General features: G+C 44.2%; 1 protein-coding gene and 1 pseudogene across 1 annotated transcript; one reads left to right on the plus strand and one right to left on the minus strand.

Annotated features, from left to right (window-relative positions):
- The first annotated feature begins 7795 nt into the window (after window positions 1–7795).
- On the plus strand, window positions 7796–31128 carry Prkx (protein kinase cAMP-dependent X-linked catalytic subunit). Its single transcript, XM_050128305.1, has 9 exons — window positions 7796–8175; window positions 16698–16866; window positions 19074–19337; window positions 23894–24013; window positions 25769–25864; window positions 28210–28267; window positions 28960–29037; window positions 29381–29530; window positions 29754–31128. Exons 1-8 carry the CDS (start codon window positions 8010–8012, stop codon window positions 29504–29506), a joined length of 1077 nt encoding a protein of 358 aa, XP_049984262.1. The 5' UTR covers window positions 7796–8009; the 3' UTR covers window positions 29507–29530; window positions 29754–31128.
- A 13440-nt stretch (window positions 31129–44568) lies between these two features.
- On the minus strand, window positions 44569–45254 carry LOC126492146 (ubiquitin-conjugating enzyme E2 L3-like; annotated as a pseudogene).
- Window positions 45255–63123: the final 17869 nt, after the last annotated feature.

A 63123-nucleotide genomic window follows, 5' to 3' on the forward strand; every position in this document is an offset into this window, starting at 1 on the left:
CACACACACACACACACACACACACACACACACATAGTGCTTTATTGGGAGGAAATAAACCAAAACAAAACAGTGACTCCTCAGCATGCTTCGGTCCAGGTTCCGAGGCTAGCTTTCTTTTCCACACACACCAGTGACAGGGATTTCATTCAAACACATATATACAAACACACACCTGTGAAACACACCTGTGAAAGAATAGTTAATAGCTAGCTGACTGGCTGGCTGGCTAACTGGGTGGATGGATGGATGGATGGATGGATGGATGGATGGATGGATGATGGGGGGGTATATCTTCATTGATGGAAAGAAATATGGATGGCTGCATGGATATATGCATGAACAGCCAGAGATGGACATATGGATGTACATATGAATGCATGAATAAGTGAACAGATGGGGGATTGATGAATGGATGTGTAGATGACTGGATGGGTGGCTGGGTGGATGGATGGATGGGTGGGTGGGTGAATGGTTGATGGGTAGATGCATGGGTGGTTGGGTGGATGGATGGATGGATGGGTGGGTGGGTGATGGGTAGATGAATGGATGTGTGGATACATGAGTGTGGAATGGTAGGTAGATAGATGGGTGTATGGATGGATGGATAAGTGTGTGGATGGGTGAGTGGGTGATGAGTGGACGCATGGGTGGATGGGTGGATGATAGGTGGGTATATGTATATATAAGTGGGTGTATGTATGGATGAGTTGGTGTATGGATGGATCGGTGGGTGATGGGTATATGGATGGGTGGCTAGGTGGATGGATGGGTGAATGGATGGATGGGTAGATGGTGGATATGTGGATGTGTGAGTAGATAGATGGTAGATGTGTGGATGGATATGTAGATGGATAGATGGGTGGATGAATGGGTTTACCAATGGAGAATACATTCTTCAATGTTTCTGGGTAATAACTCTGATACCATAAGGTCCCATTCAACAATGTACTATCATCATTGTTTCCAAGATCCAAAAGTATGTGTGATGTCCACAACAAGGCCACAGCCAGGTCTTGACCTTCCATGGCTCACTGCAAGAAAGGATGTTACACCACGAACCAGTCCAGCAACAGCAAATTCAAGGGAACCATGCCTCTTCCCAGAACTCACACTGGTTCAAATGTGAGGATCAGGAGGGAGGCCAAAGGATCTTTTAGCACCAAGCATCTTAAGTCACCAGACACCACGTTCCTTGTGCCTTGGACCTTAAACATCCTAGTGTAGATCATCAGCTCAGCCAAAATCAGGACTATATGAGAGGGACAGAGGATGGCGCATTTTTGGAGCAGAAAGATGATCTCTCTTTTCTTTCTTTCTTTCTTTTTTGTTTTTTTGGTTTGGTTTTGTTTTTTTGGCTTTGTTTTTGTTTTTTTTGTCTTGTTTTTCAAAACAGGGTTTCACTGTATATGCCTGACTGTCCTGGAACTCAATTTGTAGCCCAACCTGGCCTCAAACTCACAGAGATCCACCTGCCTCTGTCTCCCAGGTGTGTGCCACCACCTCCTGGTGAAAGACAATCTCTATACAGTCCATAAAAAGAAGAAAGGGGTCCCAGCACTCGGGAGGCAGAGGCAGGCGAATCTCTGTGAGTTCGAGACCAGCCTGGTCTACAGAGCTAGTTCCAGGACAGGCTCCAAAGCCACAGAGAAACCCTGTCTCGAAAAACCAAAAAAAAAAAAAAAAAAAAAAAAAAAAAAAAAAAAAAAAAGAAAAAAGGAGGAGAAGGAGGAGGAGGAGGAGGAGGAGGAGGAGGAGGAGGAGGAGGAGGAGGAGGAGGAGGAGAAGAAGAAGAAAAGGGAGGGAAATGTGGGAGGGGAGAGAAATGGACAGGAGGAGAGAAGGAGAGGGTGTGGGAGAGGGGAGGAGGAGGGAAACAACCTGCAGAGGTGGTTCAACTGCAAAAGCACAGTACAGGCACATCAGTTTCAAAAACAGAATTGCTTACAAACTTGTTCCTCTTTCTCATTTCCACAAAGGAAGCAAGGAGTTGGAATCACACCAATCCTAACCAGGAACAACGGTGTAGATACCACTGAAAGTGAAGGACCTGCTACCTTTGGGAAACTACAAGGTCCCAACCAGGTGCCCTAAGCTTGGCCTGGGTCACTGGGTGCTTCTAGAAGCAAGCTAAAAGATCCTATTTCACACAAGGTTGTCTTTAGTTTTCAAACCTGGGACAAAAGGCCGAGGTTCCTATTTAACATATCAAATTAGACGCTGGCCACCAGGTGGTGCCAATACCCAGTCATGTCCTCTTTTTTTCCCTTTTCTCTCTCTCTCTCTCTCTCTCTCTCTCTCTCTCTCTCTCTCTCTCTCTCTCTCTCTCTCTCTCTTTCTTTCATCTGGTGCTGACACAGGCAAATGCCGTAAAAGAGTTCCTTCCCGAAGGAACTCGGCTTTCCACATGGACATCTCTCTGTCTCCTCCAGTCTGGTATGCTTTGGCATTGCCCTTTCTCCTGCTCTCTCCCATCTCCTTCTCTATGGGGTAAGTGTCACCCCAAGCTGCCTGATTTGTTTACTATTAGTACAAAAGCCACACCGCGTGCCAGGAAGCTTCTCTCGCCCCCACTAGGCTCCAATCACAAGGACAATGGACACCTTTCCTTTGTAATTTGAAAAATTATTCTCCCTGATAAGTTTACCATTCCACTTGGAGATGCCCTGGATGGAAATTCTTGTCGCTACACTTTAATCACTTAAGCTACTCACAGCTCTCGCCTAGATTTCTCTCACCTTCTCCGGGGATGTACAGCTCACCTACAATCCCCCTGCACTGTACCTTGCTCCCACTCTCAGGTCCCTCAGGATCCCCTCCACCCCCACCCCACGCTGGAGTGGTGTTCTGTTTTGCCACTCACTCTCTCTTCCTCCTCAGACTCAGATTTTATTACTACAGCTTGGTCTCAGTACAGATCAATAACCAAAAGTTGGCGCAATTGGTTTCCAGGTCTTGCAGATTACAACAACTTCTGCCCCCACACAAATGATCCCAAAATCTTTTATCTCTAAGGTTCTACAACTTCCCACTCTGCTCTAAAAAAAAATCTTTTAAGATTATGCTGTAGACTCTGTCTCAGGATTGGTAAATTCATTGAGTGTGGTTTAAATTCTATAAAATCTGTAATATAATTCAGCTTAAAATATAACTAGTCATACTATATATGAGATTTAGCTCTTGGTTAGAGTATACTGTATATGTAACAGATTCAACCCTTGTTTAGGAAAATAGCAACCATGTAGCTCTCCTCCATTTTGTCCTCATCAAGATGTAAGCAACCACACCTGTAGCAGTCATTTTTAGAAAAGAATGACTTTTTTAAAAAAAAATCCTGTAAATTTCAGGGAATCGACTTGAATCTGCCTCTCCCGAGTCAAACAGACTGCAGATAGTATTCCTGTGAGCTAACAGCCTAAGTTTTCTTACCTACTGCCTATTCCTGGAGGTGGCAATCTCTCCACCTTTCCTGGTCTTTGAACTCCCCTCTCCCAATTGGCAGGACCGTAGGCCTAGAAGTTTCAAATGTACACCCAAGATAAAAAAAAAAAAAAAAGTCCTCTAAACTCCTTAACTTTACCTTCTCTTCCTAGTCTATCATTGCCAACAGATTTCAAGTCAACTGCAGACTTCAACAGATTTCAAATCAACTGCAGCAACAAGCTAGGGGTTCCTTGAAAATCTGCATCCCAGACAGCTTCAGAATTGCTAGCCTGGACAACAAGTGAAATAGCCTGCTCTCCCCAGACTTGGCCAGCATTCCGGCTTCCAAGGGTTGGTTTTATTTATTTATTTATTTATTTATTTATTTATATCAATTCTTTGTTCATTTACTTAAAAAATTTTCTGAGACAGGGTCTCTCTGTGTAACAGTCCTGGCTGTTCTGGAACTCTCTGTAGACCAGGCTGGGCTTGAACTCACAGAGATCCACCTGCCGCTGCTTCCTGAGTGCTGGGATTAAAGGCACGTACCACCATGGCCCAGCTAGATTGACACTTTAAGTGACCAAGGACATTTTCACAAGAAGGACAGAAGGTGGGTGGCCTGCCTGGCCTGTTATGCATTTTCCCCATTTTCCTCACCCCTCCACGTGTATACCCTGAATAAAATTTCATGCAATGTTCTGATTTGGGATTTTTTTGTTTTGTTTTGTTTTTCTGTTTCTTTTGAGATGAAGTCTCACTACACAGCCCTGGCTGTCCTGAAACTCACAGATATCCCCCAGCCTCAGCTTCCTGAGAGCCAGGCTCACAGGCATGCACCACACACCAGCCTTTTAGTAAGCTTTTAGGTGAGAGTCTGGAGTCTGCGATATTTCCTGGCTTTTCTTAGTTTATATTCCTTGACCCCAGGCTGCAGTCACCAAGGGGTTGCCAGAAAGAAGAGAAAAAGGAATTTGCAGATATTTTCACAAGAAACAAAGGTGGTATCTGCAGAGATGGGTGCTGAGTCAGAACAGGGAGGGGAGATAAAGTCACCACAGGGGAGGCGGGTGCCCAAGGGAACCTGATTCTGTGGAAGTCCAAGATGTGACCCTGAAACATGCAGGGCTTTAAGGAGGATCTGAGATTGGGGGATGTATACAAGTGTCCTCAAGGGTTGTCCAGGGGGATCCACAGTAAAGCTCAGATAATCCACAAATCTAACAGGAAAAAAAAAAAGCACAAATCCAGCCATGAAATAGTATCCAACCCTGTAAAAGCAGAAAGCTCTTAGAAACTAAATGCATGCATGAATGAATGAGTGAAATATAGTGAACGTATTTTTGGAACTGGTGAGACAGCTCAACAGTTAAGAGTATATAGGCTCCGCCCTTGCAGAGGACCCAGATTCAGTACCCTATGCCCACAGGGAGACTAACAATCTCCATAACTCCAGAGTCTCAATGACTTCTGATTGTTCTAGAAAGCAAAGCCAACTTCTGATGTAAAACAGATGCAGCCTCCCCGTAGGAACTCTGAAGCTTTGACCTCCTGGCTGTTTCAGTTCCCACTGGCACCTGTGATTGCAGCCCCACCACAAAGCACCGCCCCCCCCCACACACACCCAGGCAATTTGACACCTCACATAAAGCAAGTACTTTCTCCCAAGCGCTTGATGTCAGGCTCCACCCACCTGCTTGTCTACCACGTGTAACTGATAGCAAGGAAACCCTAAGGCTTTGTTGACAAGATGCTTTAACTAACACTATGCCAAACCCGCAAACCCATCTTAAACAGTTTTAGACTACGAAAGACGCATTTCTCGTTCTTTCTGGGGCTATTATAGCTGAGTCACGTGCTCATAGCTCAATGGGTAGGGCGCTGGCAGATTAATGAGCAGAGTGCTTGTAGCTCAGCCAGTAGGGTGCTTACCTAACATTCAGGAGGTTAGCAGTTCAGGTCTCTTAGCGTTGTGGTTCAGAGGACTGAACGCAGGCTGTCAGGCACGATGCAAGAGCCTTTACTCGTTTTATTGTTTGTTTTTTAATATTTTTCAGACAGCACCCAGGTGGCTATGCTAGCACACTTAGAAACTGAGGCAGAAGGGCATTTGACATCAGCCTGAGCGATGTAGCTTGTGTTTTGATTTCTTGTTGCCGTGACAAACTCCTGGACGAGCAGGAAAGAAAGTGACTTTTATTTAAAAACAAGAACCGTCAGGAGCTTACTTGCCACTTCATTACCAAATACAGGAACTGAACAAAGGGCGGAAAGCCGCAGTATTTTCCCGAAAATCAGGGATAGGGAAGAGAAACCAGGGCCACCCATGAGGAGGAAAACAGCCGCCCATGAGGCACTGAGAAGCTGAAATGAGCTGAAAGGGTCATCCCTGAGGCCTGACAAGGAAGCCACGACGTGAGCCCCATCCACCCTGCACCTTCTGGGGGCTCCTGCAACGTCTTGGAACCATCCCATCCTGCGCCATCTTGAATTTCACTCCCTCTTGATCCAGCACTCTATCAAACAAGCTACAAGTACTCCACCCACTGAGCTAAAAGCACTGAACCACTGAACCACACCCCCTGCCCCATAGCCAATCCTTGACTGCCCATTTTTCCTTTGATTTATTTTTCCCTGTTTCTACCATATTCCTGGTTGGGGTGAATTCTTTGCTACCAGGAATTCGTTGCTGTGGGGGCTGAACAGCACATGCTCTGCATCTGAGGCAGTTTCGCATCAGTTATCAGTGGCTGGCGTCTGGTTTTTTACCAATCCTGCTTTGCCTGGCAGAGATTGAGATGCCAATAAAAAAAAATGCATTGGGTCACGACCTTCGTTCAAGCCAAAGCAGGAGTTGCTTTCAGGTGCATGTGGAAGTGCTCTATGACTCCAGGTGACCCCGGCATCACCAGTGCTGAAACCCTGATACTCTGAAGCCATATTCCCATGGGGCATATGATGTCAGCAGAGCATGAAGAAGTGTCACAAAAGCAGCCAATACGGAAAGGGGTGGGTCCACGGGACTAAGTGATGTGTGGAGACAAACAAAAAAAGGCTGCAGAAAGCAAAGCAGGAGGAGACCCACTATGTGACAAGGGGGAGGGGAGGACACAGCCAAACAGAACAGCCCTGGGTACTGAGCCTACAGCCCTTCCTGGATACTAGGCCTCACATCGCCCCAGGGTTTCAGGAGGATGGCACCTGTTAAGGCGATGGCCAGTCCTAGGCTGAGTGGGATGTGCACACACAAAAGGGAGTAGGCAGAGGAACACACTGGAACAAGTCCAGCCATCCCCCTGCCTCAGGCATATATGTATATGATCCACATAGGTGCTGGGAATTAGAACTCAGATCCTAATTGCGAGAGCGGTCAATCACACAGAGTATTTGGCTGTATCAGATGGTCAATGTTGAGTTTAATAAATGATTTTGTCATCATGAAACCAAAACCAAAATATAGCATGCTTGGTGCATTCTGACTAGTGAAGTATCAGGTCCTAGCAGGCACTCAGTGTTTACTGAATGAAAAAATATTGTTCTCAACGTTAAACAATAAAAAAAAAAAAAACAGCAGACTTCCTTGCTTTCAAAATCAGATGTACCTGCCACCCACAGGCGCCAGCAGGACACCTGCTACTGAGTGGATGGTCTTTATCCCTGTTTCTGGGCCCCTTTCGTCCCTGTGTCTCTCAGGACTGTGTCTCCTAGCTAAAGCAGGACTCTGCCACGCGCATGCTCTAAGCAGCCAGGGAAACCGCCTTCTTTGCATGCCAGGCTCTGAGAAACTCTGCCCAGGCCTTGCAGGTGGCTGCTGTGGTCTGAAAAGTACCGTGTTCTTAGCACTCCTGGCGAGCCCAATCGTGTATGATGCCACTTAACAGGTCCCTGGAAACCCTGTCTACCCAGGAGTCCTCGGGCTCAGGACCAGCAGGTGTCGCGGGTCCACGGTGAGCATGAACTTTCGGGGGGGGGGGGGGAAGCGGGGGCTGCCCGACAGCGTCGTAAGTTCTAACCCCCAAACCTCGGGAAACTCCTGGAAGCCGTGCCCCACCCGGACTCCTCCCCTGGTGCCTCAACCTCTCCACCGCTTGGGCTCTGCCAGGAACATCCGCGGGTGGCAGCCGGAAGTTCCTGCGCCTCTTCTAGTTTCCTGCCGAGGAGGGGGGGGGGTTGACGTGAGCCGGGACCCCCGAGCATCCCCCTCGTTCTATTTACTTTGGTACAGGAGCGTCCCGTGGGCTCCGAGGGTAACAGGCAGGGCGGGGCTGCAACCCGGCTCCTCCCAGCTCGGGGTAGGCGGGAGGGCGGAGCGCGAGGAAGACACCTCACCAATCACGTCGTCCCGCCCCCCCCCCGCCCGCGTAGACCGGTCCCCGCCCAGCCGGCTTCCGCCTGGAATGTAGAGCGTTGCCATTGGCGTCTGTCCCGCGGACCCCACGCGCGTCCCGCCGGTTCCCGCCGCTCTGAGCTCCGCTGCGCGAGCTTCCATTGTCCTTATGGCTGTGGGAGCCGGGACGCGTGTGTGTTGCCTCTGCTGATGCCGAGGCTGCCTTTGCGCCCCCGTCGCACGGTGCGTCTCCCGCCCCATGGAGCCGCCCGCGGGGGCCGCCGCGACCGAAAAGGCTCCTGCGGCCCGAGACGACCCCAAGGATGCCAAGGTCTCGGCGCCAGTTGGGAACCCCCCGACCAAGACGTCGTCTCCGCAGAAAGCTGGACACTCGCTACAGAACTGGGACACCGTGGCCACAGTGGGTGAGTGAGAACTCGCGTGTCGGGACGCAAGGGTCCCCTGCGACCCTGGGGCTTTTATCTCCCACACATTTCAGTACACGGTCTCCGGAAATGGGGCGGCCCTACGTCACAGAGCTTTAAGGAGGGTGACTTCACCTTGGGGACTCGGTGGCTCCCTGCTGGGGTGCCAGTCACCCCGGGGACACCACGCCCGACCTCTCTGGCGCTTGCGCACCCGCTTGGGCCCTAGGGTGCCTCGGGGTCGAATCCAGCCTCCCTAGTGTGGACACCTGGTGGGGTTCAGAGGGGTACGTGACCCCCGGAGGACCCTTCAGGGACAGCTATACCGATGTTTTCCCCGCATCCCCTGTGTGCCTGAGTCTAGGTTTTTCTTTAGTGGCTCCTAGTTTGGTCTCCCCGTGACCCTCCAGGTTACTGGAGAAGTCGGTGGCTTCCCTCACGGGCCGGGATGCTATGAGGGGGCTGGGATCACGCGAGGTATCGTGGGCAGCAGCTTCTCAAGTCTGTCTGGGGCATCTCGGAGACCTCGGTCGCTAGGACAGTTGAGCCCAGTGTGTTGATTTTTAGGAAAGTGTTCCTGGAGGAGGGACAGAGGGAGGGATTGGCGTCCTCTGCTGGCAGAGATTCTAGAGACTTCTCCGTGCACCCCGGTGTTAGAAGGGGTTCAGCGCCTAGGTTGAGGGAGTCAAGTCGGGGTTCCGCGCTAGGCTTGAAGGAGGATTAATACCTTCTGTGCCGGGCTGGAGAGATGGCTTGGTGGGTAAAGAAGTTTGTGACCCGAGTTCGATCAAGGTTCCAGCTTGGAGGAAACCGGCTTTTGGTTGACTTTTGAAGGAAACGGAGCCCCGGTGAATGTCTTTTACTTATGATGATGTAGCTCTGGTTGACCTTACTGTCACTCAAGATGCTCAAGATGACTTTAAAGTGCACATTCCCCTACCAATCCTTTCTAAGTGCTGAAATTGCGGTCCTACTCCACCGCAGATTGGTTAGATAGTGCTGCGAACCGAGCCCCCGCCCTTGTTTTTGAGATATTGATTGAACTGAAAGTCACTGCATAGCCCAAGCCCACTGGAGACTCCAAGCAATCCTCTTGTCTTAGCTTTCCCAGTGCTGGGGCCATAGGGACTCACGGACACTCAACACTTCAACTGGTTCTCCACCCTTTTCCTTCTTTCTTTTTTTGGAGACAAGGACTCTCTACATAGGCCTGGCTGTCCTGGAACTTTCTGTGTGGACCAGGCTGGCTTTGAACCTAGAGATGATCCCACCTCCCAAGTGTTAGGATTAAATTCGTATACCACCACTCCTGGCTTCGTCGTTAATTTTTAAATTCACTTATTTACTGTGCCGCATATGGGCAGGGTGGGGGTCAGGGATCAATTTACAGGCATCTGTTATTCTGCCTTCCACCAAGTTGGTCCAGGGTATTGAACTCAAATTCTTGGGTTTGGCAGCAAGCCTCTTGCACCTACTAAGCCCTCTTTCAGGCCCACTGGGTCTCCCATTGGACCCCATTGGGCGTCTTGGGAGCCTCCCTGGGCCGTGTCACATCCTGAATCCTACAACCTTTCTCTACTGTGAGCTTGTTCCCTCCGAGTCTTCTAGAAGGACCTGGGTGTGTGCACATGTCAGCTTCCCCTCTCCCCAGTCAGCCTTTTATTTTATATACACACACTTAACTGAGCTACAAGAACTCTCATCATTGAGGACTCATATAAGTTTAGACCGTGACTATGACAAACGTGGTGTTCTGGGGGTGTTTGAGACAGAGCTTTCATGTGTAGCCCTGCCTGTCCTGGTGCTTGTTGTGTAGACTAGACAAGCCTGGAGCTGCAGGTGCCTACAAGTACACACCACCCAAATCCACAGGGAGCCACCCCCACGCTCACAAGAGTACTCTAGAGCTCACCAGGCGACTCCTGCATCCCCAGTCAGTCCCCAGCACACGCCCTACTCTGCATTCTCCAGAAAATAAATATTGATGATATTGCCTCCTACCTGAAATTCATTTCATTCCAGGCTGAAGATGTGACTCTGTGAGTACAGTGCTTGTAGCTTAGGTGGAATAGTGCTTACAGCCCAGTGGGGAGACTGCTTGTGGTTCTGCAGATAGGGTTTTATGTTATTCAGTGGACGGTATTTATAGCTCCGTGGGTAGAGTAGCTCAGTTGATAACAGTGCTTCCATTCAGTGGACAGAGTAGTATAGCTACGTGGGTGAGTGCTTGTGACTCAGTGGGGTAGACTGCCTATTGCTCAGCGGGCAGAGTGCTTGCAGCTCAGTGGATCTCAGACCTAAATTTGCGGAACAGGCCCCCTCTGCTTGGCTGGACTTCTGCACTCATTGCCCTGGACTCGGGGGTGATGCCATGTGTTCTGAGCTGTCACCTGTGCCTCAGTTTACTGTTCAGCACCTTCCTGGCTGGCTTTATGAAAGCCGGTGTTAAATCTGAAACTTGGTGTTAAATTCTCAGTACTGCTAGGGCAGGAGCTCTGTCTGGGTGGGAGTCTACTAAGATGTATGGTCACATGGCTAGCTGTCTTTCAGATCACCAACAGGCTAGCACCTTATTATACACTAGAGAGGAATTGTTGAGGGGGAGTAGGCACCTGGTAGTCCATAGTAACAATAATCCATATCTAGAACCATCTAGGAGACACTTCAGGTCATTACATTGAGGAGGGATGGGGACCCAGAGTGCTTAAAAAGGAAAAAAATATCATTCAGAAACTCATTCAGTCAATCACCAGTCAATACTGTCAGTCACAAGCGTCCATACCTGTGGATGAAATAAGAGCAGCTGTGTCATGCGCCTGTGTCCATTATGTCGTCCCCTCCACAAGCCTTAGCCTCACTGCCACAGGCCTGGTTAGCAGCACTAGAGGAGTAAGATGTGAGATTTGCATAACATTCATGGATATGTAAATATATACTTAGCTACATTGTACCTCGAAGGCCTCCAGCTCCTTCTAGAGCAGTCCCATCCTAGACAGGAAAGGGAGACTGTTCACCCATCATAGATCAGGCTGTTCTCTTTGCAAAGTTCCTAAAGACAGGCACACTGCACAAAGCCCCTCACCACAGCACCAAGTCCCTGAGCACCACCTTCTAATTCCTTGTGGTTTATAGGGGTGAGGCTCATTGTCATTCAAGCCAAGCATCTGCCCCCGATGGAGAGTGAAGGATCATAGGATAGAGGGATGTGTCTGGCTGAAGCACCCAGGAGCTGAACTGGATAGGAAGGGTCTTCCCTGGGGCCTGTGAGTGGTGGGGCTGATGCACTTACACCTTACACTCCTGTGTTTGTTGGGAGAACAACAGGCGAATCTACTCACCCCATGCCATCTTAAACTCCACTAACCTGTGCCATTTTGGTTTAACCCTATGTGCATCATCTTGAACCCCGCCCACCTTCCGCCATCTTAAATCTCACCCAACGTCTACCATTTTGGCTTGACCCTATATGTGCCATCTTGGAGTCCACCAACCCTGCGCCATTTTGACTTGAACCTATGTGCGTCTTCATGAAAGCCACCCACCCTGTACTATCTTAACTGAACCTACCTTCATCATCTTGAATTCTACCCGGCCTGCTTTATCTTAAATAACCTACATGCACCATCTCGAATCCCACCTCTTGGCGGGCATTTTGAATTGTTCACTGACTTGATTTATTCTTTCAGATTACTTTTCCTGACTGTTTACTCCTCAACACTCTCCTAGGACATAAGGTATCCTCAACCCTTAGCTGTGTGTCTGTCCATCTCCTCAGCCGCTGGCATCCTTTCTCGAATCACCAAAGGTGACACTCTGTTGTCCCTCTCTCAGAGGCACTTGTCCTGTATCACTGTGAAGGTGGTTCTAGAGTGAGTTTCAGGATGATTTTGTTTTAGGGCTGGGGCCAGACTGGGATGCCACCCAGGAGGAAAGCAAGAACCTGTCACAACGTCAGTCACACAGGCCCGTGCTTCTTGCTTCAGTCTCCCCTAAGCCTGGGTGCTCTACGCTGAGTCTGACCACACTCTTAGGACAGTACCTTCATTATCTGGAGAAGTTGTGCTTACTGGGGCTTCCTCTGTATTCACTCAAATTGTCATTTTATTTGATCTTTGAAATACGGGGCATTGAATATAGAATCTCGTTTACACTAAGACAGTCCCCTCCTTCTCCCTCTTAAGTCTCCTCATTCCTCCCCCTTTGCTTCCTGAGTCTCCCCTTGTAGCCCAGTCTTTCCTGGAACTCACTGTATAGTCCAGGGTGTCCTCAAACCACTGTTAATCCTTCTGTCCCTGCCTCAGAAGTGCTAGGATTAAAGCCTACCTCACCAGGCCAAGTTTATGCAAAGCTGGGGATTGAGCCCAGGGCTTCATGTGTGCTACACCAAATATATTACTTTCAGTTTTATTTCCTGTCTGAAATAGCCATCAGGTCATCACACTTCCTTTATTTTAAAAAGATTGTCTCCTGAGGTTGAGGGTGTAACTCAGTTGATAAAGTGCTTTTAACTCTGTGGGAAGAGTACTTGTGGCTTAGTAGATTAGCTCTTCTTATGGGAGGCCATCAGTGCTAATGACACATTGATATACCCGACACTTGGCTCCTCCAGGAATATTCTGGGCTGTACTTCCAGTCCACTCTTCTGTTTATTTTCCTTTTGTGAGGCTAGGAATGGAATGTGGGGAAATTTTTTTATTATTATTTTTGAGGGATGGAACCTAGGACCTTGTGTATGCTAGGCAAGCACTCCACTGAGTTACACACCCAGTCCAAGAGAAAATCTTATTAGTGTTATTATCATCCTCATTATTATTATTGTTATTGTGCTAGGTGCTGGGGATGCGGCCAGGGGACTCATTTGTGCCAGGCACGTACTCCAGCACTGAGCTGCACCCCCATCCATACCGCCCAGCTCTTTGAACACATCATGTGCTATATTTGACCTGGGACAAGAATCACCATATTCCAATATGATGGCGAAAAGGGAAAGAACCTGCATGCCTCTACACAGCCTACTGGGATTGTCCCTACTTGCACCCCTTTGGTTACTGATACCCGGTTCTGGGCATCTGGACCACTTTCATGTAACATCTGTGTCCGCTACCCTGGGAGCCTATTACATAAAAATTCATCCCTCCCCCATGCCAGTCATACAGAGAATTACTTTTGGAAGGTTCCAGGTATCATCCATGGATGGGGCACTTGACTACCATTTGTAGCGTGTGCACAGGGCGTGGACAGCATCTTCCTACTCTGAGGTAGTCATTTTTTTAATTGAGGAGGCCACTCATCCTTGTGGCATAGAGGGCAACCTCGGAGTGTGTAAAGGCTATAAAATGGTGTACAATTAATTTGGGTGCTGATGTTTGTTACCTCGCTGCCCCCGTGACCTGGGAGTCACTTTACAGGTCAAGAGACTGTGCTAGAGTGACTGGTGTTAATGACTGGGGCTTAAACATCGAAGATGGAGTGATTTTTATTTTCATCACATAGGAATGCTGGGGCATTCACTGGGATGGGCAGATAACAACATGCATTTGAGTGATTGTGGGTATGCTGTAGTTTACAACCAAGGGATTAGGGGTGGAGGTTGTATAGGGGCAGACAACCGGATCCAGTGACAACACAATTCCTTCTACAGACTTGGAAAAATGGTGTGCAGTGTGTATTAGCTAGCTTTCCATTGCTGTGGAAAAAAATCCCTGACATAATAAAATCATAAAGATGTGTTAGCTCCTGGTCTCAAAGGTGTCTGTCTATAACTCCATTGCTTTGGACCTGTGGTGACACAGAGCATCATGGGAGCAGGTGGTAGAGCAGAGGTGCTCACTACATACTGGTCAGGAAACAGAAGAGGAGACTGGAGTCCCAGTGCCCCATTCAATGACACGTCCCTGATGAGCTAAGTTTCTCCCACTAGGCAGTAAACAGCACCTTGCCCTGGGAGTTTCTGGTACTTTCTTGTTGTCTTTGTTCTGGCAGCTTCTGGCAGTTGGCGCTCTGTTGCACTGTGCTTTTCCACGGTGTTAGGTTTCTCAGCTGCTTTGCCTCTGCAGCTCCCCTGCTCTGTGTAATCAACACCACCAGCTGCCTCTGTACCCACAAGCCGCAGGCACAAGTGTGAAGGAAACAGGTCGGCAGCCATCTGACGCAGAAGCCATCCCGTGGACTGCACATCGCAGTGCATCTGTCAGGCTCTGCTCACACAGTGTATTTTAGACACAAAAGTGATGTGTCCCCCACCAATCAGAAGCACTCACAGGGTTCTAGTGTCGCAGCACTTGCTTTTCTCATTGCTGCCACAAAATGCTTGATAATCAAAATTTAAGGGAGGAGGAATTATTGTGTCCCAGACTGGTGCCAGTCCATCATGGAGACAGGAATATAAATGTCAGGAGCAGAGAGAGGTGACCACTGGGGCTCAGGTCTTTCTCCTCCTCCTTTAATCCGGGAACCCCAACGAAGAAATGATAATGCCCACATTCAGGGTGGGATTTCCCACCTCAGTGATCCCCCCCCACTTCAGTGAGGCCCATATTCAGGATAGCCTGGGGCAGACCCTGCTGAGGTTATTCTAAGAACATTTGGAGCATGCTTACCCCAATCCTCTCTGGAAAAGTGTATGTAAATACTCCCACCCACTTTTCCCATCTGATCCACTCTAGGCCAGTCCTGACTTTAGGATCACTTTTGACTCTCTGTGCCCCCTCCAGTCCTGTGTGTTCTGTGACAGGTGTCTCCTGATTGGTTGGCATCCTTTTCTAAATAACAGAGCTACAGAGATCCATTTTATATCCTAATTAATTTATTGTAAGCTAAGATAGCAGAAGTCAAAAGAAGTGCTTTTGAGGCTGGGCGTGACAAAGCATGCCTTTTTCCCCTTTAATACAACTTTGGTGCTGAACATGGTTCTCTTGGTCATTGGGTTATTCAGCCCACCGTCTAACTGTGGGTGGGTGGGTGTCTTTCTTGGTCCTATGCCTAGCTCTACCTTGCTGTGGGGAACATCCTGCATGTTTGCAAAGATTGGGATTTTATGAGATTTGCTTTTTCTTTCGTTTTTTTTTCTTTTATTTTGGGAGCAGGGGGTTGAGGACAGGGTTGGTTTCTGTAACTATCCTGGATATTCTGGAACTTTCTCTGTAGACCAGGCTGACCTTGGACTCACAGAGATCTGCCTAATTCTGCCTCTAAAGTGTTGGGATTAAAGGTGTGCAACATCACCTTTTCTTTACTACATTATAAGGGTAAGCACTATATGTTGAAGTATCATAAGGCAGAAAGCAACTGTGTTTAAAAGTTGAGATGGGGGCTGGGTATTGGTGGTACACCCCTTTAATCCCAGCGTTTGGGAGGCAGAGACAGGTGGATTTCTTGAGTTGAGGCCAGCCTGGTCTACAGAGTGAGTTCAAGTACAGTCAGGGCTACACAAAGAAACCCTGTCTATAAAAAATGCCAGGATGTGGGAGTGTGAGTGGGTAGTTAGATGGGTGAATGGATGAATAAATTGGGAGGGGGGATGGTTTAGTACTTAGAGTGAAACAGAAAAGAAGGAGTGAGAGGAGAGAGAGGAAGAGATGGATATGGAGCTGGAAAAGGAAAGGAACAAAAGGGGCATAGCTAGAGGTGAGGATGGAGAAAGACGAGGAAAGGAAGAATTAGGAGAGGGCAAATGCTGTTGGGAGAGGAAAAAATGAGGAGATAAAAGAGCAGAGGCAGCTGAGGGGTGGATGGAGGAAGAAAGTGCAGGAAGAGCAGAGAGATTCAAGAAGAGGAACAGAAGCTCCAGGAAGAACTGGAGGAATGAGAGGAAACAAGGGAGGTGATAGAGGTGGAGGACCGAGGAAAAGGTGGTAGAGAGAGCTAGGATTAAAATTACCCCACCAGGCCAGGTGGTGGTAGCACAGGCCTTTAATCCCAGCACTCGGGAGATAGAGGCAGGTGGATTTCTGTGAGTTTGAGGTCAGTTCTGCTATACAGAGCTAGTCCCAAGACAGCCAAGGCTACACAAAGAAACTCTGTCTTGAGAAACAAACAAAAAAAAAAGTACCCCACTAGGAGTCGCGGAGTCTAGTATCTGGGCTTTTCCCGTGACAGTGTTTAAATCATGGCCGACTTGAAATCCAATCTCCAATACATATAGCAGACAATTATTTTTTTAAGTTTTAGTCATTATTATTACTATATGTATGGTTGCATATTATAGCATCCTTGTGGGCATCATAGGAACGTTGTTGAGTGGGTTTAAACCACCCCTGCCCGCCCCACCTTACATGGGTGTCTAGATTTGATCTCAGGTTATCAGGTTTGCAAGGCAAGCCCTTTACCCTCAGAGCCATTTCCCTGGCTGCTTAATTGACAGTTGTGTATAAAAACATATGCATAAAGTCCTCAGTGCTCAAGTAAGTTTCTCTCCCTGTGTCCAGCTTTCAGGTCCCAGGTCAGTATGGTGTTCATTTCTCAGATATGTATGCTTTTCCTGATCCAGGGGAGATTTGACTGGCTGCTTTGTCTTCTTTAAGGCACCGGAACGTTTGGCCGCGTGAACTTGGTGAAGGAGAAGACAGGCAGGAGGTACTATGCCTTGAAGATTATGAGCATCCCGGATGTCATCCGCCTGAAGCAGGAGGAGCATGTGCAGAATGAGAAGGCAGTTCTGAAGGAAATCAACCATCCTTTCCTTGTTAAACTGTGAGTTCCTGGCTCCTTCTTTCTAGATCCCCACTTCTGCAAGGTTATTCTCTCAAGGGGGCATTATCAGGAAGGTGCTGGCTGTAGCTCAGTGAGTAGAATGCTTGCAGCTTACATGATAGAGAGCTTGTCGCTCAGTGGGTAGAGCACTTGTAGTCCAGTTGATTGGTTGCATGTAACTCAGCAGGGAGAGAGTTTGTTGCCCAGAGGATAGAGTGCTTGCAGCCAGCTAATATAATGCTTGTAGCGCAATGGGAAGAGTGCTTGCCCTCACCTAATAGAGTGCTTGTAGCTCAGAGGTATGAGGTAGGAGATGCTACCCGGGTTTTGTCTTGATTTCTTCTTAATTGTGCATGACTGTGTACATCCAAATCATACCCACAGAGGCCAGAACAGGCTGCTATATCCCTTTGGAACTGTAGTTTTGGGTAGTTGTGTACTGCCCAGCCAGGTGTTGGGATGCAAAGTTGCATCCTCCACGGGAGCAGCAAGTGTGCTTAACCGCTGATCCATCCCTCTAGTCTCAACCTATAAATTTTTATAACAACTCCTTTTGTGTGACCTGAATAGACCTTGTGATGCTGATATCAATCTCTTCTTCAATATGATGCACCTGTAGAAGTCAAAGACCTGGATCTTTTATTACAGCATCTAGTCAAGATGACAGAGTAACCTAATTATTCATTCATAATTTTCATCTAAAACTCAACTGGTGATTTTTATCAATGTTAAAACCCTTTTTTGTATTTTAGAAATACATACACATTTATGTAACATATTTTATATATATGTGGAGATCAGCGGATAACATCTGCCATTGTTACTTAGTTTGCACTAAGAGTTGGAGACAAGGTCTCCTGCTGGAACTCAGCAAGTATGACTGTCCCGTGAGCCCAGGAGAGGGTAAATTACCCGGCATGACATCATTGAAATACCACCACATGATAGCCATGTCATTCTAGAGTGTTCCATCTTGTTAGAACATCATAGAGGTACACTATAGTCAAAATTCATTAGAATAGCATAGAATTAGAGTATCAGAGTTTGGAGAGAGGACTCAGTGGTTAAAAGCATCTGCTTCTCTTGCAGAGGACCCCAGTTCAATTCCCAACCCTCACCTTGCAACACACAGTCCTCTATAATTCTAATTCCAGGAGATCCTATGCCCTCTGCTGGCCTCTGTGTCTGCTGTACTATTATATGTACACACACACACTTAAACACACAGATATAAATAAAATACAGAGAAGTATTTTTTAAAAATTTAAAACACAAGGACCTTAAATTATACATGAACTTAAATATTAGCCAAAATGGGTTCCTCTTGGTGGAAACACCAACTAAGGCTCATCCCTCTGTATCTGTCCCAGTCCTCCTTCTTATGAGGACTCAGTCCTGTTAAGTCAAATCTATCCCAGAGACATTATTCTACCTGTTTCCCCATAAAGACCCGGTTCCACACACAGTCCTGTCCCAAGGTCTTGGGTGTGCAGACTTTTAACACAGAAATTTTGGAGGAATGAATCCTGAGTGGTTAAGTCAGACTAGACATCTCCACCCACTCCTGTGTGACTACACATTCCTTATAGGAATCTTTTCTTGCTTTTATATATTTTGCATTCATAGGACTCAACAGGCAGGTTAAGAACTAGGTTAAAGTTCACTTAGTGTTACAGGGACTTGGAGTACTTACAGCCTGGCAGAACATGCCGTGTATCTGCCCAGCTGTGGGAACACAACTTACGCGGGCCTTTGAACTTTCAAGGATGATGTGCATGCTGCTGGAGATCTTCAGGGTCATCATCCTGCTTGTGTGTGTCAGCTGTGAATGTGGAGTAGTCTGTTTGTCTTGAACAGTCATGGGATGCATAGTGAGAATGGCTTCAAACAGCTGATAGGACTCTCAGTTTGTATTGCTGCAGGGATCTGGGCTGTACCGTTGACAGTTAAAGCTAACCAGGGCACATACATATATTTGCACCTTTTTGTGTATTTATCTTTATATCTGTATTTATACTTTGATATTTGTATATAGACACATGTTAGTGTCTGTATACACCAGTATATTAACGGGAACATCTACCTCTGTATATCCAGAGTCTGCACACATGTCTTGCCATCCGTGTCTATCAATCACCAACATCCATCTGCATCTACATCTGAGCACCTACCTCAACACCCATCATGCACTCTGTTGCGTCTTGCAGGTTCTGGACTGGCCATGACAACCGCTTCCTGTACATGCTGATGGAGTTCGTGCCTGGTGGTGAGCTGTTCACTTACCTGAGGAACCGTGGCAACTTCTCCTCAGTTGCAGCCATCTTCTACTCCACAGAGATCGTGTGTGCCATCGAGTACCTGCATTCCAAAGACATCGTGTACAGGGACCTAAAGCCTGAAAACATCCTTCTAGACAGGGAAGGGCACATCAAACTCACTGACTTTGGCTTTTCGAAGAAGCTGGTGGATAGGTGAGTGGGAACAATCACAGGGTCATCAGAGGTTGATCGACAATTGAAGGTTTGAGTTAGGTGGGTGAACAGACATAAGCAGAAGATGCACAGTAGGCTCTGGTGTGATGCACCCCTCCCTCCATCCATCTAATTGGGTATCCTATTATTTTCTTACTAATGTTGTTAAACACTCCTAAAAAAGTTTTTTAAGGAAGAATGGGCTTATGTTAGTTGGTTCCTGGTCCCATCATGGGATCACGTGCCAATAGGACCATGTGTAGAGGGGCAGCTGCTCACATTGCAGCCACATACAGGAAGAGAAAATAGGAAATAAGGCAGGGTTCTCAAACCCTGAGCTCACCCCCTGCTGGGCACCAAGTGTTAAAATACCTGAGTCTGTGGGGAGTAGTCCACACCCAGTGTACAACTTTGGGAGTGGTGGTGTCCCTCCAGGTTGTGAGCAAAGGAGAAAATCATTCTGTTATAAAAGTGGTTGAATTTTGTTCTGGAAAATTGTAATAATGTCCATGTGTGAATAACTTTGTATTTGAATATATGTGCATACGCAAATATATTTAAATACATATCTATGTTACACGTACATTTGTACAGTTTATATGTTTACGTACATGTATGTAGGCTTACATATATACACATACATGTAGATTTTACACACACAAGCATATGTTCTGGGATACTATAGCTAGGTAACATGTTAGTTCCATTTTTATTGTTTTTCAAGATAGTTTCTCTGTGTAACAGCTCTGGCTGTCCTGGAACTTACCTTGTAGACCAGGCTGGCCTTGAGCTCACAGAGATCTGCCTGCCTTTGCCTCCCAAGTGCTGGGATTAAAGGCGTGTGCCAGCACCGCTAGGGGGCAGTTTGATTTTTAATGCATTTTTTGCCTCAAGATGTATTGTATGTGTGTGAGTGAGTGAGTGTGTGTGTGTGCGTGCACGTGCACATACATGCACATGCGTTACCCACAGAGATCATAAGAGGGCATTGGATCCCCTGGAACTGGAGTTACAAGTGAATGCCTGCAGTCATGTGGGTCCTGGGTACTGAACCCAGGTTCTCTGCAAGAGCAGCCAGCCCTCTTAAGGCTGAGCCACCTTTCCAGCCTCCATCTTAGTGTTTTCTATTTATAGAACTCTTTCCTTAGGGTCCTTTGCTCAGGGCTAAGGGAGCTCCTTGTAGATAATGAAGAAGATGGTATCACATTCCTCTTAAGCCATAGAGTGGGGGTGGGGTGGGGGGGGGAGAAGGCTTCACATTGAGGGAATCAGGCACTTTGCAGCCTCAGCAGGGTATCTCTGTGCCAGGGACAGATTCTCTGTGGTCCCAATACTAGCAGAGTGTGCTAAATACCCTTGACCAACCAGAAAACCATTGGGGTATATTTGAAAAAAAAAAAAAAAAAAAACTGATTGCCTGTAGAGAGTTTCAAGGCTGTAGAAAGAAGTCAGGCCCAAGGCTGTAGAAATTTCCACCTAAGGCATGCAAACCTCCAGCCTGGAGCAGACACAGAAAGACTCAGCTTTCAGCCCCGTAAGTGGAGCTCTCTCAGGTCCAGTTACCTGTGGCCTCATCAGCTACTGTGCTCTATCTACCCTGATCTTGTTCTAACTGAGTCAGGCTACAAGGATCGAAATCTGAGTTAATGGGCCCAGAAGCACACAGGAGCCAGTGACTGACTGGCTCCTAGTGTATTCCATCGGGGAGGGGTGTGAGGCAAAGGGTGTGTGTGCACCCCAAACTGGATGAGCTTGAACTCCTGATCCTTGTGCCTTAACCTCCCGAGTGCTTTGATGACAGGTGGGCATCTCCATGTCCTGTTTCCACTGGGACTAGAACCTGGGCCCTGTGTCTGCTAGGCAAGCGCTCTATCCATTCAACTACACGCTTCCCACCCACAAAGCTGTCGGCACTCTACTCCCTGACCTATAGTTCCATCCCTGCATAGGCATCTGAGTTGAACTGCACAATCCCTTGCACCAGGTCCGGATCCATTATTTACAGATTCTGGGCCTGAGTCCCTTCTGTCCATTTCACTTGCAGGACTTTTCTCCCCGTCTATTCCCTGCTCTGTCTGGTTCGCTGCACAGAGGTTTTTAGTGTTGTGCCCTCCCACTGCCAACCTTCCTGAGCCACTAGAGTCCTTTTCAGAAAGTCCTTGTGCTGTGACTTGTGCAAGTCCCCTGCAACTGGAGTTACAGGTGCTTATACCACCACCACGTGGATGCTGGGGATCACAAGAACAAATACTCTTATTCACTGAGCCATCTCTCAAGCCCCCCCCCCTTTTTTGTTTTTTCTAGACAGGGTTTCTCTGTAACTTTTGGAGCCTGCCCTGGAACTTGTTCTGTAGACCAGCCTGGCCTCAAACAGAGATCCGCCTGCCTCTGCCTCCCGAGCGCTGGGATTAAAAGTGTACTCCACCACTGCCTAGCTCAAGCCCACTTTTTAAAAAATGATTTATTACATTTATTTATTTTGGATGGGGAAATGTGCCGTGGTGCATAGGTCAGAGGACAGCTTGCAAGAGTTAGTGCCCTCCTGCCTCCATGTGGGTCCCAGGAATTGAACTAAGGTTCTCAGGCTTGACACAAGTGCTTTGACCCACTGAGCATCTGCCTAGGGTTTCAAGCATGCTATGCCAATGCTCTCTCCACTTTGCCATGGCCCCAGCTTCAGGACATTTTCATCATGTGTAAACATGAACCTCTCCACACGCCCGTCATTTGCCCCTCACAGCCCATTGGTGTACATTGTACCTCTCTACATCTTCCTGATCTACACACTTCATACACACACAACATCATTGCAATATTTTTTCCTTTTCATGTCCAACTTATGCAATGGCCTCTTTATCTATGTAGTGCCACCTTCCAGCTTACCATTCTTTTCATTGCCGAATAATATTCCATTTTAGAGTTTGACCACATGGCATTTATTAAACATTATATAGCTTAATTTCTTTTTTAGTTGAATCTTTCTTTTGAAAATTGAAACAATCAATTTTCTTATATGTTCTACAGTTTGCAGATGTCAGCAGCTGTTTTCTACACCAATTGGCTGTTTTTAAATATAAATTAAGGCTGGGTATGGTGGCACACACCTTTGATCCCAGCACTCAGCAGGCAGAAGCAGGAGGATCTCTGTGAGTCTCAGGTTGGCCTGGTCTACACAAGTGAGTTCCAAGATAGCCAGGTCTGTTACATAGAGAAATGTTTTCTCAAAATAAACAAAAACTCAGAAGTCCTGATGCTCCTGCCTCCGCCTCCACATCTCTTTATGCCATGCTGGAAATTGAACCCAGAGCCTACTGCACGCTGGGCATGTGCTCTCCCAACTGAGCCACATTCCTAGCCCCATCACTAATTTTTTTTAAAAGAATGTGTAGGTTGAACCTAACGTCTTTATTTTTTTATATTTGTTTATTTATCACATACAGTATTCTGACTGTATTAACCCCTCACACCAGAAAAGGGCACCAGATCTCATTACAGATGGTTGTGAGCCACCATGTGATTGTTGGGAATTGAACTCAGGTTCTCTGGAAGAGCAGCCAGTGCTCTTAACCTCTGAGCCTTCTCTCCAGCCCCATCGCTAATGTTAAAGATGATTAATACTGATTATTGATTCTGCATATTGATTTGCCTATCATCTCCCACTCTCTCCTTCCCTAGTATGCTTTCCACTACCTTCAGTTCTGTTTGTTTGTTTGTCTAATTATGTGTATCTGTGTGTATGTTCATGTGAGCACAGGACTAGCAGGGGCCAGAAAATGATCATGAGTCCATTAATTAAATTATGTGTAAGTTAATGCAAGGAAGACATTCAGTGAAGAACATGTCACTACAGGGTCAGTTTATAATATCACCATAGATGAGGCAGCTGGGTGTGGTAGTCCATGCCAACCACGGGAGTAGGCAAGTTTGAGGCCAGCCAGGACTACAAACTAGGAAAAGAGCTTAGATTCAGGAGTGTTTATATTATCATCGTCATCATCATTATTGTGTGCATACTGAATGTTTGAGCACATATTTGTCACAATGCAGGTGTGGAAATCATGGGACAGCCTTTTACAGTCCGTTTTCTCCTTCTGTTTCTTATGTGGATTGATCTTAGGCTTGTGTGACTTTACCAGCTGAATACCCAAAGTGTGGATTTCCTTGGCTTTATGAAACAGGTTCGTCTACCTAGGCCAACACGCTGGTCTGATGTGGAAAATCCTTTACTGAAACCCTTCCCAGGGGATTCTGGGATATGTCAGTTGACAGTTAAGTTCACATAGCATCCCAGTGTAGAAAATGGGTCTGCCCACAGTGAATATGGCTTGTGCCTCAAATATTTTCACATCATGAAATCTTAGACTTGTCACATCAGTGGGTGTTCAGAAAGGTTTAGATTTTGGAGCATCTTGGTTTTTTTCAGGTAGGAATATTCAATTTATGTGGCCACCCGTCAGTTTTCTGCATGGTGACCGTACTTGCAACTTGGTCTTCATGAACCCTATGTTATAGCACCTTCCAAATTTCATGGATTCTGCTTCTGTCATCCCCCATAGGACATGGACTCTCTGTGGGACACCAGAATACCTTGCCCCAGAAGTCATTCAGAGCAAAGGCCATGGGAGAGCCGTGGACTGGTGGGCACTGGGCATCCTTATATTCGAGATGCTGTCTGGGTGAGTGGCCCTCCTGAATGCAACCGGACACACACGGTGTCTCCTTCACACCCCACACAGTACCTTGAATCTCCTTTCTGACACTTGGCACATGGACATACTCACTGCACTATCAAGATTTGGAGGGTATTTAGTTTTCTATAAACCCAGTATTTAGTTTCCTTAAACAAGAATTTAAATTTTCATAGACATTCATAGTTCCCTATGTGTAACATCCATCTTATTTGTGGGATGACACGTGAGGCTGAGCAGTACCCACAGTGAACAAATGATATGAGTCCAACAGCGTAGTAGTGATAGAAGAGCAGATGAGAAAGGCGATGTTGGGCTCTGGTTTTTCACCACCCTAAATTGCCTTTCTTGGCCATGCATAGAATGTGGGAGTTATGGGCTTTGTTTGTCTCCCACTTGCCTGGAAGGTTGATCATTCCTGAGGGTCACTATTATCTGTCAAGTCTCGTATACACTTGAGAAAATTGTATAAACATAGAAAACGAGATGTCCACAGATCTAGGTGTAGGCTGGAAGAATTGGAGGCCAATACCCTGACAGTGTTCACCTGTGTAGACTTAGAGTCACTGGCTCCTGCTGGGGAAGTGACCGTTATCTCAGCCCCACAGGTTGTTCTCTGGTGCCTAGATAAAGGAAAGTTCATCCTTTGTGGATCAAACCAAGTATTTAAAAAAAAAAACAGCTTGCAGGAGGATTTTACTAAAATAGTATGAGATTTGTCAAGAAGGAGCATCCACCTACCCACCCACCCATACATACATACGTATACTCATCCAACCATCTATTCATACATCAGCCCACCAATCCATTCATCTGTCCATCCATCCATATACTCAACTTATCCACACACCTACCCATCCATCCATCCACCCACCAGTCATCCATCCCCCAACTCATCCATCCACTTACCCACCCACTCATCTACCGCATCCATCCACTCTTCCAGCTCCTGGAGGCTCCAGGTATGCTTGGCTTTTGTGGCCTCTTCAATCCCATCTTCACATGGCTTCTCCTGTGGCTCTGTATCTGTTCTGTCTTGAGGTTACGGTTACTACATCTAGAGTCATCCTTACTCAGGATGGACTCATGTCAAAATCTGTCACTCATTCTCTAGGTAAAGACCCTATGTGCAAATGGATCCCAGTGATGTGTTCTGGAAAATTTGTACATATTGTCTGTGTGTGTGAACAATACATGAAATATAGTTTCTTTGAAATTTATACATGTAAACCACATTTACTTATATCTACAAAATGTATAATATATAACATAATTCATAAGATACACACACACATACGCACGCACACACATACACAAGGAAATGCTTTAAAATCAATATAAAAATTTTTTTTCATGTCGTACTGATTGTGAAGAAGAGCCTGGGGTCCCAATATCTTTTTGAAGGGCACATCTCCAATAACCTAACTTTCTGCTACTAAGCCCCACCTCTCAAAGGTTTATAACTGTCAGTTCCACCCCCTGCTGGGGATGAAGTCATCAACAGAGGCCCTTTGGGGGGTCATCAGGACCCTCTATGCTTTCCCTGTCTTCCTGTGGCTACACTGCCTCCTGAGAGCATCTGCTTGCCATCTGTCTTCACATGGCCATGTTGCCAGTTTGTCAAGCAGTGGAGCCATCTGACACAAATTATTTTTTGCCTCCATTAAGCAAAAATAATTGGCACAAAGTAGACATAATTCTGTATTTAATTCTGCTAAAAATACACACTTCTCTCTGCAACAGGTTTCCCCCATTTTTTGATGACAACCCATTTGGGATTTACCAGAAAATTCTTGCGTGCAAAATAGATTTCCCCAGACATTTGGATTTCACCTCTAAGTAAGTGCACTTGCAATTTCCTGCCCTGTCCCTGTGTTTATTTTCAGCGCTTTGTGAAATAATACTGAAAGCACACACTCCTGGCAAATTCTCTGATTTATTACATATGCCAACCACTTTTCCCACCAGGAAGGGAAAACTTTTCGTTTTACTGAAATATAATATTTGAAAGACTTGTTATATATCTCATTCCTTTTGAGATAGAATGTGTTGAAATTCATGCAGATTTGGAGCCAATTGTATAAGTGATCACTCTGTCCATCAATCCATCCATCCATCCACCCATCCATCCATCCATCTAATTTATTAGTTATTAATTTATAGTTGAGTGAGGGTCCTATTTTGTAGCCCTAGCTGTCCTGGTACTGCTGTGTAGATGAGGCTAGCCTTGAACTCATAGATATTATCCCCCTGAGTTCTGAAATGAAAAATGTGCAACTCACAGAGATCCGCCTGCCTCTGCCTCCCGAGTGCTGGGATTAAAGGCGTGCACCACTATCACCCGGCTAACTTTATAAGTTTTTAAACTTTTTTGAACCACTAAGAAAAGAGGGGCTTAGTGGGAAGAAGTTAGGTTATTGGAGATAGGCCCTTGAAGGAGATGCTGGGGTCCTAGGCTTTTCTTCATGATCACTTCAATGTGTAAATATGGTATTTTTATTAATGTTTTGACAATTTCATACACATGTATGGTATATTTTGCTGAGATTGGTTTATTAGTTAAGCTAGAAAGGCAAACCTCTGTGGCTCCACAAGTGTTCTTTTTTTCCATCTTTTTCTCTTTATGAAATTGTATTCATCATAAAGAATTATGTACAAGGTCAACATGTTGCTTAAAAAACATTTGCTCAGCCAGGCGGTGGTGGTGCACGCCTTTAATCCCAGCACTCGGGAGGCAGAGGCAGGCAGATCTCTGTGAGTTCGAGGCCAGCCTGGTCTACAAGAGCTAGTTCCGGGACAGGCACCAAAGCTACAGAGAAACCCTGTCTCGAAAAACTTAAAAAAAAAAAAAAACATTTGCTCAGTATTCATACTGACCATGCATTTCATGAAGACTATGGTAAAATTAGTGGAAAAGAAAAAAGAAGGGTTAAAAATATATATAAATACCTTTAACTTTCCTTGATTTGAATGTGGTTAAATTTGAGCATTTTCTAACCAGAATGAGCCTTCCTCTCCAGTCGTTTATTTTTTTCATTTAGTTAATTAGGAAGAAGGGTCCACATAGTTCAGAACTTCTGATCCTCCTCTTTTAGCCTCCCAAAGGCAGGGTGACAGACAGATTTGTGCTACCTGTATCCAGACTATGTAATACAGCAGATGGAACCCAGGGCCGGGTGAGCACTGTACTCACTGAGTAGAAGCACTCAACCAACTGAGAAAAAGCATTCTGCCCACTGAGCGACAAACCCTCATCCAATTTAACTGCAAGCTCTCCGCCCGCTGTGTTACAGCCACCCTTTCCACTGAACTACAGTCCCTCTTGGATATTATTATGGGTGCTATGGATTGCAGGATATTTGTGTGCACGTGCGCGTGCGCGCGCACACACACACACACACACACAGCATCCCATCTCCACCCTGCCTTAATTTCTCCAAGTCTTTGATTTACTGCACCTCACTGTCCTTTGCATTCTCTGTCTTTTATCCACAATAAAGACACAGCAAGGTGGCTGGTGTTGGGGATTTTATTCAGCAGCTGTGCTGGGGCTGCAAACTCGGTCTCCCTAGACAGACCTGCGTAAACGAACACAGGAGTGGGGCTGCAAATCCGCCTTGTCAGTTACACAGGAGGAAACAATGCTGGGTTGCAGGCAAATTCCCTGGATGGAGGGCTTGTGGCTTAGTGGGCGGAGTGCTTGTAGTTCAGAGTACTTATCGGCAGAATTGGCTGGGTGCTGGTTGTCCAGTGGGGAGAGTGCTTATACTTCAGTCAGTAGAGATTTTGTACCAATTTTCTACCATTTGAGTACTTGGTAGTTGAACACTGCGTAGAGGACTTGTAGCCCAGTAGTCAGAGTGCCTGTGGCTCAGTGGGTAGAGTACCTGTCACTCAGTAAGTTGTGCTGGTGCCTCTGTTGACATGCCCTGAGACCTGGGCTTCGTCCCTCACTGTGTAAATGGTACACACGTCTGTAGCCCCGGCATGTAAAAGGCAGAAGCCAGAGGTCAGGGGTTGAAGGTTAGCGTTAAGAGTGGGAGCCCAGGATGCAAGCAGCCTACCCACCCTGCCCCCTGCAAATGCTTTCCCTATGGACACTCTGTGCAAGTGCAGGTGAGGTTGGCGCCTGTGTTGATTCTGGCATTTTCCATATCTAAGTGGAGTCTGCTCCATTCATGCAGAGACCTGATCAAGAAGTTACTGGTGGTGGATAGGACCCGGCGCCTGGGCAGCATGAAGGTGAGTCATGCCAGAGTGTTCCAGTTTGCACACTGATAGTAACATCATCTGCTCAGGGTGTTCCAGACCATGCTCAGTGTTCGTTATTTTTGTGGTTTGTTTATTTGTTTTTATTAATTCTGTGTATATACTACCTGAGTATATCACCGGCCACAGTGGGCAGAACACACCCTGCTGCTGCAGTTATAGGTTGTGGGTGCTGCAAACCAAACCTGGGTTCTGTGCAAGAGTAGCCATCTCTCCGACCCGTTTTGCTGTTTTCATGTAGCCCAGGCTACACGGTAAACTATGTAGCTGAGAATCACCTTGAACTTGTGACCCACCCACCTCTACCTCCCAGAGCAGGGATGACAGGCTTGCAACACTTCTCATGGTTGACTTATTATTCTTTGTTAGAGTTTTATTATTATTTATTTGCTTGTTTTTTCTTATTTGTTTGTTTTTGAGGTGGGGTTTCCCCAAGTAGTCTGGCTGTCCTGGAACTCTCTGTGTAGAGTAGACTGACCTCAAACTTTACAGGAATCCACCTGCCTTCCTTCCCAGAGTGCTAGAATTAAAGGCATATGCCATCACATCTGGCCACTTATTTTTTTAATCTGCTTTATTGGAGAGAGACTTTACAAATACTACCACACACACACACACACACACAGTTTTTCTAAAGCTTTTTACTGTATATGTTTATTCTCAAGAACGGGGTAGAAGACATCAAGCGGCACCGATGGTTCCGGGGTGTGGAGTGGGAGTCAGTGCCACAGAAAAAACTCAAGGTAGGACTATCATACACCCTTAAACTAAATGAACCCCTCCGTATCCTAGCCTAACCATCCACCAAGTTCCCACTGCTGTGTCTCAGTCTTAAAAATTAATTTGGCAGAGATTTATTTAGTGATTGTCTCCATGTATGTGTATTAGTTTATGTACACCATGTGACTGCAATACCAGGGTGGCTTCAGCCCCTCCCTGTAAAATTTACATTCTGAGTGACTCAGCTGCCTGGTGTTACCATTCCCCGTGGGCCATGCAAACATTACTGTCAGTCAACAAAAGTATTCGACTTCCTCACATTTCTGCATAATGGTGCTTCCCTTATTTATTTTGTGTGACCCTTAGCCACCTATTGTACCCAAGTTATCGGGTGACGGCGACATCTCCAACTTTGAGACTTATCCAGAGAGTGAATGGGACAAGACCCCCCCTGTGTCTGATAAAGAACTGGAAACGTTCAAAAATTTCTGAGGAACGGGAACCCACATCCGCAAGGTGAAACTTTTGTATTTCTGAATTTTAAGGTAGGCTGTCATATAGCCAAGGATAGCCTTGAACTTACCATGTAGTCGAAGAAAATAACACTCTGTGCAGCTGAGGATGGTGAGTTAGCCAGTCTGCAGGATTTCTTAAAATGATTGACAGGTCAGTTACTAGTAGATATTGCCAATCACTTAACCCCCCCCCCCCCCCCCCGCTTTCTTTTTTTGTCTGCTAGGAGCATGAAGAATTCCACGCAGTGCCGAGGACCAGAACCATTTTTGTTGCTTGACTTTATTGTTTTTCCTGAAAAACTAGAAGGATTCGGTATGTGTATCCACTACCCATTCAAGGCTAACGGGATCATTGCCCTCAGGACCCAGCCTCATTTTCAAAACTAGAAACCTGCCCGTTGGGAAGTTTGTAAAACCTGTTAAATTGTAGATTTTTTTCCCTTCTTTGTGAGTCTTGTGTTCGTGCTGTGGAGTTAGATATTGTTGTTTCGCTACTGAATTTCGTAAGTTTGAATTTGACCCATTTAATTCTAGCTGTCACTGTGTATGTGCACAGACAATGTGCAAAACTGATACTTTGATATGCCTGGGACATGTTTATTTTCCAAAGCTTTCTGAAAAATCTGTCACCCTGCAGGCAAAAAAAAGGGGGGGTGCGATATATGCATTTTCAAAATGCTTTTCTATGCATTTTGCAGTCATTTGTGTGCATTGTTTGTTTAGTTTCTCTCTGGTCATTATAAACTTGGAAGGCAGGAAGCCACATGCCCTGCAGACCCTCTTTCAAATATGGCACAAACAGGTGACTTGCCGCAGTTTACACGTTTCTAGTAAAATATCCTTTCCTAAAGTTAAGCCAGAACTTTGTATAATGCATTAACCACTTGGCATCCTGAGTGCAAAGATTGCCTTTTTATGATAATACAAATTTATTCACATTCCCAAAAGGGAACTTTAAGGATCCACCCCTCAACTCCCTCCTCTGTTGTAAATGATATTTTCTTCCCACCAAACTTAATCCTGTTCTTCCAGCCTTGTTCATCTGTAAAAACTCAGGTTCCAGGCTGGTAACTTTTTTTTTCTTTTTTTTCTTTTTTCTTTTTTATTTTTATTTTATTTATTTATTTTTTTGNGACAAGAGTTTCTCTGTGTAATGGGCCTAGCTGTTCTGGAACTAGCTCTTGTAGACCAGGCTGGCCTCAAACTCACAGAGATCCGCCTGCCTCTGCCTCCCAAGTGCTGGGATTAAAGGTGTGTGCCACCACTGCTCTGCTGGGCTGGGAACTTTTATGAACGTTTGTACAGAGCTGTATTTTCATTGAACTTTCTCAGCCCTTTCCAGTATGCAAAATAACTGGGTTAAGTACCACAAACAAACATACACAGGAGATAGAACTCAAGATTATAATCAAGCTGGGCGGTGGTGGCGCACACCTTTAATCCCAGCACTCGGGAGGCAGAGGCAGGCGGATCTCTGTGAGTTCGAGGCCAGCCTGGTCTACAAGAGCTAGTTCCAGGACAGGAACCAAAAGCTACGGAGAAACCTTGTCTCGAAAAATCAAAAAAAAAAAAAAAGATTATAATCAAGCCCTGTGAATACGCACGCTGACCCACATAGGTGCTGTCTTCATTTGATATAAGTAGGAAATAATATAAAATTAGCGTAGGAAACATCGCCTTAATTCTAAACATACGGGGAGATCACACATATGCACATGCATCCACTGTGTGCTCTTATTTAACAGTTTGACCCCTGATCCTAAAAATAAAATTAAACACCCTTATAAATTATATCATGTGATGTCATTGTAGTGACATCAGGTAGTGCGTATGAATCATGATTTTTATTTTAATATTCTTAATGTGTGTGCATGTGGCTTCAGTACATACGGGGCCAGCAGAGCACTCCAGAGACTCTACAGCTGGACATACAGGCGATTGTGTGCTGCGCTGTCCATGTTGGAATGGATAAAGGAACTATGTCCTCTTCCTGCCTCTGAGTCCAAGGAGAACTGTGCACCCAGCACCTTCTCTTAAAGCAATGGGACAGTTAATGAATTTCAAATTTCTCTGATGGTTCGTTGACTTGAACCAAGTATAAAAGATAATCAGTAACGACTACTAATTTAAAATCAAATCCCCATGCACTCCAATCAAGACTAATTTGTGTGTGTGTGTGTGTGTGTGTTTAGTAGCTATAAAGTACTAAATGCTGCGGAATGGTGCTCACCTCACCTAATTAACTGTTACATGTTACACTGTAAAACGTGATTTGACGGCTAAATACTGTTCACAGGACCCTCGGGCTGTGCTTATATCTCAACATTGGACCAAAACATAGCAGTCAATCACCACTGTGTTGCTCAGTGAACCCTAGGCAAGATTTAGCATTGTGTGGGGCTCTATGTTGGAATGAAAAACTGGAGAAAGGGTCTTTCACTTCTGGCTGTATATTTTGAGGTGTGTTGATTTCCTGGGTTGTGTGTGTGTGTGTGTGTGCGCGCGCGCGTGTGTGTGTGTTTTGTTGTTTTTGATGAAGCTACATAGGGAGCATTGATGAATGCCTGACACCTGTCATTCTTGTTTCCCACACACGCTGCAAACCACCTGAAAATGATGATGCAAAGTCAAGGTTTTTGTATGAGTTGGTTTCTCCCATCTGTGTGTGTGTGTCCATGTCCCTACCCTTGCTCGTTCCCATCAAATCTGCCTTGCAAACCTCACAGCCTTGCATCCAACTGCACACTGTCATTTCCATGGGGGTGTGGGTGCTCTAGCTGGCTATGTAACAGATATCCTTACTTGTGTAACTTAGGGAAAGTTAGCGGGAGCAGGAGCCTTCCCGGCCCTCCTGGTCCTCACAGGTCAGACTCAAACCCCCTTGGCAACCTCAGTTCTTCTCCCAGTGTGGGGATTCACCACTCGACCTCCTGATGGAACAGGTGTCGCGTACACTGTGCAGGTGTGTCCCACTGCTGAGCACTTGCTGGCTCATCTGAAATTATCACCTGGAATGAAAAAGCCTGGTCTTTCATCTTACTTTCTAATCCTGCTGCACAATTTAAAAATCACTGTGATTTGTGTATATATCTATCTATATCTTTCTATATATATTTGCCCCCAGGAAGATTTTTCTGCTGTCTAATTTATAAAATAATACTATTGAGTCCAGGTTTGTTTAATAAAAGTTTGTATGTTAAGAAATCTGTCTCAGGTCCTTCCTTGGCTTTTCCTGTAATCCGGGTTAACACTATAGAACAAAAGTGGTTAATGACCAAAGTGGTCTAGTCACCAGTTGGTGACCATTCTCAGAAGCAGAACTGAAGATGCTCAAATAGTCAGGTTTATCAAGGAAGTGGGTATGTACCCCTGTAGCAGGGGCTGATGATTGTTTCCATGAAAATTAGCACACACACACACACACCCCAGGGTTTTTCTAGTGTTAAAAACTGCAAACAGCATAAAGGGGAGGAGGGGCCTAACCTAGTCAGGGGGAAGAGTGAGCAGGGAGTGGTGGGGCTGCATGAACCTAAAACACCTGCTGGTACAGGAAGATTTTTTTTTCCCAAGGGAGAGTAGAAGCCACCTGGAGTTAACTAAGTGCACATGCTACCAGAGGCCAGGATTCAGCCTCTCAGAGGCGTGAATGCTTCCTTCTTCAGCAGCTAAAAAACAACTTTTCCTATTGGCACACGGAAAGCACCCTTCCTAGCCAGCCTCAACTTGGCTTGATGGTCACGTTCAGTAATCGGCACCCAGAACACTGAGATAGGACAATGTTGGCAGCCAGTCAAAGCTAAACAGCAAGACAGTTTCAAAGAACAACAAACAAGCCAGACCTCAGTTGGAGGCCTCAGAAACTTCACACCCAGAGTGGCTCTAAATTAACAACACTATTTAAAAAATAATAGTGATTGCACTACTAGGTCAAGCCGAATTAGCAACTTTCATTTTTTGTAAAAATATCTGTTAAAAGTTTCAATCTGTATACAAATATATAATACAACCTAATTAGCTACGTTAAATACTACAAACTAATGTGAGTCAGATGGGACAGGAAAACCACATTTAAGCTTGAAGAATCATTTTTCTCGCCATATTAGCATTTTCTCAAATACATGGGGAATATGAGGTGATGATAAGGTGCATGGAACAGGGCCCCCAAATCACATGTTTGTGTGTGTGTGTACATAAAACTTCTAACACAGGTACTGGGCCTAGCACTACTGAGAGAAGGTCCCCACTGTCGTGCCTTGGTCAGAAGTTGGTAAACAGTAAACAATGCCAAGCCCAAACCACAGAAAATCATTGGTAACATGACATCTGCAGCAAGGTTGCCAAATCACAAACATCCTAAGTAATTGTCTCATAAATTTCTTTTAAACGATTTTTTTTTTTAGAGTCTATTCTCCCCAGTAGCTGCTCGTTGAAATCGGCACTGCAGCCGGCACAATCCATGAGCCAATTCCACTGCCCCAGGAACTACAAGGGTTTGAAAACCTTTTGGTGGGGTGAGGAAGGGTTGGGCGCTGGAGAAGGTGGTTCTCTGTGTAAAGCATGTAGACTTTCGACACTCCTATAAATATAGAAACATCACCTGGAGTTCTACCACATCAATGGGCCCCCTGGCAGGCCCAGTTGGGAGGCATGGAAACGGGTGGTTGGAGCATTCCTGAGGCAGCAGGCGCCAAAGGCTGTGGGCTAGGATGTGACCTGCCTACAAGTGGATGGATCACTCAGAGCAGCAACCCCAGATGGGGATAGGAAGGGAAAGGAAAAGAGTGCGGCATCAAGGGAAGGCTGGGAACTCAGGCTCCTCCTGACTGTGGAGGGCGGGGATCAGGCCAGGAGGAGGTGGAGCTTCACACCCTCCCTGTTCCCTGTTCTCAAGAGATTCCTAGGAGGAGACTGGCCCACGCCCACGGAGGGGAGAGACAGGCCCTGACTGGAGAGGAAATGCCCTGAAAAGCAAACAGTCCTAGTAGGCTCATGTGTCTTATAAAAGCTTATATTGAAATAGGTCCTTGTTTTGTTTCAGCTCAGCTGTTTTTTGGGTTTTTTTTTTTTTTTAAATATTGTCTCATTACAAAGCCCAGAGCAGCTTAAAGCTCAGGTTGGCATCAGGCACAAATACTGTGATTACTTTTTTTTTTTTACTTTTTGGTTAGGTTTATTCATTTTATGTCTGAGTGTTTTCTCTGCATGTATAACTGTGCACTGTGTGCATGTTTGGTGTCCACCAACGTCAGAAGATGCATCAGAGCCCCCCGGAACTGGAGTCAGGGATGATGAGACGGATGGTTGTGAACTACTACATGCATGGGTGCTGGAAATCAAGCCTGGGGCCTCTACTAGAGCACCCAGTGATCTGAACCTCTGAGCCATCTCTCCAGCCCCTAAATGCTGGGATTCTAATTTGGAACTTCCCAGCAAAACAGTGGAAACGAATGTTAAGGTGTGCCCTGCATGAATATGACTCAGAATGAGGTAGTTGATTCTGTCTTGTAAGCCCAAGGTCCTACCGTTGATCTTCAACGCCGCAAGGAAACAAAACCCAAACATTAAAGAGTCCTCAGATTTTGGGCACACACCCCCTACCCATCTGACTCTAGATGCGCAGCTAAGGTTGAATCAGATGAATAAATAGGCAGCTGGAGAGCCTGTGAGGGATGAGATGAACAAAATGATTATAGACATGGTAGAGGAGGGACACTGGTACCCTGGGGCTGGCTGCTCTTTGGGGGTGAAATAACTTGTTATACCACAGAAAGATGGCGAGGCAAGAACTCTGAGGGAGCTCAGGGCCATGCAGGGAAATAGGGGCCCCTTCTTGAGGGCTAAGGAGGAGGATTAAGAATGCACACTACATACACAAAAGACGTTACCCTTCTAACTGACATTATTGTGGTTGTTCCCACAGACCCCCTCGCTGCAGGACACAGGTTCTCAGCATAGCTTGTGGTCTGCAAGAAAGGACCCTTGGCAATGTCAAATGACAGTTTTTGCTTTCACTTTGGAGAAGGCGTTGCTCCTGACCTGTGGAGAGCTACCCATTGCTGCTCAGAATTCTAGAGTGCTTAGAATGGTCTTGCTACTAGCAAGATCCTTAAGTGTCCTTAAGGCTAGCTCCAGAAACTCTCAATATTAAAGACATTATTATTATTATTATTATTATTATTATTATGTTATTATTTAGTTGTTCAAATTGTTTTGCTGAATCTCTGTATGCTCTATCATCTATTCCTCTCTGTTTATATATCACATTTTTTGTCTTAAAAATATTCTGTGTATCAGTGTTTTCCTTGCATGTATGTATACTTAGTGCCCACACAGTGCATAAGTATCCTGTGGAACTGAAGTTGCAGATGGCTGGAAGATGCCATGTGGAGGTTGAGAATCAAGCCTTGGGCTTACAGAAAAGCAGCAAATGCACCTTTATAAATGATTCATCAGTGCAGGACTCGCTCTCCTCTTTTCTATCAGAGGCAGCATCTGTAAGCCTAAACTGGTCTTAAAGTCATAATCCTCCTGTCTCAGCTTCCAGTGAGCTGGGAGTATAGTTGAGTCCTTTTCTAACTGAATTTAATGGGCTTCTATGGTGCTTAGGGCAAATTAAAAATAAACAAAACCAATAAATAAAATGGTGGAGATGAGAAAACTTGTAGAGCCCTCAGCAGAAGATGTGGACCCAGGGCAGGATCTGGGTATGGATTAGGCTCGCAAAACCAGAATAAATTTATTGTGCCAGAGTCTTCACCAGTAGCTGTGGACACAGGTAGTGTACTGGGTCTGAGCCTGGATTAGATAGATCCACAAGTGTATGGAAGTTTCCTATCTCCCAGTGGATTTAGCAGAATCTATAAACCTGGGCTGGGGACTGCATCCAACATTGGGTTAGGCCAGCCTGATCTACAGAATGAGATCTAGGGCAGTCAGCGATTTATAGTGAGGCCATGTCTCGTCTCAAAATACAAACCTAAACCAGATGATAGTGGTGCATGCCGTTAATCGCAGCATTCAGAGGCAGGTGGATCTCTGTGAGTTTGAGGTCAATCTGGTCTACAGGGTGAGTTTCAGGATGGCCAGGGCTGTTACACAGAGAAATTCTGTCTCAGAAAACCAAAACAAATAAGCTAAATTAGTTAGGGGACTAGCTCTCTAATGCTAACACTAACATTAGGCCTAAAACGCTGAGCACAATCCCCTAACCCTAACCTTAACCAAACATAGCTGATAATAAAGCAGGCATACACCTAGACCCAACCCTATCTTGCATCATAGAGCTAATTTATATTAAGGGATATGGTAATTGGATTCTTCAGAAAAAAATATTTATGAAATTTGAAACCTATCAGATTTTGGTCCAAACCCCAGGCAGGTGGTGACTGAGGAACTTACAGCCATAGAGGTCTCTGCTCCAGAGGGGAAGGCTAAGGAGCAACACTTAGACCCCCTAAGTATGATACTTTGTTCCTACAAAATACCCCTGCCTCGGTGACAATGTGTTTGCCTGGAAGTCAGCCGCTTTCAGACCCTCCAGTGATAAAACCATCATAGAGGATGGAACCTCCAGGTATGTACAGCATGCAGAATCCACGGAGGAAGGTTGGCTAGCCAACAGTCCCTAAAGGAAGGCCAGCAGGTTATATGCATATTTGCTCACACTTGGGCCTTAGCAAAAGGTATTGCAATCTGATCTAACAAAAATGGAAAAAGACAAATTTTACAACAGTAGAAAAGATCTTTGCTCTAAAGAGGCCTAGATTTTTTTTCTGTTTTTTTGATTGTTTTTGTTTTGTTTTTTTCAAGACAGGGTTTCTCTGTACACACCTGGCTGTCCTGGAACTTGTTCTGTAGACCAGGCTGGCCTCGAGCTCAGAGGAAGTCAGACATAACAATACCATTATCATCAACCATCTAAGATCTACGCAACCAAATATGAGTTTAACTAGGAGCAAAACATAGAACTACAATCAAATGGGAAAATGACACATAGGAACAAATACTATCTATCATTAATCTAGTAAAGGTCACTTACGAGTGGCTATTGCCACTACATCAGAAACTAAGACATCTAGGAACACAAGAGCTAAAACATTGGTTAGATTAATGTACTAATAAGACACTCTGGCATGTTATTAAGAATACTATTAAGGGTTGTGAAGTGTTCACAGAAGCCAACTAGATTACAACTCCATTGGCAAGGCTACATGTTGTAAGATAGATTTAACAATACAAATACACTTCATAGGACCATTGACGAAATATAAGAACAAATACGCACGCTTAGTGGCAGATACCTTTATAGGGTTAGGCACAGCAGATGTATGTATCCTACATGACAAGCCTCCATAAACAATCTTTGGTTCTGGGGCAGGGCCTTTGGCTGTCTTAAATCTGTGAAAATAGCCTGGCTAAAGAAGTAGATATCTAATGGAATTTTTATGCATCATATAACCCTAGAGCAGTGGTTCTCGACCTTCGTAATGCTGTGACCCTTTAATATGTTCTCATGTTGTGGTGACCCCCAACCATAAAATTATTTTCATTGCTACTTCATAACTGTAGTTTTGCTACTGCTATGAGTCATAATGTAAATATATGTGTTTTTCAGTGGTCTTAGACAACTCCTGTGAAAGGCTTGTTCAACCCTCAAAGGGGTTGTGACTGACAGACAGGTTGAGAACCACTGCCCTAGAGCATCAGGAAACATTGAGAGTGGTAATGCCATAATCAAAGAACAACTAACATCAGATTCACTCAACCTAAAATTGGCTTTTATTAGCAAAGCAGCTTACACCCTGAAGTCAAGACCCAGACAGTATTGGGACTCAGCCTATCTATGATAATTTATTCCTTTCCAACATCTGAATGTCAACAATACCTTCAATCTTACCTGGAGACACTAGGTATTGACTAACTCCACTATCTGCCTCAATGGGAATGCTTGCATTCCCGCCTCACAACTCTTATCAGAACAAAGTATTAGGCCAGTTGTGCAGACTCTAAATAGTCTATAGCAGCTCGTCACTATCTGCTACTTTACTACGTTCATTTTTACTAGTTCCACTCATTTTATATGAAAAGTGGTTTTCATTTGAGATTTGGCCTCCCAGATACAACTTACCTCGTTCCAGACTTTTTTCAATTAGGAGAAGAACTTACCAGATATACCATCATTGGGAGACATAATAACCTTTTTAAAACTTACAGATTTGTAGCACACAAGCTCATATTGACAGTAGATTTAGCTTTGGTCCTGGAAGCCAAAACTGAAGCTATACCCTAAGATCTAATGGCAGATACACAGCCCAGCACTCTCCTCACACTTTATATCACCTCAATTATAGTCCTACTGGCCTCAGTTTTGAATTGGCTCTATTTTAAATATATATCCTCTATCCGAGCACCATGCATCTACTGAGATATCACACCTGGATCACTAATACTGAGAATGAAGTGGATCAACAGTCTCTCTCTCTCTCTCTTTTTTTTTTTATTGAGCTCTACATTTTTCTCTGCCTCCTCCCTGCCTCTCTCCTCCCCTTCAATCCTCTCCCAAGGTCCCCATGCTCCCAATTTACTCAGGAGATCTTGTCTTTTTCTACTTCCCATGTAGATTAGATCTATGTAAGTCTCTCTTAGTGTCCTCATTGTTGTCTAAGTTCTCTGGGATTGTGATTTGTGGACTGGTTTTCTTTGCTTTATGTTTAAAAACCACTTATGAGTGAGTACATGTGATACTTGTCTTTCTGTGTCTGGGTTACCACACCCAAAATGATGTTTTCTAGCTCCATCCATTTTCCTGCAAAATTCAAGTTGTCGTATTTTTTTCTGCTGTATAGTACTCCATTGTGTAAATGTACCGCATTTTCCCTATTCATTCTTTAGTCGAGGGGCATTTAGGTTGTTTCCAGGTTCTGGCTATGACAAACAAAGCTGCTATGAACATAGTTGAGCACACGTCCTTGTGCACGATTGAGCATCGTTTGGATATCTACCCAAGAGTGGTATTACTAGGTCTTGAGGAAGGTTGTTTCCTAATTTTCTGAGAAATCGCCACACTGACATCCAAAAGAGCTGTAGTAGCTTGCACAATGCAGAAGTTTTACCTTTACCCCACAACCTGTCCAGCATAAGTTGTTATTAGTTTTTTTTTTTATCTTGGCCATTCTTACAGGTGTAAGATGGAATCTCAGAGTTGTTTTGATTTGCATTTCTCTGATGACTAAGAATGTTGAACATTTCTTTAAGTGTCTTTCAGCCATTTTAGATTCCTCTGTTCAGAGTTCTCTGTTTAGGTCTGTACTCCATTTTTTTTTATTGGATTATGTGTTCTTTTGACGACCAATCAGACAGTTTCTTTATGCTGATAACAGGTGCAGGGCTATCTCTGAAGCTTTTCCCACTGCTCTCACTGCAGTCACCTGGATCTAGCCCACTATATCCTTTTCCACAGAAATCCCCAATATTGCAGAAGGATGGAATGGACTTAGTGCAATTATGTACGATGGTACATAATAATACAAGTGCCATAACCATCTACTGGAATGATACAGAATGGGCGCATAAACTTGTTGACCCACACATGCTTATAATCCCAAGAACATACCAATCAGAATGGGTTACATACACCATATATATTTAACAACACCAAAGGACCTCCTTGTAAGACTCCATATGAAATAGGCTTGTGATGTCTCTCTCATCATGGAAAATAAAGATTATATACCTACTGATAGGGGTAATGAGCCTTGACCAATGGTTAACATACCAGGCATGTAGCTCTGTGGAGGTCACAATACAAACCTGGAATTCTCAGATTTTGTACATTTAAGAGTCAAAGACATGGTGAAACCGAAAAAGCTAACATCAAACATCTATACTACCTGGCCCATTAATTTCAGCCTCTTATTGGCTAACTCTCACATCTTGATTAACTCATTTCTAATAATCTGTGTAGCACCACGAGATGGTGGCTTATCGGGAAAGATTCAGCATGTCTGACCTGACTGCTGGTTCCATGGCAACTCCCTGACTCAGCTTTTTTCTCCCAGCATTCTGTTCTGTCTACTCCACCCACCTAAGGGCTGGCCTATCAAAAGGCCAAGGTAGTTTCTTTATTAACCAATGAAAGTAACATAGACAGATGACCCTCCTACATCATTCGTGGATTGTCATATCTGGGGAAGCTCCCTGGACCCTATTGGATGATATGTGGAGGAAATAATCAGAAACATAAATTATACACTAAACACCAGAGACCAGGATATGCCCAAAGAAAACATACCTCTGAAATATTAGAACACAGAAACTCTATAATATTGTCCTTAAAACATAGACATATTGGTGTACTCCAAAGACCCAATGTGTATAAATATAACTTCCAGTTCTCTGAAACAGATTTTTATGTACAGTATATTTTTCCTAAATGTGCTAAATTTTCTCAGTCTTACCAAATTCCTAATTTCCCTATTCAACAAAAATGGAAATGAAGGTTCCTTCAGTTTGATATTGTTGCTCCCCTGGCAATTACAGCTTTAACTATCCCCCAAGCACAACAAGCAGACACATTAGCAGAGCATGAAAGACATCTTATTAAGGTACATCAGTTTCAGCGCAACTAACTGCTCAGTTTTTACTTTCTAAGAATGTTTAATCCACTTTAACTGTATACTTGGATGCTATGCAAAATGGGCAATTAGACTGACTTCTTTCAGAGAATAGACAAATCAGACAGAGTACTGTGTGGCTTGAATAACACTTTGATCACTTGTTAATGGCAACCACAGAGGATATCATTAACTTCCTGTGAACTGGTGGTACTGGACCTATAACCAATAAATCCATTACCATTGTTAACCTATCTAAAACTCAGTGTTGTGATACACAAGGTATATGCCACATTCAAATCTTTTACACTACTGATGCTTTGTTAGCCTTTGATTGCCTGTACCACATAAGCTAGGAAACTCTTATGTACAGATTTTGGGTAATCATTTACAGTCTGCATCCTACTGCTTTGGTCTCTTACTGGCCTGGAACTTAACAAGCAGATGAGGTTAGCTTGCTGGCTAGTGAATCCCAGGGAACCATTTATTTCTCCTATCAAGAGCTGAGCTTACAAGAATGTACTCTAAGCCTAGATTTTTCTTTTTTGGTGTGTGTGTGAGAGAGCGCACACACATTTTGAAACAGGGTCTTACTATGTAGCTTCATATGGCCGGGAACTCACACTGTAAAGCAGGTTGGCCTTGAAGGTACAAAGAGCCACCTGTCTCTGCTCAGAGTGCTGAGGTTAAAGGTGTGCACCACTACGCCTGACTTTGTCTGGAGGGGTTTTTTTTTTTTTGTTTTGTTTTGTTTTAAAGGGTGGTTCTGGAAGCTGGGTGGTGGTGGCACAAGTCTTTAATCCCAGTACGCAGGACTCAGTGGCAGGTGAATCTTTGAGTTTGAGGCCAACCTGGTTTAGGAGCACATTCCAAGGCAGTCAGAGCTACACAAAGAAACCCTGTCCCAGAAAAACAAAATTAAAAAAAAGGGGGGAGGGGTGTCTTGGAATCAAACTGAGGTTGCAAGTACTTTACCAAGTGAGCTCTTCTAAAGGTTTTTATTGCTTAAAATGTTTCTTTTATTAAAATTAAGACATTTTATAGAATACCATCATAATATATTTAGAACTGTGTTTATTGTTTGCTTGTGTATTTTTTTATTTATATTTTTATATATATTTTTATATATTTTATATATATATTATATATAAATATATTTATATATTTAGAACTGTGTTTATTGTTTATTGTTTATTGTTTGCTACAGTAGGTATCGAATGGGGAAATGGAAATTATTTGTAAAATATATATATATATATGATTAAAACTTTGTGTGTGTGTGTGAACATTTTTATTAAAGACAGAATGGGGTCACAGCTTCTTAGAAAGTCTAGTCTCTGCCATCATGGAAAGAGCAGGACAAGACCCGGGGCACTTCAAGGAACCAGGGGGATGTGAATTCCTGAGCCAACTTGTGTCAGGGATGGGTGGGTAGATGGCTGCTCCACAGATCTCCTCTTCTCTAGAGGATCCAGCTCTTGCGTTTTGAGCAGCCAGAGCTGCCTGCCAGCTTGCTCAAAGCCTGCTCCAGAGCAGGGCTGGAAAGAGCAAGGCATGCAAACCCAGAGGGACACCACTGACTCCAAGCCAGGCAGGCCTCTGCTTCCAGGGTAGGCCATGGTTGGCAGTCCTGGGGCTGAGAGTCCCTGAGAGAGGCTTCTGGCATAAGAGACCCCTCTCATAGTGAGCAGAGAGCAGTAAGGGGCAACAGGCAGGTAGAGCAAAGCAATGAGACAATTGGACTATCTCTAGATTCAGAAAAGCAGTAAGAACAAATGGTGGCTTGTTTGGACAACTTCTGACAGAATTTGGCATTTTATTACAAATTTGAATATGAATGAAATAAGATCCATTGTCACTTTTCTGCCAGTGAAGAGACAGAAGTAGAAATTCAGGCCCAATGCTCTGACCATCCTGGGCACATGGACGTCTCCAGAAACCTGCCCCATGCACACCTAGAAATAAAAGCATAGTTCATTTATGCATCACAGGAACCAAACACTTGGAAAACTTAATAGTGTTACACTGCCTGAGAGGATCTGTTTCACTTGTTTATAGGCAAAACCCAGAACTGTCTTCCAAGCCTATGAGCCCTAGGTAGCCCTGAAGTTAAAGAACTAAGGTTAAAGCAGAAAGCAAGACTTCTTGAGGCAATCTTCTCCACAGGCTCTAGACCCCCTAGTAGGAAGAGTTGGTGAACATAGGCAGTCAGGCCAACAGCTTCCTCAGGGCGTCACTACTGCTTCAAGGACAGTCCCACTTGCCTTGAAAAGACATTAACATTCAAATCTTGACAAAGTTAATTTGATAAGTTCTAAGGTCAAATTTTATTTCCACAAAAAAAAAAGGCAGTGGGAACAATCTAAAACACATTAAAAGGATATTACTGAGTGAACTTCAAGTGGACCTTGACCTTGGTCAGGTCCTTCCAGAGGGAGGGAAAGGCCGTCCTGTTCCTGGGCTGCACCTGCAGCTGCTCTGAGGAAGGGGCAGCTGGTTACACAGCAGATGCCACCAATGCTGATCCCACAAGATGCAAACCATGTGGAGAACGACAGTGGTGGCCTACTGTACTGAGGAGTGGGGGCTCCTTGGCACATCTCAGCAGAGCTTGGTGGTGGAGAAGCTTGAGATTTCAAAAGAATATTCTGGCTTTTGCCTTGACCTGGGATAACCATCAGGTCGTCTACCACAGCTGCAAGGAGGGCTGCTGACTGGAGAGAAATTTATCACACAAGTTCAAGGCATTCTCTGCTGGCAGACCCTCGGTCCAACGTCACCACAAACCTGGTATTGCAGGGTTCTCTACAAAGACAGCCTGACCACGGGTTCAGAGCATGGGGTCTGCCCATTGAGTCTATCACTTGTGGAAACACTTTGCTAAGATTTTATGTAAAAGCAGCTTCCCTCTGCACATTCTTTGGGGGGGGGGTTGATATTGTTTTATAATCTTTTGTAAGTACATTACTAAGATGGCATTAGGGGACTTGAGCTATCTCCCACAGGCAGTGTGGCACAGAAGGGCCGCTGCTTCTATGGGGAGCTGGGGCCTTAGTCTGTGGAAGTGGAATTGAAATAGAAGAAGGCAATGGGGAGAGGGAATCACAGCTTTTTTTTTTTTTTTTTTTTTTTAAACCTTCTGGGCTAACTGTACCTTTGAGTCTGGGCAGGAAAAGAAATGGCATTCTTTCGAAGTCGACTAAAGCAGTGGTTTTTAAAACAAAGCAAACAGAACTAGAGCATCTGAATGTTTTAATCCTTCTTTTCAGGTCACCTAGACCACTTTTGATTAAGAAAACTGTAGAAAGTTAGTAACTGCCACAAACAGACACCAGGTGGTGGCATGCGTCAATTTTCCACAGAGTCCTGCTTTGCAGGGCATCTGAATGCATTGCTCAGGGGCTCTGCTGAAACTTGCTGGAATCAATCACTGATGGCAGATTTTAGTCCGCAGGTCGTTTTCCCCCTATTTCTTTGTAAACTTTTCAGCATTCTTGCAGAATTTTTTTTACGGTCCTTAGAGTATTCAGGGTCAAAAGAATATTCTGGCTTTTGCCTTGACCTGGGATAACTAGCAGGTCATCTGCCACAGCTGCACGGAGGCCTGCTGACTGGAGAGAAATTTATCACACAAGTTCAAGGCATTCCCTGCTGGCAGACCCTCCGTCCAACGTCACCACACACCTGGTATTGCAAGGTTCTCTACAACGAAAGCCTGACCACGGGTTCAGAGCATGGGGTCTGCCCGTTGAGTGAGTGCTCAGGCTGGGGGTCGTTCACCAGTGCTATGAGGGACTGGATTACTTGGTCGGTTTTGGTGGCTGGCTTCCAGTTTTAAGCGCTAATTACCAGCAGACAGGCCTGTCCCTTCTCATCAATGTTAGGGTGGTAGATCTTGGTTTTAAATGTGATCTTGGGTGGTTTGAATGGATACTCTGCTGAAAAGCCGATTTCAATTCTAAAGACCCCATTATCATATGGAGGATTGTCAGAAAAACTAAGCCCTTGCCAAGTCAATAAATTAGCTTTATCAAGCTGGATGTTATGGAACTTTTTCATTCCACATTTGCTGATCTCTTCAAGCTTCTTCATCAGCCTCCTGCTGGCCGCCATCTTGGATCTGATCTAAAACTTCTTACATGGAGGAAAATTACTGGATATTAAACCAGGGTCTTGTCCAGACTCTGCCCTCAGCCTATGAAAAAAACTTTGAAACATTTTTCATCCCTTGTAAAACTCCTAAATTTTAGATATGTCATACATATTACCTGGACATTAATTTTTGTCTGATCTTGAATTCAGCTATGAGCAAAATGATGCTTAATTCAAGTCTAAAATCAAACAGAATAAGAAATGGCCATGAGGCTAGTTGGAGAGCTCTTGCCCAGAATGTAAAGCCTGGAGTATCATCTCAAGCCCCACAGCTAAAGAGAAAGTTGCTGCAAGCCTAATTGCTCAGCCATCCCTTCACAAATGACTTATCAGAACCAAGGGATCTGATAAAGGCTAAACCAAAAGGCAAGGCTTTTTAGCATGATTGCTTTGTAAATAAAGTGGCTGTCCTTTGCTGTAGATTTTTTGCTATAGCTAACTTTCCTTCTGTTACATACTTGGGAATTAATTCTTTCAGTTCAGAATTGTTTAGTGAAAACAGTTTCCTACTGGTCTTGCCTTTGTTTCTCTCTCCTAGGTAAGTACAAAGATCTGCCTTCCTTCAATTATCTTTATCAGCAGGCAACAGAGAATTTCACTTAAGACATACACAGATCTCCAAGGACATAGAACCTGCCCAAACTGATGTTCTAGTTTTACCCCACTTAAAAGATTCTCTTTTTTAATTTATTTATTTCTTTATTAATTAATTAAAGATTTCTGTCTCTTCCCCCCAGCCGCCTCCCCTTTCCCTCCCCCTCCCCCAATCAAGTCCCCCTCCCTCTTCAGCCCAAAGAGCAATCAGGGTTCCCTGCCCTGTGGGAAGTCCAAGGACCACCCATCTCCATCCAGGTCTAGTAAGGTGAGCATCCAAACTGCCTAGGCTCCCACAAAACCAATAGGTGCAGTAGGATCAAAAACCCATTGCCATTGTTCTTGAGGTCTCAGTAGTCCTCATTGTCCGCTATGTTCAGCGAGACCGGTTTTAACCCAGGCTTTTTCAGACCCAGGCCAGCTGGCCTTGGTGAGTTCCCGATAGAACATCCCCATTGTCTCAGTGTGTGGGTGCACCCCTCGCGGTCCTGAGTTCCTTGCTCGTGCTCTCTCTCCTTCTGCTCCTGATTTGGACCTTGAGATTTCAGTCCGGTGCTCCAATGTGGGTCTCTGTCTCTGTCTCCTTTCATCGCCTGATGAAGGTTAATATTCAGGAGGATGCCTATATGTTTTTCTTTGGGTTCTCCTTCTTATTTAGCTTCTCTAAGAACCCGAATTATAGGCTCAATGTCCTTTATTTATGGCTAGAAACCAAATATGAGTGAGTACATCCCATGTTCCTCTTTTTGGGTCTGGCTTACCTCACTCAGGATGGTGTTTTCTATTTCCATCCATTTGCCTGCAAACTTCAAGAAGTCCTTGTTTTTTACTGCTGAGTAGTACTCTAATATGTATATATTCCATACTTTCTTCATCCATTCTTCAATTGAAGGGCATCTAGGTTGTTTCCAGGTTCTGGCTATTACAAACAATGCTGCTATGAACATAGTAGAGCATATACTTTTGTTGTATGATAAGGCCTCTCTTGGGTATATTCCCAAGAGTGGTATTGCTGGGTCCATGGGTAGGTTGATTCCGAATTTCCTGAGAAACCTCCACACTGCTTTCCAGAGTGGTTGCACAAGTTTGCATTCCCACCAGCAATGGATGAGTGTACCCCTTTTCTCCACAACCACTTAAAAGATTCTTAACTCCTTACCCTCACTTTCACCTCAGCTTACTGATGATTTTAGTTCCGGACTCTCAAGGACAGCAGGAGGGATAATTAACTGCAAACCAGAGAAAGACCCACAACACCCACGATCAGAGCAGCTGAGTACAGCGGAGCCCAGAACCGATAATTTAGAGGCCTGAATCTCTGCTTCACTTAGAGCAGGAAGTTTACCTCCAGACCTATGTCTGTAGAAACTGCAGCATCTGGTGTATGTGCTATCTGATCAAGAGCTATCAGCATCGCCCAGGTTGCCTGGTTACCTCACAGCCTCTGTGCTTGCTGCGAGAAAAGAAGTGGCGTGTTCATTTAAACAATCAATGCGCTGTTAATAATTTTACTGAAAACAAACCTTTTATCTCTTACTAACCACCTAAAAATGTAGCATAGCTCACTAACATTCCCTTCTAGAACCCTCTGATGATTTAATTCATTTCTTAACTTTCTCCATTAAGGAGTTCACTGGATGTGTACTAGCTACTCCCACCGATCTTTTCTCTCTCTCTCTCTCTCTCTCTCTCTCTCTCTCTCTCTCTCTCTGTGTGTGTGTGTGTGTGTGTGTGTAAAAACTCTCATCTGATTTTCTTTGGGGCAAAAGAATTCTGACACTGGAACCTGCTAGGGCTGGGAAATTGCTGGTTTTAAGGATATATGACTGGAAACATTTGTAACAAGTGGAACAATATAGAACAATGTAGAACAAGGACCAATGAGAAACGATGTATTGAAGAGAGAAGAATAAAAAGCATGGATAGACACAGAACCTGTTGTGAGTAGGCTTCTTTGCCCTCAGATTTTTGCCCTCTTTAGCTCATCCTGGCGTCTTTAATGGAATCCTAAACGGAGGTCTTAAAGGCTAGAACTTTAAGGCTCCCGTTAGAAAATGACTTTACACTAAATCCTAACTGATTACATACCATACTCAACATCTGAAATGATTGAGAACCTGTGCCTAGGGGAAACAGATACTTCAAAATAAATTATGAAACCATTCATGGAACTTATTAGAAAAAATCCGCATGCTACATAAGACATTGGCCACGATAACTACAGAATTCCGTGGTTAGAATGATTAAAAAGAATTAAAAAATAAAAAATTATAAAGGAAGAGACGACTCTGTGGTTAAGAGCAAACTGCTCTTCCAGAGGATGTGGCTTCTATCCTCAGCAGCCACATGGTGGCGCACAACTGCCTGGAATGCCAAATTGGAAGGTGTCTGCTGCCATCTCTTGGCCTTCTTGGACACCGGTCATGCCCATGTGCACATGGTACAAAATACCCATATCCATAAAATTTTAAATCAAATCAAAATAAATAAAAAGAAGAAGACCTAGAGTCATACTATGAAAGGAAAATGATTGCAGGGGGGATTTGAGGCTATTTTATCTTATCGTATTATAAGGTACATACTCAAAAATCTTTTTACAGCTTAAAAAGAGAATATATAATATTAGATAGTAAAAACAATAGTGCTTGGGAAAATATCTCAGTGTTAAAGCACTTGATTAGCATGCATATGACTTTGGATTTGATCCCAGTACTGCAGAAAACTCTACAAGAAATGGAAATACAATTTCATTAAAACAAGACAGAAAAATCTATTTATATCAAATTCATTAATTAAATCAGCGTCTTTTAGGTAATGCTAGGGAATAAACTCAGGGAAAACTTATTCACTCAGATGAGTTATTTTTATTTAGACTTTATTACTCAGAATTCAAATAGTGGGCTGGAGAAGTGATCCTGGTGATAATGTTTGTCTAGTATGTATGGGTCCTGACTCTGAGTCTCAGTAGCAGCACTGCCCCATAATACCTATGTAAGAGGAGGCTGCTTGTTCGTCCTGGTTGCCCAGAACCAAAATAATCACACAGAAACCGTATTATTTAAATCACTGCTTGGCCCATTAGCTCTAACTTCTTATTGGCTAACTCTTATACCTCAATTTAACCCATTTCTATTAATCTGTGCATCACCACAAGGTCATGGCCTACCAGCAAAGTGCGTCTGTCTTCAGCAGTGGCAGCTTCATGGCGTCCCTCTCTGACTCTGCCTTTCTTCTTCCCAGCCTACAGCCTAACTTTCCCAACCTACCTAAGTTCTGCCCTATCAACAGGCCAAGGCAGTTTCTTTATTCATCAATGGTAGTCACAGCACACAGAGGGGACTCTCCCCACATCATACCTACACACACACACACACACACACACACACACACAAGACATGAAGAGAGAATCAATCAATTTCCTGTCTGAAGGAACCAAAACTTCAAAAGTTTAGCCAGGCTGTGCTACACTTACACTTCCCACCTGTCCAGAATCAAGGGCATCACTTGTGCCTGGGAAGACAGCCTGACCCTGCATCTACTCTGCCCCCGCCAAAATAATCATTAGCCTTTGGCCCAGCACTCATAGGCTTTGAGACTTCAGAACAAATTATCAAAGTTCAGAAGGATAGTTTCCCCTTCACTAAGACGTGTCTGAATGACCCCAGGTTCTTCCCTAGTGTGGAAGGCCTGGATTTAACTTGGCATATAACACTCTGCATTAGAGAAGCAATGCATTCTGAGAAGCATAGGCATCAGCATGGCCAGCTTCTCTACCTGAGAAGACTAAGTGGCATTACTCCTGGGGACTCAGATGCAGGCTCTGTTTTCTTGTAAGTGGCAGGAGTGGTGGCAGTTGTGGTGTCCTCAAGGGAGCCAGAAATCCTGCTGGATGCTTACACACTGGTAGTAGGTGCTGGCTATGCTTGCTCATCTAGGACACTGCCTTCAGCTTCCTCACCAATCTTTGCAAATCAAAGGTTAAGAAAATAGTAGTGCTCTGGTTAAAAATCATGTACATGGCCGTCAAGAAACTCCAACACATGTACCAGCATTGCCTCTATTTTCCTCCACAAAATAAAATTGAAAGAGAGTGAAGAAACAACTCATAATGTATATTACCACTGAAAAAGACTTTTCTATTATTACACAAATTGAAATTTGGAGTTATATTTATACATTTATGGAATCAGAGTAACTTTCAGCCTGAAAAGAGATAACATAAAAATGAAATGATTTCAACAGTTTATAAATATGTAGTAAGAAAATTAATTCGCCTTAGAAAATATACACAATACCGTTCGGTACCTGTAGCATTCAATGTAAACAATTTTAGCTTACAATTTAATTGCGATGCTGAGGTGGTTTGTTCAGAAAGTTATTTCAGGAAAAAAATAATTTTCTTTTATTTTCAAGACAGGGTTTATTTGTGTCGACTTGGCTCTCCTGAAACCAGCTCTGTAGATCAAAACGATCTCAAACTCTGCCTGCCTCTGCTTCTCGAGTCTGGATTAAAGGTGTGTGCTACCACCACCTGGCTTGCTTCACTACTCTCTTCTGATTGTTCGGAAAGGATGGGAAACTACAGGGGCTAACCCAATCCTCCTCTGGAGATGTTCTGTTGCTTTTGACTTACCGTCTTCATGCAGCTTTATGGTTGAGGTTTGATAAGTTGATTCTATAACCCTCACCTTTCTCATGACACACACAACTTCTCATTAAGGCATTTTATGCATTGAAGTTTGCCCCAGAAAGAGACCGGTATTCTTTGGCTGTTCCCTGGATATACAGTCAGAATAAAGTCATACATACATACATACATATGCATCAAAGGCAGCTGCCATGTTGGTGCCAAAATTGAGCCTAGATTCTCTGGAAGAAGAGCCAGTGTTCTTAAGCACTGAGCAATGTCTCCAGCCTTAACAAGCAGGCTTATTTATTTATTTATTTATTTATTTTATTTATTTATTAAAGATTTCTGTCTCTTCCCCACCGCCGCCTCCCCTTTCCCTCCCCCTCCCCCAATCAAGTCCCCTCCCTAGTCAGCCCAAAGAGCAATCAGGGTTCCCTGCCCTGTGGGAAGTCCAAGGACCACCCACCTCCATCCAGGTCTAGTAAGGTGAGCATCCAAACTGCCTAGGCTCCCACAAAGCCAATAGGTGCAGTAGGATCAAAAACCCATTGCCATTGTTCTTGAGGTTTCAGTAGTCCTCATTGTCCACTATGTTCAGCGAGACCGGTTTTAACCCAGGCTTTTTCAGACAAGCAGGCTTTAAAATCTTATTTTGCAATCAGACCTGGTGGTGCATGCCTTTTTACATGCCTTTAATACCAGGTGGAACTCTGAGAGTTCAAGGTAAGTTTGGTCGGCATAGTGAGTTTCAGGACAGCCAGGGCTATGTAGAAAGACAATACCTCCAAAAAAAAATAAATAAATTTATTTTTAAATCTTATTTTGGAGGTAAAAATGGGATATTTTTGTCCTGACCAATTCTTAACCTTTCTGTTGAATACTTTTATAAAATAATTTATAAATGTATTTGTGTGAAATTTTTGCCCTTCTTGCATTCAATTAACTCTTCTGCACAAAAGGTCAACATGAAAATTTAAAAAACAAACAAGATTGAGAGACTTATAATTCTATATGAGAGAGTTATAATTTCTATATGGGCACACCAAATTTATTATAGCAGAAAAAATAAAAGCCTAAGGCTTAGGGAGATGTGGAGGGATGGCGCAGACATGAAGCAAAACCATTCTTAAATGTCCTCCTTCTGGAAGGTGAAAGTCAACATTGCCATTAAAGTTTCTGTGGGTACTTGGAACTCAAATGGATTGTTGAATCTCTTTCCAATCAGTAAGAAAGACAATAAGACGGGGGAGGGCTCCTACTTCTATGAGGATTTGTGGTTTGCCTGCTTGTATATCTGTGTGAGGGTGCTAGATCCCTTGGAACTGGAGTTACAGACATTTGTGAGCTGCCATGTGGGTCCTGGGAATTGAACCTGGGTCCTCTGGAAGAGCAGCCAGCACTCTTAACTATGAGCTGTCTTTCTAGTCCTAGACTCCTATTTCTGACTTTCCCACAAAACACTTTTCTCCAACCAAATTTTTTTAAACTGACTGCTTGAGACAGTCTTCTGACACCAGGGCGTCAACTAAACTATTCAGAATGCAATAGGAGAGGAGACGAAGGTGGAAAGTGCCATAATGGCAGGCCACACTGGGATGGCAGTAACCAACTCCCTGACTACAGATGTCCTGATATGGTGAGGATGAGAGAAAGGAACGACAATAAGGTTATGAGATGCGAACAAGTGAGTGGAAGGAAATAAAATACATAAAGAGGAAGTGGAACAAATGGTCCAGCAAGGCCCCTCATGGGACCTTGCACCCAGAGACAGAGATGGGTTCTAGGATGTCTAACTACGAGATCTAAAACACTTTTTGAGGGAAGAATCAACTACCTGTTGATTCTTTTTGTTGGTTTCTTGTTGGTTTTCCTTTATTTGAACAGCATGTTTGACCTGACCAATGGGAGTCTCACGCCCACCCACAATCCAACAGAAGGGAAAATAAGCTTTCGAAAACCTGGGTTTACTGAAGGGAAGGACAGTGAAATCTATTAAGAGAAAGTTTATGTCTTTTTAGGAGGTATCACATACTGTAATATTCAGTAGCACATGTAGATTGTTTATATTAAAATCCAACAGCTACTTCTGGTGGCTCTACCCGGAATGCTTTAAGTCTTAAAAGAACATTAGCACAGCACAAAATGGTTTCCAATGTTTTTATGTGGCCTTTCTTGATATGAACCTCTGTTTCAACTTTCCTGTCTCATCAATTTCTGTCTCTAGAGTTCAATCTACTAAGACATTCCAGGCTGTCTTATCCATGAACTATTTGATTTGGATTTTCCATTCCTCTACTTCTTACACCAACAACTTATTTCTCTCCAACTTTCTTATGAGTGAAGGGTAACTTTGAGTTTGAGGCCAGCCTGATTTACAGAGCAAGTTTCATGACAGCCAGGGCTATACAGAGAAACCCTGTCTCAAAACAAAGAATGAAGGATAAAAGAAAGCAAACTTTTTTAAATATTTCTTTTTTTATTAATTTATTTATTTATTAAAGATTTCTGCCTCCTCCCCGCCACCGCCTCCCATTTCCCTCCCCCTCCCCCAACCAAGTCCCCCTCCCTCATCAGCCCAAAGAGCAGTGAGGGTTCCCTGCCCTGTGGGAAGTCCAAGGACCTCCCACCTCCTTCCAGGTCTAGTAAGGTGAGCATCCAAACTTCCTAGGCTCCCACAAAGCCAGTACGTGCAGTAGGATCAAAACCCAGTGCCATTGGTTCTTGACTTCTCAGCAGGCCTCATTGTCCGCTATGTTCAGCGAGTCTGGTTTTATCCCATGCTTATTCAGACCCAGTCCATCTGGCCAGAAATATATTCTCAGAAGAATGCACAAAAGCACAGATTAACGCTACTATGGGAGCTGCCTCCCTTCTCCTTTGCCTTCCTCTTCCTCACTCCTCTCTGGATGCCAGGTAGAACACAGTTGAAAGAAATTACAAGCAATGATCGACTCAACATAATTAATCCAATTACGTGAACAGCTGCACTGGGTAGGATTAAGATACTGTAGACATAGTGTTTGCTCAGTGTGGCTCTTGAGTGTACCAGAGAGGCCTGTTTCAAGGATGTAAGGACTTAGCACATGCAGGAGGCATATTTGTCCTGTTTGCTGGATTTAGGGTTAAAGTCACCCAGATGGCTACCACTCAGTGCCTGGGCAAGACTCATCAATGCTATTTACAAAGGCTTCTTCTGCTGCCCCGCTGTTCACTTTTGTTCCCATTGTTACTTAGCTGGTTTTGCATACCATTCTTTGAGCTCAGTGGTTATCAACTTTTCTCATGTTGTGATGACCCCCCCAACAATATTATTATTTTCGTTGCTACTTCATAACTGCAATTTTGCTACTATTATGAATCATAATGTAAGTAACTGATATGCAGTAATCTAATGTGCAACACCTAAAGGGGCTGTGACCCCATTTCAAAATGGCTGTTCTAGCTCCTTTGTTGCTTTTTCCTTTGACTTTGCTTCTTACAATCTTAAAGGTAGAGATTACACTACTGAAGACAAGACACACAACTAAAGAGACTGTAGTAAGTCTTAATATTGAAGACTCTCATTCCAGATGTGTTATGAAATATTCCTTTACACTGTGTGAAGATGTGTCACTTTGACTGGTTTAATAAAAAGCTAAGTGGCTAATAGCTAGACAGGAGGCATAGCAGGAACTTCTTGCCAGAGAGAGAGCTCTGGAAGAAGAAAGGGGTATTGCGAGCCGCATGCAGAGGGAGCAAGACAGGTAGGAGGAGAGGTAAAAGCCGCGAGTCATGTGGCAATATGTAGATGAATAAAAATGAGTTAATTTAAGTTCTAAGAGCTAGTGGGACAAGCCTAAGCTATAGGCCGAACTTTCATAATTGATAATAAGTCTCTGTGTCATTATTTGCTAACTGGCAGCCCAAAGCAAAAGCCTCCTACACAGACGTGAAAAGTATCTTCCAGCCATGTAAAAGATACAAACCTGAGCCCTTTGGTTATCTTTTATATCAGATTCACAAGCTGGTGCCATAGCCTCAAGAACATGAAGAACAAGGAGCCTCCTTCTTAAGTTATCAACTAGATGAGTGTCTGGTGGGCAATGGACATATTTTCTTGTTATCAACATGAATCACCTTCAGAGTTAAAGTTAAATTCACATAAAAAAATTTCTAAGATTTCTATTGCTGTGATGAAACATTATACTTGGGGAGGGAAGGGTTTATTTTAGCTTATGATACCATATCACAGTTCATCACTGAAGGCAATCAGGACCAGGAACTCATGCAGGGCAGAAACCTGGAGACAGGAGCTGATGCCAAGGTCATGGAGGAGTGTTGCTTACTGGCTTGTTGGCCAAGGCTTGCTCAGCCTGCTTCCTTATAGAACTCAGGACTACCAGCCCAGGGGTTGCTCCACACAGGAGACTGAGCCCACCCACACCAATAATTCATTTAAAAACTGTCCTGCAGTTTGGGGGAGCCTATTCCTCCTACGAGGTTGCCTCATCCAGCCTTAACAGAAAAACAGGAGCCAATCTCACAGCAACTTGACACACCAGTGCTGCCTGATATTCATGGGCCCACCTTGAATATGGGCAGCACCATCCCACGTGCTGAGGCCCAGAATGAAACAATAGAGAAAAAGAAAAAGTGAGCTAACACTAGCATTCATTTCTCTCTGCTTCCTAACTGGCCATGCCTTCTCACTATGATGAACTCAAACTTTAAACCAGAACCCCAATTTAGTCTTATTTTAAAAGGTTCTTCTTATTAGGTGTGTGGTGACTAATACCTAGTACAGTGTACAAACACTTATACTTCAGAATTGCTTTTGGCAATAGCTCAGTGACAATCAGATTGAAATATATCAGAAAAGAACATCAGCAACTTAATTTAACATCTAATATTTTCTTAAGATTTTAATTCTCTGCCAGGTGATTGTGATTATGGCATACACCTTTAATCCCAGCACTCTGGAAGCAGAGGCAAATGGATCTCTGTGAGTTTGAGGCCAGCATAGTCTACAAGGCATTTCCAGGACACCCAGGGCAATACCAAGAGACACTGTCTCAAAAAACAAAACAAAACAAAACAAGAAAAAGTTATACATCTCTTCCTGTGAGATGATGCCAGGTTCAAATCAACATTTCATTGACTGATCTATTACAAGAAAAAAAATAAAGTTTAACTATGAAATTTTTTTAATTAACATTTAATAAGGCATTAAAATAAAAAATAATCCATACAGTTAAAAAATGTCCTACTTATTCACTAACCAAGTTAGGCAAACAACAAACTGTTTCTGAATACCTACTGTAAGTGAGTGTGTATACACATAATTTCAGAGACACTAACTCAAGTAAAAAGATAAGGTAGAAAGTGATAGAACAGGAGACTTGGCATCCTCATATGACCTCTGCATGTGTGGAAGCACACACACACACACACACATTTATACACCACGCACACATGTACTCACAGAGAGTAAACTGTTTGTAAAATGAAATGTATGATCCTAAACACAAGCAATAAATTCACCAGTGATGACAAAGAATATTCCCAACAGAATTGTTCATAACAGCCATAGACACAGAGTTAAAAAAAATATACTGAAAGGTATTAGAATATGAAAGAATTTTAAAGTCATGGTAAAGGGCCAGAATCAGATACAAATACTACATCTGGTATAGATAAAGGCATACCAAATACCCAGAAAGTGAAATTTAGATATAGAGGAAAACAGTCATCACTTAGGACAGATTTCTTAAACTATGGGATTATTACTACATGAAGGAGGTCATCAAAAGGTTTCTGAATGCAAAATAACCAGAATTAATTCCAGGCCAAACCTATGAATGAATTCAAGACACCCTTGATAGTGCTCATCTGTGTAGCATGCTGGGCCTTCACCGAGGTCTTAGTTCTCAACATATAATGTGCACTCTAAACAACACATGCCCAGATACAATCAGATCAAAGAACCCTGCCCATAACTACTTGGCTAAAAGTCAAGACTATTTTTGGTCGTGAGCCTAGCATTTAGTGGTTGAGTCACTTCTAAGGAGGCAGAGGCAGGCAGGTGAATCTTGAAGTTTAAGGCCAGCTTCACCTACAGAGTGAGTTTCAGGATAGACAGGACTTCACAGAGAAACTCTGTCTCAAAAAATATTCAGGAGTATTTTATGTTGCTGTGGCTTGGTATGGGGCAGGCTCAGCCTGCATAGGCTGAGACCACTCTCAGGCTTTTAAGGACCAATTTGAGGATTCTATGGGAACTTGATCCAGCTTGTGCTGTGGGATACTGCTGTTGTACACTGTAAAGATTTGTCACTCATATTGGCTTAATAAAATGCTGACTGACCAGTAGCCAGGCAGGAAGTATAGGCAGGGTGACCAGACTAGGAGAATTCTGGGAAGAAGAAAGGCAGATATGGAGTAGCAAGTCAGACGTAGAGGAAGCAAGATGAGAATGCCTTATTCAGAAAAGGTACCAAGCCTGGTAGCTAAACATAGATAAGAATTATGGGTTAATGTAAATTGTAAGAGCTAGTTAGTAATAAGCATGAGCAATAGGCCAAACAGTTTATAATTAATATAAGTCTCTGTGTGTTTATTTGGGACTGAATGACTTTGGGACTTGGTAGAACAGAAACTTTTGTCAACAAGCTTGGTGTCTAGAATTCGTGTAACTACAGCACTCAGCAGTTTATTGGGTTGCATGTGGCTGGTGGTGACAGTCTCTAAGGTGTGGCCCATGCAAAGACAGTTCAGAGGCCAGAACTGATGTGAGCATCTGCCTTGGCATGCACAGGGATCCCTGCAAGGGCTCCATATAACACAGAGCAAAAGAGGGCCAAACCTGCCTGCCACGTGAGAAGAAGCATGAGACCATCGGAAGTCTGAGGAGGCAGCAAGGAGCATCATGGCCACCTATGAGATCCTGTACAGCCCAGCATTAATCTGAGCTGTTTTGCTGGAAGCTCAGATCTGCAGTTGCGAAAGAGCTAGAATCTCTTTTTCTGCCTACCCACCTTGGTGCCTCCACAGTTAACTGCACCCCAGCTTCTCTGATCCCATCCTCTGAGGCCCGAGAACATCACCTCTGCCCCTTTGTAATCACTTTAGAGTAGGAAGATCCTGAAACTAGTGAAATATGACTGGGTGTGACCTCAGTCTCTGCACATTGGGGATGTATTACAGAAGCACACATGGGTATAATGCTACAGAAGGATGTTGTAGTAAACCAGGATGCAAGTACTACTAGGCAAGATCACACATTGTTATACTACTATAATTGTCCACTTGGATGTGCCATTGCAGCCACAAGTATCAATGACAGTACACACTAATTTATCAAAGAGACACTGGCCATGTCTGTAGTTGCAAAGCCGCATACTTGAATATACTTGCATCACTACACACGGATGTCTTTGTACAGTTTAAAAGATGAATGAATTAGTGCAGAAACAGAGCACTGCATCTGATGTCCTAGTCTAGTCCAGTAGTTACTCTAGTAACTACTTCGTTAGCTCTAGTATCCTTATGGGGTGCTCTAGTATCAGTATGGGGTGCACATGGAATACAGCCATTCTTCCTGTTGTGCCTTTACATCCATCTGCACAATGTTCTCGTCCATTCAGTTGCACTGCTCTACTCCGACAAAGGTATTTAGTCGTTGCTGTTCTAGTTCAAGCACATGCTGTGCTGAACAAATACAGCCGTCTACTTTATTTTTAGTGTGCATCAGTTTATGTGGCAGCAGTAGTACATTTGTTTTTCCAAAGTAGTGCTGTAATAATAGATCTGTGTGCTCTGCTCTCCTAGTACATCTGTGTGTCAAGATGTTAAAGTATATCCCGGTGTACTCATGTCTAGTACATCCACATGTCCCGTTGTAGTATCACATTTGAGTGTGTTTTGTAAAAGTTCATCTGTGGATGACTGTCCATGTGTACTGCCACAAGAGGACACCCGTTTACACTCCTGTTCATGGACATCTATGTCTTCTGATGTACTAGTAAATACATGAACACACTGACTAGGACATCATTGTACACTGCTCTACTTTGGCACTAGTACATCTATGTCCATGTGCCGTGCAATAAGAGTAAGTTTATGCAAACCTCTTTACTATTAAATTGATGTGCACTGCTGTTCCATCAGGTTTATGCACAGAGAAGTAGTCATACATTTCATGTTTGGTGCTGTACACATACATCCATGTGCACTGCTGTAATAGAGCATTGAGATGCATGCAGCAATTATTACAAACCTGTGCACTGCTGTTCTAGTACAGGCTTGGGAACTGATGTGGGAGTATACCTGTGAGCTCTCTTGTATTAGTTTGTGCACATCTGTTTATGTTGCATTAGTAGTAGTACAGTTTTGCTGGCACACTGATGTGCAGTGCTTTAGTAAGATACACATGTGTGCTTTTGTACTATTGTATCCATGGAAAGTGTACTTGCATACCCTTGTGTGTTCCTGTCTAGTGCTTCCATGGGTGTTGGTTTGCTAGTATATCCATATGTGTGCTCGCTAGTTTCATGTCGACTTGACACAAGTTAAAGCCATCAGAGAGTATGGAACTTCAATTGAGAAATTCCTCCATCAGATTGGGCTGTAAGCACAACTGTAGAGCATTTTCTCTTTCTTTCTTTCTTTCTTTCTTTCTTTCTTTCTTCCTTCCTTCCTTCCTTCCTTCCTTCCTTCCTTTCTTTCTTTCTTTCTTTCTTTCTTTCTTTCTTTGTTTTGGGAGTGGGGTTTGCGACAAAGTTTCTCTATGTAGCCCTGCCTGTCCTGGAACATTCTCTGTAAACCAGGCTGGCCTCAAACTCACAGAGATTCACCTGCCTCTGCCTCCTGAGTGCTGGGATTAAAGGTGTGCACCCTACCACTTGGTAAGCATTTTCTAGTTAGTGACTGATGGGGGAAGGCCCAGCCCATTGTGGGTAGTTCCATCTGTGCTGGCTAGTCTTATGGCAACTTGTCACACAAACTAGAGCTATTGGAAGGCAGAAAACCTTAATTGAGAAAAATTCTTCCATAAGCTGTAATGCATTTACTTAATTAGGATTGATGAGGATTGTGGTCCTGGGTTCTGTAAGAAATAAGGCTGAGGAATCCAAGGGAAGCAGGCCAGTAAGCAGCACCCTTCCATGGCCTCTACATCAGCTCTTACTTCTGGGATTCTGCTATTTGAGTTTCTGTCCTGACTTCTTTCAGTGATTAACAACAATGCTGACATATAAGCCAAATAAAGCCTTCCCTCTCCAAATTGCTTTTTAGTCATGGTATTTCATTGCAGCAATTGAAACCCTAATTAAGACACCATCTCTGGGGAACAAATGTGATGACTTGTAATCCTGACCACTGGATGCTATCCCTGAGTGTTGGTATGTGCGCTATAGTCAACATTTAAGTCTATGACTCAAAAGTTTCTCTTTGGCTTAATCTGCCTATTCATACGCAAACACCACTGTTTGCAAAACAGACATATGGCTGCTGGTTCTACTGTGTGATTTTCTGAGTACATCGAAGCATCTGTAGAATTTCAGCCAACATAAATAATTGAGAACTACAAACATCATTTAAAATACATTAGTCCTAGGCACTGTGAGAGGAGCCCCACTTTAAGTGACAACACCTCTGAGAGTGGCAGTTCTTTAGAGAAGTAAACAGGAGGCATTGTGGGGCTAATGACCATTCTGTGGTGGCAATCTGCTCCCGGAGAGCCATAAACACTCCTTTCATGAGTCTTCAGTTCACCATCAGGCTGATGGGGGCACCAGAAGCTGCACACAGCATGTGCTGAACACTTCTCCTATATACGATTGGCCCATGGCATCCTTTAATGACCTCTGTTGATGACATTGACCTGACATAAAGCCAGTCCTACTGTGCTTGGTCCTGTTCACACATGGGAGGAAGGAAGGGATAGTCTATGGTTGTTTATCCTGAGTTTAAGTGTTAACTGGCACTTAAAATGTCACCCAGGCCAAGTGTGGTTGTGCACACCTTTAATCCCAGCACGTGGGAGGCAGAGGCAGGCAGATGACTTGAGTTCAAGACCAGATTGTTATACATAGTAAGTCCCAGAGCTGCCAGGGCTGCACAGAGTCACAGAACAGAACAGAACAAAAAAGTCACCTGGGCTGGGGGATGATGATTTTAACCCTAGCATTAGAGAGACAGAGGCACACATAAGTCTTTGAGTTCGAGACCAGACTGTTCTATGTAGTAAATTCCAAACCCACCAGGGATGCATAGCCAAACCATGTCTTAAAGAAACAAAACAAAATAAATCACCTAGGAGAGATAAGATGGTTCAAAGGGTAAAGTCACTTGCCAGTGAGCCTGACAACCTAAGTTGTATCCATATGTTAGAAGGAGAAAAAGAACACCTGCATTCAACCTCTGGCCTTCCTTCACATACACACTATGAAACACCCTTCTCACCTCTCATATATACAATCAATTAGTTAATAAACTTATAAAGGGGCTTCAGGACAGAAATGTGTTGATCGTAGCCTTGTGCTGTGTGTAGAAAAGGTTCCAATTTAATGGGTAAAAAACTAAAGGTGGGGTTTGGGTACCTCTTCTGGCAAATGGTCTTAGTGCATTATCCCTAGAAATGAGTAAGTGTATAACAGGCCAGGCAGGCCACCCATCTTCTGTTCTTTTTGTCAAATGTCATTGGTCCCTTAAAAGAAAGTCAACCTAGCCAGGCGGTGGTACACAACTTCAATCCCAGCACTCTGGAGGCAGAGGCAGGCGGATCTCTGAGTTCAAGGCTGGCCTTATCTATAGAGTAAGTTCCAGGACATCCAGGGCTACACAGAGAAAACCTGTCTCAAAAACAAAACAAAACAAAAGATCAACTTAGGTGTGTTGTAGGATGAGTGGCAGGCTGTGTCCCGCTGCCCGGCTAGCTTAGCCCCGAAATAATTACACAGAAATTGTATTAATTAAATTACTGCCTGGCCCATTATATCTAGCCTCTTCTTGGCCAACTCTCACATCTTGATTTAACCCATTTCTAATAAATCTGTGTATCACCACGTGACTGTGGCTTACTGGCAAGATTCTAACCTACGTCTCTCTCAGGCCGGAGATTTATGGCATCTGCCACACTTCCCTTCTTCCCAGCATTCTGTTCTGTCTACTCCGCCCATCTAAGGGCTGCCCTATCAAAAGGCCAAGGCAGTTTCTTTATTCAACCAATGAAAGCAATGCAAATACAGAAGGACCTCCTACACCAAGGTGCCCACCAACCTCCAAGACAGCTCTACTGCTTCTGCTCGCCTCCCTCCTATTATTTCGAATGAGAAGACCATGATAAAACAAAAGAAAATGATGTGGTATATTCACAGCCATGGTGTGTCAGGAGGGAGTCAGGAATGTCCCAGTTTTTAAATGGGTGCTATAAACCTGGGAATCATTGTGTTAGGCTTTTTAGCTTTCATGTACATTACATACACTCTATACAGGAAACATCAGCGGTAAATGGCAGCCAAAGTTTAGGAGAAGGATCTGTGATCCTAAGAGAGCAGCATGGGGGTGGAGGCTGGAAAGATAGCTCAGATTTTCTCCAGAGAACCTGGGTTTAATTCCCAGCAATAGCAGAGATGACAGTCTTCACCTGTCACTTCAGTTCTGTTAGGTCCCAACCCTGGCAAAAGGCTGAATGAGGTGCCTATCTAATGCATCAAAGTGGACCTGGCCAGGCTCTCCTATCAACCCTCAGTCCCTACCTGTTATCAAGGTATGACAGGCATAACCCGCCCCCTACCATGAACTCTCCAGCCAGGGACTGGACTGCTCTTCCCCTGGCTTCTCTTCTCTATTTAATCCAGACATTTTGGTTACCTGGTAATTTTGTCTACTCTCCTGGTCAGTCTCTTGGTCCAGGCTGCCCTTCATAGCAGCTCCTCCCCCCACCCATCCACTTTATGCGGCACAGCTCAGTCTGGTGCTGTCCACTTTGGACTCTCCAGATGTCTTCGCCTCTGGCTATGCTCTCCCTTTTATCTACAGTAAACTTTCTCCACCATACCTAGGAGCAGTAAAGTCCTTTCCCTTTTTTTGTCTTTTTATTTCATTAAATTTCATGATGTGCAGTGGCCTATTCTGACATGGCGTGCCCATCCACAAAAGGTGTGCCCACTTGTACAAGCAGGCAAGACACCGCAAACAAAATAAAACTGAGCAAGGGAGAGAGAGTGCTACCGCACAGAAGAGGTACAGGTCTTTCTTTTAACCAACTTACAAAAAGATGTTCCTAGGCAGAAAATCCAGGATTTCCCTTTACCCAATTAGAGCCACAGAATGTCAAAATTATACAGCCAGTCAGAATTTCCTGCAGCCTGATATCACAGAGATGCCCGCATTTACACAGCAAGAATTGTTTGCTGAAATGGATGGAAATAGAAAACACTATCCTGAGTGAGGTAACCCAGACCCAAAAAGATGAACATGGGATGTACTCACGCATAATTGGTTTCTAGAGATAAATAAAGGTCAGTGAGTCTATAATTTGATATCCTAAAGAAGCTAAATAAGAAGGTGATCCCAAAGAAAAACATATAGCTATCCTCCTGGTTATGGGAAGTAGACAAGATTGCC

Source organism: Alexandromys fortis, unplaced genomic scaffold (assembly GCF_014885135.2).
Source record: "Alexandromys fortis isolate MF-2015 unplaced genomic scaffold, M_Fortis_MF-2015_v1.1 scaffold_289, whole genome shotgun sequence".
NCBI lineage: Eukaryota > Metazoa > Chordata > Mammalia > Rodentia > Cricetidae > Alexandromys > Alexandromys fortis.

Bases quoted from the DNA above. Each gene is read 5' to 3' on its own strand.
- Prkx (XM_050128305.1), top strand. From the start codon at position 8,010: ATGGAGCCGCCCGCGGGGGCCGCCGCGACCGAAAAGGCTCCTGCGGCC. The intron at 19,338-23,893 runs GTGAGTGGGAAC...CATCCCCCATAG, and splicing joins TCGAAGAAGCTGGTGGATAG to GACATGGACTCTCTGTGGGA. The intron at 25,865-28,209 runs GTAAGTGCACTT...CCATTCATGCAG, and splicing joins CATTTGGATTTCACCTCTAA to AGACCTGATCAAGAAGTTAC.